The sequence below is a fragment of the Vulpes vulpes genome, chromosome 3, assembly GCF_048418805.1.
Source record: "Vulpes vulpes isolate BD-2025 chromosome 3, VulVul3, whole genome shotgun sequence".
Classification (NCBI taxonomy): Eukaryota; Metazoa; Chordata; class Mammalia; order Carnivora; family Canidae; genus Vulpes; species Vulpes vulpes.
The window spans coordinates 3,778,169-3,850,257 of record NC_132782.1 but is presented as its reverse complement, the minus strand read 5'-3'; the positions used below and the strand labels follow the sequence as shown (position 1 = coordinate 3,850,257).

At 38.5% G+C, this 72,089-nt stretch overlaps 2 pseudogenes; both read right to left on the bottom strand.

Moving 5' to 3' along the window:
* Nucleotides 1-50,357: 50,357 nt before the first annotated feature.
* On the bottom strand, nucleotides 50,358-50,682 carry LOC112916506 (large ribosomal subunit protein eL42-like; annotated as a pseudogene).
* Nucleotides 50,683-55,700: 5,018 nt separating this feature from the next.
* On the bottom strand, nucleotides 55,701-70,814 carry LOC112916508 (cytoskeleton-associated protein 2-like; annotated as a pseudogene).
* Between the last annotated feature and the right edge of the window lie 1,275 nt (nucleotides 70,815-72,089).

The window sequence follows — 72,089 nt, the reverse complement described above, 5'->3', positions numbered from 1 at the left end:
CATCTATCTGCCTTATTCCATCAGGGCTGCTTTCATCTAGTGTACCTGGAATCCACTTCTCACTTCATATTCTACTTTAGGTTCTTTTGACCTCTGCAATCTCCACCCATGCAATCGGCTCCTAAGGAGTTCCTGATGGTTTACCCCCCTTCCAAAACTCTTTAGAGTCTAGTTTCATCTTATCATTCCTACTCAATAATCTTATCCTTAGGATAAATCCAGTATCTTTTATCCTAGCATCAAGGACTGACATAGTTTAGATGCAAAATGTCCTTCCAATTTACATTTCTGGTTATTTGTTCTTTTTGCTCCTTCCATGTTCTCTATCCCCTAAATATAAAGTATGGCCATTCGTGCCGTCATAATTTTGATTGTGATGTGTGTGTGTGTGTGTGTGTGTGTGTGTGTGTGTGTGTTCAGGATCCTCACTTCCAATCATCTCTGATCCTCTGCAGTCATGAAAAATGAACTCATTCTCCACTTCATTCATAAAGTCTTATTCATCTTCTCTATCTACTCAGCTCTCTCTGTTCTGCAGAGTCTCATTACATTTACTTCCGCATGGTTATTTGTTAACTATCTACTGTCTGGAATTATCATTTCCTGTTTCCAATGGAAGTTTTTCTTTAGCTAACAAATTTAAAAACTTGAAGACAAAGGCAGTGTACTTTATTTATTTGCATAGTACTTGGCCATATTATGCACATACTAGGCACTATATATATGATATATATAATCAAATATGTATTTGAATGATCAGGTAATGACAGAACAAAACTTTGATACAAGTATATGAAATCAATTTATCAAGATACACTTGCCATAAAATGGACTATACTGAGCATGTATTTTCATATCAAATTATATTTTAAAATGTTATTGAGACATATGTGTTAAAATGAAGGGTCCTTTTCAGTAGACATAAATATTTACTGTTTACTGCGTATTTTTACAATTCAGATATTCATACATTATTATTTTTAGTATACCTATAATGTATTTCTAAGGTAATTAGTTGGGGCAAAAGTTTTCTATAAATCAAATTAAATTATATACCAAATTCACACTATTAATATTCCAAACATCAAACCATAATAAATAAAAGTCAGAGAATATTTAAGCCAGACTATATCCAAAGAAACTAATTAATAATAATAGTATTTATGAATTCAGCATACCACTTCACTTACAGTATTTTTCAAAAATATTTCAAGATAATGTTCCATGTATTAACAGGAATTTTCATATTCTTCATAGAAAATAACTATTAATACAGCATAGCTCATGTAAATATGACTGTTCAAAACCACTTACCTTGTCCTGGCTATTTTCAATCTTTCTTATTTTACTGAGGGGTTTTTGTAGCACATTTAAAAAGTTTGTCAAATGAACTAAGTTATTAATTAACCAATTATCTAGTTAACATACATGTTAGCAGTTCAAAAAGCAAAGAATTTTGACTGTTCTATTTTTGGTGTCTTATTTTTAATAGATATGTATGTTATATCTAAAGATCAAAAATAGTTAATTTCTGGAAAGACGTTACTGCCATAGTAACTAGATGGACTTCAGGATGATTTTACCAATAAGACTTGTCAATTTTTAGCTTGACTTTAATTTTTCTTGAATATAAGTATAAATGTGGAAATGCTGCTTGCTTCTAATTCCTGCTGTGATGTGCAAGTCATAGGAAATTAAATTCATGTAATAATAGCCAATGATGATTTAAATGAAGAAGTGGCAGCTTGAAATGGTGGAGTGCCCTGACTGGGAATCAACAGACCTCTGGACCTATGTGCCAGCCTTCCCTGACATTCTAGATGGCCTTGACTGATCTCTGAGGCAGTTCTTTCTATCTGAAATTGCAACTAAGGTGCATGGACATGGTAAGTATGAAATTCCAAAGGAAGGACCTGACCTCATGAAAACTTATCAAGAGCTATTTCAGGTCTCTTAAAATTCCTCACTCAGTTTGAAAGTATGAAAAGGTGAAGAGTGGATTTCCAGAGGGTGTTTCTTTGGTGAGAGTTGCTGCCAACCTGTCATCATATTGTGAATGGACTGAAGCCTGTGCCTCCACTTTACAACTATAGGACAAAGACAGCTCAGAGCCTTGATGTGATTCTCAGTGGCTAGCAACAGACTATCCTGGTATCTGGCACATGATAAGGAATTTCAAGGCAAGCAGCTACGTGGGAGGCCTGAGGTGAAAGAAAGTGGAGGTCCATTGCATAGAAATGCTCTCTTACCATGACTGGCACAGAATGTGTGAATGTTTCCTCCTCATTGGGCCCAAAAGGGTTAAGAATGACCTCAGTCACTTCAAATTCTGCTCAGAAGTGCCACTTGGCACTTAGCCTGCAGAGGCTCATGAGACCAGCGCCTAGGGAAGTGGCTGGTGTAGCTACAATCAGAAGGCCCAGCAAAGGGAGTGTCAGGGAGCAAGAATTTCCTGTCCCCTCAAGGTCCTTCTAGCCATAATAAAATTCAAATCAACATGAGACAGATTAACAAGGGAAAATCAAATTTAATAGTGCATGTACGGGACACCACAGAGATGTGATAATTCCAAAGACAGTCAGGCCAAATGAAGTATATAAGTCATCCTGAGCTAAGGAGAAGGGGGTAGGGATGTGGGAATTCAGGGGAAAGGAATGTAATTTATAAAAAAGATGAAAAAAAAAAAAAAGGAAACATTCAGCCAACAAAATGTTTGCTGTTTCATGTAGAATCAGTGGGACATAGAGAACTTCGAACAAACAGGTTTTGCTAGGTTCCTTCCCATCTCCTTCAGAACGTAGTTACCTATGGTGATAGCTCTCCTCCTGGAGCAAGTCCTCTATCTAAATTCTTTGAGACATTTGTGGGGAAGTAAAGAGCTTTGCTTGAATCTGCTGCTTTTATTGCTTTTCAACTCAAAATAATCTTCATGCCAAAGTGGCCCACCTTGGGGCAGCCTGCCCTGGGCCCCTACAGGAGTCTCTGAAAAATCCACATAAGTTCCCAGGCAAGAAAGACTCAGAATGTGAAGCAATCTTACATAATATGATTTTCTTTCATTTTCTCCCTTTCTGCACACTGTCTTCAGAAGAGCCAGAAACCACTCTGCTAGCTGAGGAGGAGAAGCAAACAATGACAGAAGATGCTGCTGACCGTACCCACTTGGCAGGTGTCAGTAGCCTATCTGAAATCCTCCTCGACTGAGAGAATGGAAAAGATTTAATCCTCAATCAAGTTTGGAATGAGGTGTTCTAATCCCAAATTGAGACTGTTTAGTGAGTTAAAGGGAGTGTAGAAGTTATCATTACCTAAAGATGACAACAAAGTCATGGCATCCCCAGATTTTTCATCCAGCAGCAGGGGGATATTTGCCCTATGGTACACATTTTGAATGGGGAGCGGGAAACAAAAATAAATTTTTCTTTTGGGTGATTATAACACCCCCCCATTGTGTTAGTTCAATATACAAGTCATGCTACTGAATTTGTCTGTCTCTTGGTTTCCTCTTGTATATGATAAAGGTGGTGAAGCTGTTTCCAGAATTAAAAGGTTTATATTACAGAAGTCTGTCTTTCTTGGGAGATGGGAATTGAGGAAGAGGGTAAAATCATATTTTAGGAAAATAACTCAAGCCTAATAGCAAAATCTGGTAAAGGTAGCTTATGTGCAGCCACAGACACAACTAAACACAACAAATCAAACTCTTTTAGTGACATAGAGGTAAAATTCCAAGTATAATAACAGGAAACTGGATTTGGAAGTATATTAAAGAATAATAAACCATGACAAAGTTTTTATTCTATAAATGCAAAGATAGATCAATAAAAATAGATCTTCTAATATAATTTATCATATACTTATCTTAGAGACTCTCAAAAATCATTTTATGAAACTCAACAAAGATGTCTGATTTTAAAACAATATTCTGAAATCTAAATGAAAAAAATTCTCGTAGAATAAGAGTAATATTGCAGAAAACATCATGCCTGCTGTTAAGACTCAAATAATTACATTGTGTCAAGAAGAGATAAGATTTCCCACCACTTTGGACGTCTGGGTGGTTCAGTGGTTGAGCGTCTGCCTTTGGCTCAGAGCGTGATCCCGGGGTCCTGGGATCGAGTCCCACGTCGGGCTCCCTTCATGGAGCCTGCTTCTCCCTCTGCCTCTCTCTGTGTGTCTCTCGTGAATCAATAAATAAAATCTTTAAGGAAAAAAAAAATTTCCCACCACTAATTTATTGTTTCACATTGCTCTTAGGTAACACAATAAGAAAATAAATATAATTAGATATAAGCAGAAAAAAACTATTATTTTCAGCTATCTTTTCTTTGATATCATAATTAAACTGGCTACCTTATCCCAGAATTATTAAAATAGTCAATGATATGTCTCCTAATTCTTTAATGTATTTGAAATTTAATGTATTTGAAATTTGAGGTAGGTAGTGATCTAAATTTTCTCCCAATATCCAGGTAATTAGAGGAAAAATATTCACTGAACATCACTCCCCCGCCCCAGAAAAACACACAGTATTTCAAAATACTACCGTAGCATACACAAAATGTTGCATATATATTCTTGAACCAGTTTTTGGACTCTCCGTTCTCTTCCAAATAAACTGTGTATTTTGGGGCCAGCATCTCCCTATGTTAGTTATTGTAGCTTTGTAATGCATTTTGAAATTTCATGAGAAAATCTGCCCACCTGTGCAGGCACACTTTCTACTTGATGGAGAAGTATTTGAAGTTTTGCATTTTATAATTACCATGAGGGATGATTTGTTCTACCTATGGAGTTACATATTCCTGAAACAATATATACAGCCCTGTTTATGTTCGGGAGATTTTTTGAAGACATGTAAGTGTTCCATGAACACTTAAAGGAACTTTCTGTAGGATGCTAATTTAATCGCCATCATGATCATTCCAATTTCCCCAATCATTACTTATTTTGAAATTTCCCAGTTTTTGTCCGACTTTTAATGTATCTGTTTTATATGTGTAGTGATTTTTCACATCTGCAATTCAGGAATATGAGAAATTCTTCTTCCCTAACTGAAATTTATTTCTCCATCAAATCCCCATTTCCCTGATCCTGAAAACTTGACGATTGAGGGCAAAGTGTGTTCCTCCTCCAGGTCAAACCAAGGTTCTCTTGAATACAGACCCAGGAAAATCTTTTCTTTCTCCTCCACCCGTATTTTTCTTCTCTTCTCCTTCCTGGGAGCTCTGAACTCGGGGGGCTTACGTACTTTTCCAGTGGCAGGCACCTGGGCTTTCCCAGGAGGCTTCAGGGGCCACCTGAATCTGGCTTGTTCTCCTTGTCCATACTGGCTCTTCTTTTAAGATCAATCTTTGGTTCATAGTCCTGTGTTTCCCGACATGTCGCTTGCAAAACCATTTCAAGCCTGCTGCTCCAAACAATTTCTCTCAAGCTGTTTTGGGAGCCAGGAAATGTTAGAGATTCTGTGGAATCTCTACGTGACTTAACATTCTGCATGACCACACTTCAAGTGTGATTTAAATCGTTATGATTAAAAACAAAATAAAATAAAGACTACAGTTCTACTGACTTCTCCCTGTCTCCTCAGAAGCTTCCTCCAACATATACACTCTTCCCTAAATTTACTAACAATATTTCTGTTTCTGCTAACTTGATATCTCTTCTAATACAATTTGCTCTAGATGATTCTTCTGACTTCTAGGATAGTTTTCTCTTGTAAACACAATCAAATCAACAGCCATAGAAGAGTAAGGGGTCTTACAAAGCACACAAAGAAAAAACTTTTGTTTACTATCTCCTAATCTAATCCTTCTATTATATATATATAAATGTATATTTTCGTAGAATACCTTTTGACAAAATAAGACTATAAAGGGTTTAATTTGGAAAACGTATATGTGATGTGCTGTTATTTTTTTGTTTACCTTAGATATCTTTGTTCTTTCTATATTTATAATCTACGTGTGTCATTTTGTTTCAGATGTTTTCCTTAGACATCAGTCCTTGTTTCTAAATAGGATGTTTATCTCATTTATAGTGTCGTATCTGGTATTTTTAATCTTTTCATTTTCCTATCTTACTTTCTGGAAAACACTTCCTTGCTGTTTCCCTTGCTTTCTGCTGATTGGTAAGTTGATTATGCTTTATTTGCCTCATTTCTTCGGAGATTTAAAAGATATTATATTTGACTAATTTGGAGGTTATGTTTATAGTTTTTCATATAAGTGTGCTTTATGTACATGTGTGTATATATACATATACACATACTTATATGTATTTTATTTACTACCTGTGCTTTATGTACATATGTATATACATACATATAAACATACTTATATGTATTTTATTCACTATCAAAAACAAAATTGTCATTCATTGATTCTTTCCTTTGTACTATAAAGAACAAACATAATTTTAATTTCCTTTATAATTTCTCTAAAAATGTTTTTATTTTGTTGCTACTATTAAGATTTTGGACCCAGGAAATGATTAATAAATATTTTATTCCATACATCTTGTTGTTCAAGAAATGTTTTACAAGTGCATGGGTTTTTAAGTATATTTTCCATGATTGTTCAAATGTAATTCTGTAATGTACAGTCAAATTATACCATAGCTTCCCATTCTTGAAATCTTCCAGTTGATGTAACTATTGGACAGTTGATTTCTATCTAAACTTTTTAGGAAAGGAACATAGGAGGTATAGTCCTATTTTTTTCTAAGCAAAGTACATAGGAAGTATAATTGTATATATAATTTTGGAATGGCACATGAAAGATAGGAATTTTGGATGCTGGAAGAACTGAGGCTCTTTAGCATGCTCGAGTTTTGATGACACTATTTTCCTCTCTCAAGAGCTGACTGTTTGAATCACTATGTTGTACATCTGGAGCTAATATAATATTGTATGTCTGTTACTCTCCCTTGTCTTCTGATGATTAATATTCCAGAGAAATCTAAGATTAGAATGATTTTTGTACCTTCCAATGTAATCTTTTTTTATCTAAATGCTTATAGAATGTGTCCTTCATGTCTTATTATAAGACAAACTCACCTGGAATTGTCTAAACATTATCCCCTCTTACAGACAATTTTCCTGAAAAGGTCTGTCAATCTCCAGACCAAAGTCCTTCTTTACCTGAGGAAGATTTTGCTGGACATTGTTGTGCATTGATTGCTTTATTCCTTTTCATCTCTTCATCAGCATCAGGGACATCAATTATTTTTATTTGACCATTTTTCTATATTTCTGGTAGCTATCATCTTCCCTCATATCATTTTAATATTTAATAACAAAATCCTGTGCTTTCTTGAAAATTTTTTCATGTTTGTTCACAACATAAGCTATCAAATTCTATAATATAGATTTTGTTGTTTATTGCTTCTTCTTCTTTTTAAAATTTATTTATTTATTTATTTGAGAGGGCGTGGGAGAGTGAGTGTGGTGGGGGGGGGGGAGTGTGTGGGAGCGCAGAGGGAGAGGAAGAGAGCAAATCTCAAGCAGAGGCCCCATTGAGCATGGAGCCCGACACAGGGCTCAATCTCATGACCCTGAGATCATGACCTGAGCCAAAATCAAGAATGGACACCAACCCACTGAGCCACCCAGGCGCCCTGCTCTTTATTGCTTCTAAAGCCAGTTATAACTGTGCCAGTGCATTTTGGATTTCTTTACAATCTTTCCATGTTTCTTGGTTGATTTTCATCTTTGCTTGATTCCATTTTTATCTCATCTTGTCATTGTTACTATTTTTTACGTTCTCCTCAACAAAAATGTTTTTCAAATAAAAATAAATGTCACAAAAATATTGTTTTCATACCATAAAATTTAAAATTTTTCCTATATCTTAAAGACAAAATGCCTTTATTTTCATATTAAGGAATACTTGCAAAGTCATGTAGATTATGTTTCATTGTAGATGTTTTTACCACTTTTCTCACATTTACTTTTTTCCTGTACAGATATCATCAGGATACAATCTATGACACATCTATACCCAGAAGATTGTGCTACTGGGACATCTTATATTGTATAATGGTTGGTAAAAAATCTGCACATTGACTAATTTTGTTAAGCAGAAGTTTCTTATAAAAGTATGCAGATAATTGATGAAAATCCCCTACTGTAGAAGTATTCCACCTTTAATAGCAGAGGTGACTATGAGCATTTCATAAGAGATTAGGAGAAGAAAAAAAAATGCTGCTAGTTCACTTCTATTATGTTAGACCATCCTCATTATATATATTTGAACAGAAATAAGAAATGTTTATTTCCCTTTTGGAATGTTTCCATTTTTCACTATTTTCAAACATAATTTATTTCTATAATTAGATATATTAGTGTACTTATTTAGTTATTTATTTGTATTAATTTAATTCTATGCTGAAATGGACACTTAAAAAATAAACTAAGAAAATAATAGATAGGCTTTCCTCCTGCCTGAATGTCAAGTGGATCCTTAAAAGGAAAAAGCAATCCATTTCTAATAACTGATCTGCTATCAGTGACTCCTATAAAAACCTAAGTTAAAGAAAGGAGTCGCCAATTTTTGCACTATATGGTTTTGCATCTTTTAGATTTTTGTTAACAAAATCTGGGATTACAAATTAGTATAACATTTAAAATTTTATAGTATGTACACCTGCTATATGGAAGACACTGCACTCACTAAGTTATCAGATGTGGTCTTTATTTATACTGTAGATATAGGAGCCAGGACACACTCAAGAAAAGGAAATACACTATATTGCTTCTATTAATTGCAGTGTCACTCTTACCTAAGTGTTTTGAATTGGAGAGGTCCAAAAGTCCACAACCCTAAGGATCATAGTCATCTTATAATAATTCCTGTTTGGCAAGCTAAAACTGAATTAGATTTTTGGAATCCTTATTTTTACATATGAGATGTATTCTCGATTTTTCAAAATAAAAATGGAGTTTCTAAATTAGAATTTTTAACTAATAAATAGATCTATGTGCTATAGGGGCCTATTATTATGACCATTTATGAAAGTGTCATGTTGTTTTGTCCATTTTCCTAAAATTCCTTCCCATCTATCTATGTGGCTAGAACTGAAACTCTGCTTTGAGGAAGATAACCCAATCCAATGTCAGCAGAGTTTTTCTTTAAAAAGACCTGTCACTTTGTGTCAATTGCAGGAATTTGTGTCAATTTCTAAAGTCATTTCATATTTGCTTTGCATTACATCATTTTGCTCATGTCTCAAGCAACTGAAGATATACCTGAAAATTTATTGGACAAGACAGCTACCTTCCCAAGCACAGATAAGCCTGAAAGGCAAATGTGAAAAACAGTCAATGCTTGAATAGAATCTATAATATCTAACTAAAATGAAACAAAACTTTAGTGTTTAAATTTAATTTGGTGTCATTACCATTGACTTTAAAAATAATAAATTGAGCCAGAATTGACTTACACTTCACTTTGTGTTTTCCTAACTATTTTTGTGAACCTTTGGTTTAAACTATATATTTTAATACCTATCTTTTTAAGTAGTTGAATTTTATATTCAATAATAAAATAAAAAACCATCGTCTGTCTTGCACACAATGGTCCCTATATATTGAGTTGCTTTTCTAAGAATAAAGAGATTTAGAATATAAGTTCTAAATACTAACACTCATCCCGTTTCTGAGAGAGAAGTGTGGTTGGGAAGAAGACGTGATCCATATAAATGTTATTCCATCATCTGAACAGACAGCCTACTTAGCATCATAATTTAACCGGATTAAGTGATGTTTGGTTTATTTCCCAAGGCTAGTTATTTGAAAATAAGTAAGCTTAAAAATGAGGGACTCTGAAGCATCTTACCATCCTGAAATCCTTCTATCACCCAAATTTAGAATTATCCTGGCATCTACATTTATTGCTCAAAGCAGGACCATTGAAAATTTAGCATACCATGCCGTGTTAAGAATATAAGGATTAATATTCAGTATATGGACAGTATATGAAAGAATAGGTCTTTTATGACATTTCTTTTCATGAGTAAGAAGGGACCTAATAAATTACTTTATTAAATCTCTTACAAGTGAAGATAAATGTCATCAAGGGTTTAAGTTCCAATGTATTACATATAATGTACAGTTCTTCTGCCTATCTTCCTATATTTCTATATTTTGTCAATCTCATCCAATGGGCTTTACCTCATCATCAAGTACTTTCTCCTTTAAGACAAGAAAAGAAATGATGTACTGAAATGAAATGTCTGATTTCATTTAGATTGTTAACTCTACTTGGTGTATCTGTTTTTAGGTGATTCTGCTATTATACTTTTGTTCCTGTAATTTTTCCATCTTCAAGGGCTGAACAGATGAGGGTAGCTACAGCATTGACTTTCTATGTTGAAAAAAAATTAGGCATGTTTTGGATCTTTTCTTAAGCTTCCTTTGTGTCTTTTTCTTTTTTCTTCATCTGAAGTGATATTGTTCCTCTCAAACTTGCACCGACTCTTGGAGTAATTATCGCCAAATACTCAGAGATGGAAATAAGACACAGATGCCATCCTTTACTCTTCTTTGACTATCAAGCCACCCAACTAACTAAATTCTAATTCTATAGATTCTACATTTTTATTATCCTGCCTATGTATTTCCATTTGCTACTGCTATGGCTAACTCTTCGTAGTGTTTTTACCTAGACAATTTTTATAGTCCACTGGAGCAGAGACTTTCAAACCGTTTTCCCATCATCATGAATAAATACATTTACATTATGACTCATTATACACACACATAATTAAAACTGAATATATACTGGTAAAATAAAAGTTTAAAAAGTATTCTTAATATTTGATGCACACTGTTTTCTATTCTGTTCCATTTTTAAAGGCAAAATTAATTTTACAACCTCACTGATGAGGGGTTGCGACTAGTAATTTTAAAAACATTGCAAAAGTGTTGTCTTGTCTCCAGCCAAGACTCTGGCCAATGCATTTCTCATGCTGTTAGCAAAGAGTTCTGTGTTTTATGTATACTTCTCCCAAGCACATAACTTTTCCTATTAACATCCTTCTTTCAACCATTGGATGAAGTCTAAACTTATCACGATATTATGCATTTAGGGCTGTTTTTGCTTACATCTTCAACCTATATTTCATGTCCCCCAAATTCACATGCTCAAACCATTCCATTTGACATCTTTATGTCTTTCCTCACAGACTTCTGTTTGGAAAACTGCCTTCCTTAATTCTTCATATATTTTATCCTTCAACTCTGTTCTAATATCTTTCTCCTCCTCTGTAAAGCTTTCTCTAATCCTCCCCAAATAGAAACAGTTACTTTTCTTTGGCACCACCACTGTATTTGTAAATAAAACATTCAATGGGAAAGACACAGAACCTACTCCCCAGAGATGCTCCCATCTTGCCAGTGTAGCCAGCAAGCTTAGATTTGTCATAATGAAATGATTATTTCCTTCTGGTCCAATTTCTCCAAATATCTTATTTCTCAGTAAGAAATTTTTGTATTTCTGTCCATGAGACATTTATATTCTGTATAAATGAAATCCTTCAATAGCCAGGGACAGGAGCTTTACTTTCATCCATGAAATAGTAAATGGTACAGGACTTGCTTTCCACTAAAAACAACAAAATAATTAGACAAGGCTAAATATATGAAACAACTGTTTTCAACCACTGGATGGTGGGAAGCACAGGAATGTGATCCCTGATAGAGAAACAAATGAGGCAAAGACTATAACCAACTTGGCTTTCTGCCAGGATAGGACTGACTCAGGTTCGTAAAGTTGAGGCGACAGACATAGGAGCTCAAGGAGAACAAGACAGCTGGATTTGGAGAAGAAACTATTCAGAAAAAAGCTTTCCAGAAATCTACCTACAGACCTCCAAAATTTTTACGGTAAATCCTAGATTGACTACTAATATGCATATGTACCAGGTGAGACTTTAATGAGGCCTGGTAAAGATCAACTGTCAGAGAACCATAAGCTTAATAATTCCCAAGGCTCACACAGGACTGGCAGACGTGCAAGTTTTTACCAGCCATAGTAGAGAGATCCTGTTGAATAGTGAGGCATTCAATAGAGGTCTCAGAAGGGTCACATCTTAGAAGCAACATTAAACTAACCTTAGAGTATAGGCTATTATAGAGCAAAGCTGAAAAGAAAACAAAACAAAGACTTCATAAGAATCATAGTGATCTGCAAGTAAATTAACTCCATGCCAAAAAAATCTTTACCATTCCTTAAAGAAAAACAAAAATTCAAAATAATCAACACTGTATCATTCATAATATCAGGCATCCAATCAAATGTTACATCACTTTATATAATACAAATATTACTACCTGAATAAGTTAGCAAAATTTGAAACATAACGAGTAAAAAATGATTAATAAAAATAGAACCAGAAATAACAAAGATAATGAAATATGGAGAAAAAACTTTAAAGCAGCTTTTAAGAATATACACAATGGGAGGTAGCTGGGTGACTCAGTCTGTTAAGCATTGGGCTCATGATTTCTGCTCAGGTCATGATCTCCTGGCATCAAGCCCCTCACTGAGCCTCCACCCCACCCTCCATCCCACACACCCTCACCACCACCCAACCCCAGTTGAGTCACCGATCAAGCCCCACATCAAATATATATATATGTAGTTGGAGTAAATGGTGGGGGGGGGGGAGAACAATAAAGGGGCAAAAAAGTTATAGGAAGAAATAAAAACAGAAATATTTAAAATTTAATGGGTTATTAGCACAGATTCAAAGAAAGCCACAGCAGAGGGCATCATAATCAAATTGTTTAAAACCCATGAGAAAAAGAAAACTTTAAACCCACAAGAAAAAAAATTGACATTCTAAATGTAAGGAAGACAAACAAGAATTATTACAAACTTCTCAGTCTTGATAGTAGGAAGCAAGAAAATACTGAACAGAAATTAATAAACTATAAAATGTGTGAACAATAAGAAAAGTAAATAAAACTAATAGCTGGTTCTTTCAAAAGGTCACTAAAATTGATAATCCTCTATATAGAAAAATCAAGAAAAGGAAATAGCTTTATCAGAAATGAAAGACATGACATTATTACATATACAAAAGACTTAGTGATAAAATTTAAATATATACCAAAAAATTTCCTGAGAAAAATTAAAGATGACCTAAATAAATGGAGAACTGTAAAATGTTCATGAACTGGAAGATTCAGTATTGTTAAGATGTAAATTCTTTCCCAGATTAATCAACAGATTAATGAAATTCAAATAAAAATCTCAAAAGTCTTATTTCTAGAAATTGCCATGTTTTCTGTAATAATTATATGGATGTGCAAAAATCTTAGACTAGTCAAAATATTTCTAAAAGGCAAAAGTAAGAATCACACTATCAAATTTCAAGATATAAAGCTATAGTAATCAAGATAATGTGTTATTGGTGAAATTATAGGTATATAATTATACTCAAAAGAGAAGAATAGAGCTCCCAAAATATACTCACACATATATGGTCAATTGATTTTTAACAATGGTGTCAAGATCATCAATGGAGAAAGTATTTTTTCAACAAATTTTGCTAGAACAAGTAGATATCTATTTGAAAAAAAAAAGAGAAATATCCCCTTGCCTCACACTATACACAAAAAATTAATTTTAAATTTACCTAAATATAAATGCCAAATTTATAGAACATATAAAGAAAACAGAAGAGTAAACCTTCTTGATGTGGGGGCAGGCAAAGATTTCCTAGAAGAGGAAATCATGAACCATAAAGGAAAAAAAAGTATTAATTAACCCACAAAAATTAAAAAATTCTGATTGCTGAAAGACATTAATAAGATGAAAAATCAAACCACACACTTGAAGAAATTATTTGTATTATATGATCTGACAAAGAACTTGAGACCAACAGTGTATAAAAACTCCTATAACGCAATATTAAGTAAGCAAACAACCCAATAAAAAATTGGCAAAATATCTAAAGTTACTTTTCATAGAAGTTATACAACGACTAATAAATGAAAAGATGTTCACCATCATTAGTCATTAAGGAAAGGCAAATTAAAATCATAATCAGGTACCACTATATACTGACCAAAATGCTTACAATGAAAACAATTGACTATATCAAGTGTTGACAAAAATATGCAGCTAAAGAATTGTCCTGTATTTCTGGTGGAAAAATAAAATGGTACATTTTGGAAATCATCTTGGCAGTTTCTTTTCATTTTTTTATTTGAGTATAGTTGACATACAATGTTACTGTAGTTTCAGGTGTACAACACAGTAATTCAATCTCTAAACTTTATGCCGTGCTCACTACAAGTGTAGCTACCATCTGTCCGCATACAACGCTATTACCCTATCATTGACTCTATTCTCTAGGCTGTGCCTTTTATTCCAGTAACTTATTCAGCCCATAACTGGAAGCCTGTATGCTTCCTTCTTCTTTATTCCTTTTGTCCACCCCCCACTCCCTTTCCTGTGGCAACCACCAGTTTGTTCTCTGTAGTTACAGGTCTCATTCTCCTTTTTGTTTGTTTATTCATTGTTTTGTTTTTCAGATTCTACATATGAGTGAAATCATATGGTATTTCTCTTTCTCAGTTTGACTTATTTCACTTAGCATGATACCCTTTATTTCCACTTGTGTTGTTACAAACACCATATGATTCAATAATTCCACTACTGAGTAACCAAATAAAATGAAAACACTAATTCAAAAAGATAAATGCACTCTGATGTTTATCGCAGCATTAACAATAGCCAAGATTTGGAAGCAACCTAAGTGTCCATTCATAGATGAATGGATAAAGGAGACATGGTAATATAGATATATTCTATATATCTATATATAGATTATATATAGATATATATATATAATCTATATATAGATAATATTCTGTTATCGTGTTTGTAGTGGTGGTTACATGGATGTGTAAATTTGTCAAAACTCATGAAACTACTACATGTTTAAAGTGGGTGCATTTTACTGTACATAAATTATACCTCAACAAAGGTGACATTTTTTTTAAAAAGGCACTTAATGACAGAAGCTTTACATTCCACTCTCTCATTTCTAAGCAGAACGTACTTGACAATAGTACCAGTACAGTGCCCAGGGGAGAGTATGCAAAGCAAATATTTGATGAAAAAAAGGATAAATATTTGAGTAAATAAATGAATGATACTAATATATTCAGACAAAATAATAAGGCAAAACTTTAAAAACAAATAATATTTTGGTAGTCATCAGGGAAAGACTTTCTATCTAGCTGTTCTTCTATGAACAGACCATGGGATGATTCCTGATACCCCACCATTAGAGACAGGTAACTTTGGGTAAGAGGCATTTCTTCATGCGATCCCATGTTTTTTTAAAAAGGTTTTATTATTTATTTATTTATTTATTTATTTATTTATTTATTTGAGAGAGTGAGTTGGGGGAGGAGCAGAAGGAGAGGGATAAGCAGACTCTGCGCCCAGCCTGGAGCCCAAGGTGAGGCTCTATCCTACAGCCCTAAAATTACAACCTGAGCCGAAATCAAGAGAAAGACGCTTAACTGACTGAGCCACTCTGGTGCCTCCATAAGATTCTAGTTTTTAAATACACATACTTTTGAAAAGGGATAAAATATTGAGCTACTAATACCAACTAAAATTAACACATCAAATTTGCTAGTATTTCTAGGAAGCAGCCTTTAGAATATGTAAAAAATTCTTACATTTGCTTTGGACAACATAGAAAATGAGAAGTCTCATGGTCTTATTGCTGAAGATAATTGGCCTCGGTAGCATGTCATGGGAACATTCCGGAAGATGATTTTTTGGGACAGTGACCAACACTAGGACCATCTGTGTGAGGAGCCCAGAAAGTGATGCTTCTCAAACTATTAACTTTCTTTTCCTCAAAAATCCAATTTCTCGTTAAAATAGTAAAATGTACTATTGTGACACCTCTACATGATTCAGCAAAACAGACAGTAAATTTACTTGAACTTAACTGGTACTAAGCAAGTAAAACAAGCCTTGAGTTTTGGAAAATATTTCTTTTCTTCCAGAGCACGCATGTTAAATACAAATCATGTAGATAGCATACAGAGTTCACTTACAATTTTGTATACTATGCCAGAGAAAACCTGTATCAGGCCACATTTCATATTCTTCCTCCCGGGATACCAGAAACACTATTTCCCAGCAGCTTTGCAGTTGGGCAGGGCCATGAACTAATTTAATTCTGGAAATTAACCGAGTCACTTGTAGATGGAAACAGTGAAAGGTCCTTTCAAAATTCTTTTGTCCTCCTTTCTTCCCCTGCATCGGTAATTGTTAACACTTCACCAAGATGTTGGAGACTGCATGGCTGGAGTACCGGGGTCCCCGCATTGGCCCACTTAAGATAGTATTTGGGGATACCTGGGTGGCTTAGTGGGTTAAGCATCTGCCTTTGTCTTAGGTTGTGATAGCAGGGTCCTGGGATGGAGTCCCATGTTGGGCTCCTGCTCAGCAGCGAGTCTGCTCCACCTCCCTCTGGCCTGCCTCTGGTCATACTCTCTCATACACATGCTCTCTCTCTCCTTCTCAAATAAATATCCTTTTAAAATAAATAATAAAATAGTATTTATTTCCTATTTTTAAAACCTGTCAATATATTTCTACTTATTTTTAATATCATGGAAAGTCTTCAAGTGCTTGACAAGTCTAATTGTATTTGAAGCACAAAATCAGCATCACTGACAACTGAGAAGTATACTAATCGAAATACAATAAGGTTTGTGTGCATATATAAATATAAAACAACACAAAAGTATATGGAAGGCAATAGGTATATTTTTTTTACCTTTTTTTACCTTTATAAATTCTTATTTATTTTACTGGACTATTTTACATCATAGTTCTATATAAAGGATTTATAAAATGCATCAAATAAAAAGATGAGACTTCTCAAGACTAGCTAATAAAAAAAGATAATATATTTTTTCCAAAATATAATGTAATATTTATATCCTATAAAGCAGAAGTCAGCAAACTGCCTGAAAAGGGCAGAAAGTAACTATTTTAGGTTCTGTGAACCACATATAGTCTCTGTCACAGATTCTTCTGTAAGTGTGTGTGTGTGTGTATCTGTAAAAATGTAGAAACCATTCTTAGCACCCAGCACACAAAAAGAGGCCAAGGGTCACCTGTGGCTCAAGGCTATCATTTTTGTCCTCTCTGCTCTAAAGAGTTTACTTCATTAATAGCTAAAATAATGCTACCTTAGCACTTCTCTTTTGAAATCCTCATTTAAAGGAAAAGACAAATGCCTCAACTGATTTGTAAATTGCTGAATTTCTTTGCGTATTTGCATTTGAAAATCTCTCCATTCCCATGCAAAACTTACCTTTTGCTTGAGGATTGAGCTCCTTATCTTTCCTTTGGTTATTGCCAGGATTCTGGATGTTAACAATTATTACTGAATAATCTTTTTTTTAATAATTTTTTAAAATTTTTATTTATTTATGATAGTCATAGAGAGAGAGAGAGAGAGAGAGAGGCAGAGACACAGGCAGAGGGAGAAGCAGGTTCCATGCACCGGGAGCCTGAGGTGGGACTCGATCCCGGGTCTCCAGGATAGCGCCCTGGGCCAAAGGCAGGCGCCAAACCGCTGCGCCACCCAGGGATCCCTATTACTGAATAATCTAATCGAAGGATGTACATTAACTGGGCAAGTAGCAGGTGGTCTAATCTCTCTTTAAAGTCCCAGAAGCATCCAGGTTTCCAATTCTTGTATTTATTCAAACCACCTTCTCATCTTTATGTTCTTTTATTTTAAAAAAATACCCTATTATTTCAGACTTTGAGCTTCTAAGGAGGGGCCTGTAGTGCCCTACACACTCTCTTTGGAGATAAGGTTCTTCCACTCAATTAACTGAAATGTAGAAGTTAGTAAATGTTTAGCTAATTCTTCGAATTCCTTTTTACTCTGTTGTCTAGTATCACTTGAAACATCTGTATCTGCTTGGAATCAAGTCTGGGAAAGTCGACATGCCCCACAGCAACGGAGGAAAGTTTATCTCCCAGTCTGCACTGGTGAAAGCCATCCTGGCTCGCCCCTAAAGCCAGCGTGCCTTAAGTACCCTGTAGGGACTTCAGAAAGGCATTTATATCAGGATCTAGGTTTCCTTCCACGTAGCACAAAACGCTGGAGACTGAGGAGCTGCTACATTACAGGAATTCAGGGCCGGTACTTTATAATGCCAGATGCCCCCAGAAATGAACTTTCCACGTCAATCCTTAGGGAAGCAGGTCCGGGCAAGGAGAATACTGGCCTGGATTCAGACTGACATGATATTAAATCCTGAATTCTGTCCTCCCCACCATTCATCAGCTGAGTGACCTTGAACAAAGGAATTTATCTTTCTGAGCCATTATTTTTTCCCATCTATTTGAGTAATTATTCTCATCTTAAATGATGTTAAGAAGATTAAATTAAATAATACACATACGAAAACTAGCAAATAGTGGCTACGATTTTACCTGCGGGTCCTTGAAGACTTTGGGATACTCTAGCACCTTCTTGGAGTCATGTGAGGTGAGGACTGATTAAGCATCAAGCGTTCTCACACTGTGGCATGTCATCTGAATCAAGATCACATCACAAGCTAGAGAAATATTATTTCGTAAGACTTTCCTGTTTTCACTGAAATCTATTATTAATGGTTTCCCTTCTATGTTTATTTTCTCTTCTATCTTTAATCTTTCTAACTTGGAACTTCAAGATTGGGTTAAGTGCTTAGTGTCTACTGTTAACTTTGAACCACTATTTGAAGTGCTTGGATCCTAAATCCGAACAGGCTTTATTGGGAGGAGAGATTCTGCGCACCAAATGTTATTTTTCAAAAATGTGTAGCGGATTATGGGGATGTTGGTCCTTTACCCATTGGGTTGACTCATGCTGAGGAGAGAAAGATATATTTCTCCAAGCATTATAATCTACCACCCAAACTGCCTAGTTATTCCATCTAGGGCTGTTCCCTGTCTATCCCTTGGTATCTCTGATACCTTCCAGGACTTTGAAGAAACTCTAAAAATAAACCACTCAAAATAAACCTACTAGATTATCTAGTGGAAGCCGTGGTAAAAGTGGTAATAATAATAATAATAATAGCAAAAATTAAATTGGTGCTTATTATAGCATGTGCTTTACAAAAATTAATCTCATCTGACATTTACGGTAACTTTATTTTCAGTTTTAGTCAGTTTAGCACTATGCTTGATCCTTAATTTGCACTGCATGTCCGGTGCAAATTAACACTCGGGTAAAGCCATGACAAAACTTGCTAAGGCCTTGGAAGCCCTTTCTCTGAAATTGCTGGACTCTGACTGTACCTTCAGCTGCATCCAGAATCACTAGTCTTCCACCTACCGGAACACAAATATCATCCCTAGTCAAAGTCTTCCTAATCTCAGATGTAACAATAGTAGCTCCACTCAAGACACAGATCACAGTGTCATTTTAAAAAGATTAACATAGACTCTGACTATCTCTTCAAAGGCTTTCTCTTACCTCTAGAAAGACTCCCTTTACCTAAGCTGTTGTTGAAGCCCTTCTCCCAGGTAGGAAGACAAAGCAAAGCAGGGTGTGACTGAGGGCTTGTAACCTGGGCTGAGTTCTGTGAGACGTGGGGCTGAGTAACGGAAAAGCTAGAACTGGCCCTTGATTACAGCAGTTTTGCAAAGAGAAATAGAAGTTTGGGTCACTTCAAGGAAAAAAGTAAGAATGACGTTTAACTATACATGGATCTTCAAAGGTGTGCAAAAATAATTAGGTAAAGCAGAAAGAGTGGATTTAGGACCTGGAGCCTGATGGTACTTCTTTTCTTTTTTTAATTTAATTATTTTTTCTGATAGTACTTCTTAATATCACACACACACACAAACAGAGCAGAAGATTTTATATGGTACTTGCAAAAAATATATGGGTTGTGGTAAGCTGCTTCTAGGGTCAAGCCACTTACACACTTAAAGGTATGTTACGTTCTTTTTATGCTTTTATTGTGTGTGATTAAAGACCTTGCCACTGATAAGTTTACTGGAGGATTCCTTCCTGTTCTTACAGGTCCACTCCTGCTAACAAATCAAATGATCAAATGCCAATCTTGCAAAGAGCAAACGCATAGGACCAACAGTACATCCTTGACAATAGTGTTCTCTCGTGTTCCCTAAGGGATTTCCTCTTAGGGAAATCTTGCCTCAACTCAAGTCTGTAAGGGATTTGTAATACCTCCCGGTTCTTATATCCCAACCTGGGACATAGAGGCACATATCAAGATAAGATATGAGAAAAAATCCAGAGTATTCTGCTGGTATCCAAGATGGATATGCAAACCACCCTAATAATCTTCCGAGAATACTGTCTATAAGCCGTGATTAAGATCCTTCTCTCTAGCCCACAGAGAAAAACAATACATGTTGTGTTTCTGACATAGAAAATGCCAAAATCCCAGATACTACCTTCTTGGAATAAGATGTTTCCCTGTTGGATTTTTTTTTAACATACCTCAAATTAGGGAAAAGGGATGCTTTTACAAGATCTTTACTTTGTGCTGTTCCGAAGGAAACTATTTTCTTTGTTGGTCCCAAACAAAAGCAGTGTTTTGTCATTTTTTTTATTCAACATTATACAAACAAGTTTCTATTAACGTCACAATTGTCCTTGATTTCAGGTACCATTTAAAAATCTCAGGAACGCAGATGGTTTTTGTCATTGAGAAAACTCTTATGCCACTGCATAAGATTCAAATCCTCTTCCTTTCAGTCGTGCTAAATATGAGCTAAGAATGTGACATAACCTCTAATTACCACCTGTAAGTATTAGGAATCCAAACTTGTTTTTAAGACTTGTTTTCTTTACTTGAGAGAGAGAGAGCGCGAGAGAGCGAGAGTGTAAGCAGTGGGGAGGGGCAGAAGGAGAGGGAGAGAGAGAATCCCAAGCAGGCTCCATGAAGCCTGATGCTGGGCTTGAGCTCATGACGCTGAGATCGCAACCAGACCTGAAATCAAGAGTCTGACACTTAACTGACTGAACCACCCAGGTGCCCCTAGGAAACAAAACTTTTAATTAAGCCTGGAAAGTGAGAATATAAACGGAAAAGTGGTGTAGGCACCTATAGAATTCATCACATCCCCAGAACTATACTGTCCTGTTCTGAAAACCTGCCAGCGAAGGCAGTTTTAAGTTATTTTAATAACTGGAGACAAAATTTAACTTTCTGACATGCTGCAAAGTTCTTCCTTCTAACTAGCATAAATCCCTCTTGCTGCAAGTCGAGCTCACCTCCTGCAGTTTGATCCTTCGTGAGCAGGGAAAACAGCTGGTCTCCATCATCCTTATAATAACCATCCATATTCCCAAAGTTATATCCCCCTTGGGTTTCCTCTTCTCTAGACTAAAAAGCCCAGTTCCTTTAACTTTTCCTCAGAGGTCCTATTTTTCAGCCATTTCATCATTTTTGTTGATTGCCTCTGGACTCTCTCCAAACTCTGTATCTCCTGTCAGTTGTGCTTCTCTCAGACTAGAACAGGACTTGATTGAAGACCTCGCCACTGCCACGTACACTGGAAGGATCACTTCCTGCACTTGCAGGCACGGGCTTCTGCTAACAGGACGACCAGGATCAGGAGCCAGACCCTCACTAAACCCTGAGTTGCCATCTTATTCCTAAAACTACCCCCACCCTCTGCTCTCCCACAGTATCAGTAGAGGTGGAAAGCACTTGCTGTAGGAAAATTATGAAATGGGGCAAGTCAGGCTTCCGAGACATACTAGGTTCGCACTCAGCATCCTTCCCTTCTCACACCCCCTGTGCTGTCTCTGACGTTGCTGGGTTAGCTCTCTTGCCAGCCTTTGAACGTTTACAAATCTACATCAATAGCCTTTGTGGCAGCTCCCTGCTTCATGGCACCCTAACCGAAGTTCTGAAAGCCCTCCAGGTATCTCTCTTCATCCCCTCTGTCTTCCCTCACACTCTCACCATGCTATTAAGGCTCCTTTCCATGCAAGTAAAAGAAATTCAGCTCAAATTATTGATAATAAGAGAGATGCCTACAGAGATGCCTAGAGAGATGAACAGTGTTCAGTTTTGAAATTTCGTGAACTTTACATAAATGGTATAATATATCTATTTTTCTGCAGTTTTCTTGCACTTCCAATCACAGTATACTCATGAATATTGTCAATATAGATGTGTATAACTAAGGTTCATTTATTTTTACTCTGTTTACTGTTACAGTGTGTAATTATTGCTTTTGTTGAATTTACTTGTCAATGAACAATTAAATTATTTCCAGATTTTCTGTTATTTTAAACCAAGTTGTTATGAAAATTTTTGTACATATTTCTGCATACATACGTGCAAGATTTTCTTTAGGATATATCACTAGGAATGAAATTTCTCAGTCAGTCATTAAGTATGTGGCTTTTTTCCCTTTTTAAAAAAGATTTATTTATTTATTTGAGAGGAGAAAGCATGCAAGCATAAGGGGGGAAGGACCAGATGAAGAGGGAGAGAGACTCTCAAGCAGACTCCATGCTGAGTGCAGAGCCTATCCAGGGCTCAATCTCCTGACTCTGAGATCATGACCTGCGCTGAAATCAAGAGTTGAACACTCAACCAACTGAGCCACCCAACCTTAAGAGATGTTCAATAATTTTCCTAGGGGGTTGGAACCATTTACATTTCTACCAGAAGTGTATGAGTTCTTCTTATTGCTCTACTTCCTCACCAACATTTTTTATGCTCTGATTTTTTAAATTATGTAAATCTGATGTGTACTAAATCATATTCCATTGTATTTTCTTTTTTATCCAAATCCCAATGTGGGGCTTGAACTCATGACCCTGAGATCAAGTGTAGGAGGCTTAACCAACTGAGCCACCAGATGCTACCCATTGTGGTTTTAATTTGCATATCTCTGGTGACTAATATAGAGAATCTTTACATGTACTCATTAGGAATTGTGTGTTTAATTATTCACCTATTTTTTTCTCTGCTTGTTTATCTTTTTGTGTTGATTTACAGAAAGGTTATTTATATGTATAATTAATATATAATAGTATTATATATACAAATAATATATAACAGCATTATATATTATATAATATTATATATAATATTATATACAAATTCTGTATAAGTATGTGGGCATGCACATTATGACATTATCCAATATCTGTGTTGCAAAATATCAAATGGCTTATCTTCTAATTTTATCTGCTTACTTTGATTAGTAAAAGTTCCAAATGTGACAGATTTTTTTCGCTTATGCATTATGCTTTTGGAGTCTTATTTTAAAAATCTTTCCATAACTCACTATTAAAAGGATATTCAAATATAAAAATACATTTTAAGTTTTAAAGTTTCTATTTCATGTTTACATTTTTAATATTTCTGGCATTGATTTGTGCATGTATGAAATAAGAATTCAGTCTATTTTTATATATGGCTAAAAATTTTCACTGTATCATTTATTAACCCATTTATCCTCAATGCTAGCTCTGTCATACAGTAAGACTCCATATAAGATCCACATCTTATTTTAGACTTCTAGTCTATTCATTGATAATTTGTCTATTCAAATACAATTCCTCATTATTCTAACTACCTTAGCAAGTTTTCCACATTATACTATTCTTCTTTCAAAATATCCTGACTCTTCTTGGCCTTTGCTCTTCCACCAAACTTTAAATTCAATTTGTTAATCTACATACACACATACACACACAGAACCCTATGTTCTGTCTGGAAATGCATTACATCTATAAATCAGTTTGTGGACTATTGATGCATCTTTAAAATGATGAATCGCGGGATCCCTCGGTGGCGCAGCGGTTTGGCGCCTGCCTTTGGCCCAGGGCGCGATCCTGGAGACCCGGGATCGAATCCCACGTCGGGCTCCCGGTGCATGGAGCCTGCTTCTCCCTCTGCCTGTGTCTCTGTCTCTCTCTCTCTCTCTCTGTGTGTGACTATCATAAATAAATAAAAATTTAAAAAAAAAATTATTAAAATGATGAATCGCTTGATCCATGAATATGGTATATATTTTCATTTATTGGTTTACGTCCATATCTTTCACTAAATATTTATGTTTTTCATAATGGTTAGCATATCTTTTATTGTATTTGTTCCTAGATACTTTTCCATTTTGTAAGCATAATAAATGTTTTAAATAATATTGCACTTATTAATCATTAATTAATGCATTTATTAATGTATTGAAATACATTATATAATATATTAAATTAATGTATTAAAAATATAATTGAGTTTTCATCTTGAATTCATTAAATTTGCTAAGCTCTTAATAATCCTAGTTATCTCTACATTCCTTTTGATTTTCTATTTCAACAACCATACATACCATCTACCTATAAGTTTTAATTTATGTTTCCTGGAAATCTTATTTCTTCTTATTACATTATACTGGCTAGAATATCCAGGAAAACACTGAAAATAAATGGTGGCATTAGGAAGCATTACACTCCTCTTACTGTATTAAAGTTTTATTATCAATTATATTTGCTGTAAAGCTTTCTATAGGTACTGTAATATTTAACATTCCTAATGTTCTAAAAATATTAATGTCATGAATCAGCATTAAATTTTATTAAATACTGGGCAGCCTGGGTGGCTCAGTGGCTTAGCGCCACCTTCAGCCCAGGGCCTGATCCTGGGGACTTGGGATCGAGTCCTGCATCGGGCTCCCTGCGTACAGCCTGCTTCTCCCTCTGCCTGTGTCTCTGCCTCTCTCTCTCTGTCTCTCATGAATAAATAAATAAAATCTAAAATAAATAAATAAATAAATAAATTGTATTAAATACTATTTTTGCATCTAAGATAATAATGTTGCTTGATTTATTTATTTGGTTAATTACATCTGTAGTTTTGCTAACATTAAATAAATCAAGTATTCCTGAGGAGACCTATTTGGCCAGGATGTATTACATTTTTCATTGATTGCTGAATTTGTTTTGCTAACATTTTTTAACATAATATAATCTATGTTCATAAATTATATTGGCTAATTTTTCTTTCATTTTTCTTGTCTGGTTTTTGTGTCAAAATTATATTAGACTTGTAATGTGAATTTTGGAGTGGTTTTACTTTTTCTATTCTCTGGAGGATGTTTTGTTAGATTTTTATATCTGTTTCTTGAGTATGTATAGCAACTCAGTTACAAATTGTCTGGGATTTTTTGTATTCTTTTGGGAAAAAATTGACTGTTGATCACTGAAAGTTGTAGAATTTATTGTATAAGTTTGTTTAATTCGTTTTTTGGAGACTTTGCCCATTTTATCTAAACCTTAAAATTTATTTGCACAAAGCTGATCAAAACATTCTCTTGTTATATTTTAATGCATTCTTAAAATCAACCTTGATCAGTATTTAATAATTTTATATTTTTCCCAAAGAACTTACTTTGGATTATATTGAACCTATCTATTTTACTGTTCTACTATAGCCTATTATTAGTATGGTTTTCTTCTTTTATTTCACTTGTTCTTTTTTAAGGTTTTCTTTTACTAATTTTAAAGTTAGTTACTTAACTTTGATTTTCATCTTTCTTTTGTCCTTATATAAGAATTTAAATCAATACATGGCCCATTAATCTTCCTTAATGGTACAAAATAAGTGATATCACGGTTATCTTATTCAATTCTAATTATTTCCTAATTTCCATTACAGTTTCTTTTTGATCCACAATTATTTGGAAATAAAAAATGTAAAATCTTTATTTAGTTCTTATATGTTGATTTTTCACTATTATCTACACCTTATTTGCCCTGTGGTCATGAAGTTTGAGTGATAATAGTGTTTTAAAATATATTAAGATTTGTTTTATGACAGAGAAGATGGTCAGTTGCTATTAATATTCAGTATGAGCTTGAAAAGTATGTGCATCTTTCAATTGTTGAAATTTAGTGTTCTACATAGATTGAGCTTATTTGCTATGCTATTTGAATTCTCGTTATCCTTACTAATTTTTGACTACTGAATATATCAATGATGGAGAAAGGAGATTTAAAAATTTGCATTATGTCACTTCTTTCTTGTAGTTTACCATTTATTTCCTGGATATAGTTTGAGACTGTTACTAAATTCATATGTTATCTCCTTCTACTGAGTTAAGGTGTTTATTATTATAAAGCAATGCTATTTACCTCTAGTAATGTTTTCTGCCTTAAATTTTAATTTGCCTAATAAGAATACACCATTACTATGTTACATCATTTGTTAATATTTTTGTGGTGTATCTTTTTCTAGGTATTTCTATGAAAACTATATTCTTTATTTTTTTAAGATTTTATTTATTTATTCATGAGAGACACACACAGAGAGAGAAAGACAGAGAAACAGAGGCAGAGGGAGAAGCAGGCCCCATGCAGGGAGCCCAATGCGGGACTCGATCTTGGGTCTCCAGGATCACGCCTTGGGCTGAAGGCGGTACCAAACCACTGAGCCACCCCAGCTGCCCGAGAACTATATTCTTATTTTCAGTTTGTAACTTATAATAGCACATATATGCTTATTTTGATATGTATAATACTTTAATATTAATTTTAATTATATATATATATAATTAAATCCATCCTGATGATAATCTTTTCTCTTAGCTTAAAAAAATAATTAAAAAATTATTTTGCAAGCGAATGTGTTTGGCTTTATTTCTGATATCTTTTTCTGCTTTCTACTTTTTTCTGTTTCTTTCCTTGCCATTTTTTCCCTCCTTTGTTTCTTTCATTGAATTTTTGCTTACATTCCATTTTATTTCAGGGTGGGTCTGGATCTGTGCATTTCTTTGGGCATTCATGTATTAAGACCTTTTTAATTGGACCAGAAACAGTGGATAAAACTCCACCAAGTATGTGGTAGTCATGACTGCTGTTCACCAAATATTTCCAGCTCCCTTTCTTTCAGTACTGGGGTAAAACTGTACATTTTAAAAACTGCTTCTTTGAACTTTAGGCTTCTCCAACTGACTTCTTTTGACAAATGAATTGAACAAGGAAGTGATGGGTATTATTCTCAAGCAGAACTTTTAAGAGCCAATGCACCAGGGATCCTGAGTGTCTCAGCGGTTCAGCGTCTGCCTTCAGCCGAGGGTGTGATCCTGGGGCCTGGGAACTTGTCCCACATCGGCTCCCTGCATGGAACCTGCTTCTCCCTCTGCCTGTGTCTCTGCCTCTCTCTCTCTCTCTCTGTCTCCCATGAATAAATAAATAAATAATTTTTTTTAAAGAGCCAATGCACTATTCACATGTTCTTTTCCTTTGCATGGTATTTGCTGAAGGATATCTTAAGGATGAAACTGTCAGTCATTGAGCTGAGTCTCCCTGTCTACTACCAGTTATAGACAAAAAACTAAGGTATATAGTGTGATAGAAAAGTAAATCATTGGGGATCCCTGCGTGGCGCAGCGGTTTGGCGCCTGCCTTTGGCCCAGGGGGCGATCCTGGAGACCCGGAATCGAGTCCCACATGGGGCTACCTGCTTGGAGCCTGCTTCTCCCTCTGCCTGTGTCTCTGCCTCTCTCTCTCTCTCTCTCTTTCTCTCTCTCTCTTTCTGTGTGACTATCATAAATAAATAAAAAATTTTTTAAAAAAGTAAATCATTATTGTGTTAAGCCATTAAAAATTTGGGGCTGGGACACCTGGGTGACTCAGTGGTTGAGCGTCTGCCTTTGGCTCAGGATGTGATCCCAGGGTCCTGGGATCGAGTCCTGCATCGGGATCCCTGCAGGGAGTCTGCTTCTCCCTCTGCCTGTGTCTCTGGCTTTGTCTGTGTATCTCTTGTGAATAAAGAAATAAAATCTTAAAAAAAAATTTTTTTGGTACTATTGGTAAAGAAGCATTACCTAACCTTTTTTGCTAGTACACCAACTCTTATCTTTCTTCTCAGAAAAATTACCTTGGCTGATTCTCCTAAGTAAGCAGATTTTGGAAGCTTCTATGTACAGTGTCTTTGCTGAAAGTCAATATGTGTATATGTATGTATAATATATATATATTCAAATTAACATTTAACCAATCCCAATAATAAACCTGGAGAGAGGCGTCTATAGTACTTTATATGTAGTACTTTATAAAAAAAAAATTCCATGTGAGTCATTAAATTTGAGAAGTGATGATTATCTACTTGGACATCCCAGATGACCAGATTTGCATTTTAAAGTATTAAACCTTCTATCAGGATGACCTTAGGCATCCCAAAGGTTAATCATCAGAAGGCCATATTCAGAGGGCCTGATGGCTGTCATTAGGATAAGATACTGTAGGCCATCTAAAGAAAAAAAAATTAACTTACAAACTGAAATAATATAAATTTGACCAAAATGGAGAACAAAAACTTCATCCCCAGAAAAAAGACCCTTGAGCAAAAGTAATTTAGAGTTGAGTGCTAATTCCTACACACTTTTGATGTGACCAGTGCCTTTTTTTTTAAGAATAGTATATCAAATAGACATGTTATCACAAAATGAAAGTAGTTCTTAAATATTTATAATTCAATAGCATGAGATGACTTGAGAGAAAAAATCAATAAGCATTGTTTGGCAATCAGAAGGGAAAGAAGCCCAACAGAATAAGTCAGGATATTATGTTTGTCAATAGCATAGGCGCTGGTGGCAGACTGCCTACTTTTAAATTAGGTACTTTCACTTGTTAGCTTTGTGACCCTGGATAAATTACTTAACTTCTCTGAGCCTCAGTGCCTTCATCTCTAAAACAGGGACAATAAGATCAGTATCCACTTGATACTGCTTGGACTGATGCATCTGAAGTCCTTGGACTGATGACTGGTACGCAGTCATATTATTGCATTTCAATAAAACCTAGTTATCATTATTATTATTTTGAATCTAAGCCTTCTAATCTTTTCTGAATATATTTTTTAAATTTTATGAAATTCTTTACTGATTTTCCCAAATCTGCAACTTGTCCAATCCATTATATTGTACCCTCATGCTGATGTAACCGTATTCATAGATTCTGAAGATATTATCAAGTCGTATATATCATCTATTTCAATCATCTCCTTATGTCAAATAGGGAAGTGAGGCACTCTCAAAATAAATTTATCCATCTACATTTGTTTTACAAAGTATTAGCATATTTGCATACCTCTATCATATATACACAATTGCCCAGTTAATAAATATTTGTTTTACAAATACATGGATCAAAAAAAAAAATCCACACAAATACTTGGCTCAATCAAATATACCAATATTTTATGGACACAAAGAAGATGACTTTAACCAAAGAAGCCCAGCAGTCTTTATTTGGCTGATTTTTAATTTTGACAACCTCTTGCATGAGTATACCCATCTGGCATATCCTTGGGTGGATTTTACTGTGAGTTCAGTTGTTTTTTCACATATTGTTTGTAGATTTCCATATCTAGACTAAAGTATGAGACAGTACTTTTTGAGGCAGCAATTGAAGCTCAGAAATCCTTTTCTAAAACGCATTACTATGAAAAATATGAAAAAACACCACCCACACATTTTCAGAGAGAAGGTTAGTGACACAGAGTGAACTGGGATTCTGACACTAGAATCCAGTGCAGACACTACTGCAGAAAAAAAACAAAATTAAGTAATATTCACCTGCTGTGTTTCAATTAGTAGGAAAGCCAAGGTCTTGCCTAAGCCACACAACTTCTATCATGCCCGTTATTGTTTTTAGCATTTCCAAATATTACGTATGATATTCAGATTCCAGATGAGGGAGTAAGATCTAAGTAGTAGTTTAATTCAATAAGCATTGATAAAAGTCTACTGCATGTCAGGCACTGCACTGAGTGCTAAGGATAGAAAGGTGAGAACACATGTATCTGCCTTTGAGGAACTTTTCATCTTGAGTTTGAAGTTTGACAGCTCCCTAAAAAATAATCTGATGAGGTTCTCTGGGTGGCGCAGCGGTTTAGCGCCTGCCTTTGGCCCAGGGCGGATCCTCGAGACCCAGGATCGAATCCCACGTCGGGTTCCCGGTGCATGGAGCCTGCTTCTCCCTTTGCCTATGTCTCTGCCTCTCTCTCTCTGTGTGTGACTATCATAAATAAATTAAAAAAAAAAAAAATCTGATGCAGTAATGTGTTACGTGTCAAGAACTTTGAGGGCACAGAGGATGGTGGATGACTCATCCTGAGGATCAGAGATGCCTTCTGGAGAAAACGCAGCCCACACTCCATCCTGAGGATCACTACACGTTAGGTAGGTTCAGAAGAGGGAAGAGCGTGTCAGGCAAATTCATATTTGCATAAGCCCCATCACTGGGTGGAGAGAGGGGTGCACAAGAGCATTAGGGAGAGAACTGTGGGTAATAGGCGGCATCCTGTAGGTAATGGGAGACCCCGAGGTATTGTAAGCAAGGAGAAAAATGACTAAAATCTATCAGTCAAGGTTAGAGGGGAGAGATGAGTTCGGCTCCCGTGTTTCTTGGTTTGAAAATTGGTTGAATAATTTAATGACGATTGAATGAGAGAAAACCTCAAATGTGAAAACTAGCTAATGAGTTTGGAAAGAAACAGAAGTGACGCTGAAGTATCTCTGTGTCCTCCTGGTGGATGTGTTCAGCCAACACAGAGGTGCGTGAACCAGAAACCTCAATGGGTTGTCAGGGCTAAAAATATAGAGATTTCCGTGTTGTCCGTACGGTAGCTACACTTATGAGAATAAATAAGATCATCTAAAGAAGTTGTGAAGCAATTATCTCATGAATTTAGGCTAAGCAAATAATCCAAACCTCCAAAATTAATTTCATCGTCTGAATTGCCCAATTTGGCAAAACACATTTTTAATTTAAACAACAAAAAACTTTCATTGAGGGTTGCCATCTTATAACTAGCAGTAAATTATTTTCCTTAGCTTCAAATGAAAACTAAAACAAAAACTTAATGGAATTTTTGTATTACTGTAGTGCTAGCATGGTTTTTTTTTTTTTCTGCCTCTTCTTAGATTTGGGGTACTTTCTTTGCATATCCAGTAGATACCTCATATTTGTTTCTGACTCTGATATTTTTCCATCTTTCTGTGGGTCTAGAATCCTGATTTTATCAAAATTCAATGCCATACATTCAGTAAAAAAAAAAAAAAAATAGTGTTAGCTTAGATGTGAGCCAAAATATTGGAAGCAGTCTTCTTTTTACAGGTCATCACCAAAAAAAGATGAACATAAAGATTATTGATGACTAAGAGTGTTTCTCTCAAGCATGCCAACCTTGCTAGTAAACCACAGAAAATATGACTATCTTCTTTGTTTTTTAGTTACTTTTTTATCTTCTTTTCTTTCTCCTCCTCCTTCTTCTCCTCCACTCCCTCTAAAATGTGAGCTCAGAGAAGAAGGGACTTCCCTGTCTTTTTCACCATTGTGTCCCCAGCACTGAACCTGGCACAGCGTAGGTTTTCGATGAGCATCTTTTGAGTCTATTGAATAAAAGGATAACATATCATAACAAAATAATCATTTTCTCTCCTATATTAGTATGAGAATCTGATCAGTCTTTGTTATAAAAAAGAAATGTTTAGGAGTATTTAATCCTTCCTTTTCTCATTCCCATCTTTCATTCATATGAAGATCCAATTCTTTGGCAAATTCTATTTCTTGTGCTCTCAAAATACATCCCAAATTTGACGACTTCCCCAAGCTGTATCCCTTTTGTCCTAGCCCCTACCCTGCTCCTTTCTCCCCTGGATTACTACAGTAGCTTCCTTACTGGTCTCACTGCTTCTACCCTTCCTGCCCACCCTCCCCCTCCCACCCACACCAGGCTACCCTTCCTGCCCACCTTCTCCTTCCCATCCACCCCAGGCTACCCTTCCTGCCCACCTTCCCCTTCCCATCCACCCCAGGCTACCCTTCCTGCCCACCCTCCCCTTCCCACCCACGCCAGGCTACCCTTCCTGCCCACCCTGCCATCCATGCCAGACTACCCTGCCTGCCCACCCTGCCTACCTATCCTCCCCTTTCCATACACCCCAGGCTACCCTTCCTGCCCACCTCCCTTCTCATCCACCCCAGGCCAATTTCAATGCTGAGCTCAGAGTGATAGTCCAAAAACGTAAATCAGATCATGTCATTCCTCTGCTCAGAGGTTTCTCATCTCACTCAAAATAAAGGTCAACGTTTTTACAAAGAATGTAGGCCACTGGCCAGTTGCCACCTTTTTGACCTTCTCTCCCATTGCTGTCATCTTTGCCCCCCTCCTCTCCAGTGAAACCAAGCTTCTGGCTTTTCTTTAAAGGTGACATGCATGGCTCCACCTCAGGACATTTGCACTTGCTGTTTCTCTATTTCGAGTGCTTTGTTTCCAAATATCCATAGGACTGGCTTCCTCATGTTTTTCAGGTCTTTGCTCCAGTTCCTTTTCTCTGTGAGGCATTGCCTAACTGCCCCATATAAAATCTCAGTACCCTCCTCTGCAGCACCCCTGCCACTTCCTCTCCCTCTAACACTGCTTCTTTGTCCTCATAGCATTATCACCATCCAACATATTATAAATTTACCTGTGTCGTATTTATTATCTTTCTCCCTGTGATAGAACATAAGCCCCACCAAGACAGAGTTTTTGCCTGTTTTGTACATGATGTATCACCCAAAATAGTGTGTGACACAGAAGAGACATAAAATATGTTTTTTTGAGCGAATAAACTGTAACTCTAAACACCTAAGCTTTAGAAAGCTAATCAGTATCTCAGAAGCCCCATGAAGACAGGGCTGTGGGAAGCTGGGAGGTAATTTTCAATTCTAAGATAATTTTCAGTTCAGAATTCAGGGCTACGGCAGGACATCTCAGTTCACAAAATCTTCAGCCTACTTTTACCTGTGTTAAGTCTTGTAAGAGAACATTTTTGACCCTACAGCTGGCCCTAAATCCTAAAAGCCTGACTGGGGCCCAGGAAACACCTGAAGTTTGAAAATTATTAGTGTTAAACAGTGTTTTCTCTCACCACCTCAAATAAGAATGTAGTGGAATAAAGAAATCCAATGACATGATGACCTTTTTTTTTTTAAGATTTTATTTATTTATTCATAGACACAGAGAGAGAGAGGCAGAGACACAGGCAGAGAGAGAAGCAGGCTCCATGCAGGGAGCCTGCTGCAGGACTCGATCCCGGGTCTCGACATGATGACTTTTTTGCTGCTTTTGTTATTACCTTTTTTTTTTTTAGTGGTGGCTTCAGTGTAGAATTCAGCGTATACATTGCTCTTATCAAAATTATTTTAGTATTGTTGATGTGAGAAAAATCAAGAAGATGAGTGCTTCAGTTAAATAATGATAAATAGTCTTACAAGGAAAATTGTGTTAGGTTCTAACAATCTAACTTGCATTTCTTAAATATTTTAAATGCAATTTATACGTTTTAACTTCACAAAAAAACTGCAAAGTTTGAACGCTATATAGGCTTTGAAATATATTTTATCTTCATTACATTGATGTTCTTATGTTCACAGCTAACCATGGCATTTTCTATAAAAATATAAAACTTGAAGAGGACATTTTCACAATTTTCAGTATTAGCTGATACAAGCTGCATTTCGGTGGCTAAGACAAGCAAAGGAAATGAGTTCACCAGGGGCGCCTGGGTGGCTCAGTCAGTTAAACGTCTGCTTGGGCTCAGGACTCTGGGATGGAGTCCCACATAGGCCTCGCCGCTCAGAGGGGAGTCTGCTTCCCCTTCTCCCTCTGCTGGTGTTCTCTTAATCTTAAATAAATAAATAAATAAAATCTTTTTTAGAAAAAGAAAAAGAAATGAGTTTACCAAAGTTTATACAAGCCCAATGCCCAAAAAACAAGACCATTAAAATAATAAAATACAAACTCAGCCCCCCTGGAAGGCAAGAATGCGACGAAGTTTATACAGAAATTTAAAATGAATAGATGTACACACAGAACTGTGTTATTTCTCTTCTAAGATACCATCAGTTCAATCTCAAACTCAAACTGAAAGTATTTGTGGTTAAAGCCATTCATCGGATGTCTATCAGAGAGTGTGATCTATTGCATTGAGTAGAAGATAGTCATTATTCCACTAGTAGCTAAATCAATAGGTAGGAGGGGCAATTCAATTTTCTGTTCCATGATAGTTATTTGTACGTTACTCACTTTTTATGCACAGATATAAGTGGTCTTGGTTGCAGACCCACACTCTAGAGAGAAAATGCTTGAGGACCCGTAGAGTTCCAAACCTCAGCTTTTAACGAAATTGCAGGACTAACTTGCCCACAGAGAGCTCAGTGCTGGGCTTGGTCCTGCACTCATTATTCAGTAACCAAAAACACTTGAACAAATTCCAAAGACAGATAATACTTGCAAATAATTAAGCTAAGAATTGGACCAGGACTTTAATCCAGGACTTAACATTTTATAAGATCATACGACAACTCACCACCTCCATGTTTGGCTTTTCCTCTTGTATAAAACAAAGATTAAGAAAAGAGGATACTGGGGTGCACGCACATCCCCTCTCCGTGGTATTTTCCTAATCTTATTCCTTTGAAATGAAGTAATAAACTTCAGGATAATATTCATAGCTATTTTTTAAATTATCCACATGCACATTTCAACCCTTCCAACAACCCTACAGGATTAGTTATTTTCATCGCCATTTTCACTGAGGATTTTGCTTCTCGGGAAACTTCCCAAACTTGTCATATCCTTGGTAGGCAACTAAAGAGAAGGTTCATCTGACAGGAAGGCCCTGGTTTCTAGCCACCACCTTGCCCCTTCAGGGTGCCTGGGGATCTCCTTCCCAACCCCCTGCAGCACAAAGCCGCACTGCTCACCCTTTCCCCAGGACCTGTGGCACCCTGTGGCACCCTGTGACACCCTGTGGCACCCTGGCTAGTTGAAAGAGCTGTCATTTCCCTGCCTTGGAATGGCCTGTTTGAAGAACTCTGCTCGTTCCTTGCTGATGGGAAGGGCCTTGGGAAAGCCGAATCTTCGGTGACCTTTAGGAAAATCCCAACCTTCGAGCCAAAAGGCCCTGAAGCAGACGCCAACCTGCCAAGCGCCCTTCCAGCTGTCCTGACCTGAGCCACGAGTTTCACAAGCGGCCCCTTGGCCTTGATGCCCTCCCTGGGCACCTGCTGACCCAGGCGCTCGGCGCAGACACCGACGGGCCAGGCCAAAGGCAAGCACGCAGAGGGGCTGCAAAGTGCCCTGCTCCTGGCTGGAAAGTTTGTAAAGAAAGTACTGAACACAGACTTCCCATAGTATCAAAAGGAAAATTTATGCATCGCCTTTGAGTTCAACTTCTCCATTAAAGCTTTTTCCCTATAATCTAGGGAGTTCTTATCTTGGTGACTTATGATGTTATGGAGAGGCTCATGCATGGAAAATGTCAATAGAAATAGTAACTCTGGAAGGGAAGGGCCTCCTAATTAGTCCCCATTTAGATTTTATGATGGCTTTGAGATCTGCTCATCCTGACAGTGCGCACTGTGGTTACATATTGTTCTAGCCTGAGGGAACCATAGGAAAATCCAGATTTATTGTACCTATCATACCAGCATATTTCATTTGCCATTATGAGCAGCCATCTCGCAATGATGCAGGAGTATTTATTACAGATTAAATTGTAGGACCTGGATGGTTTAGTGAGGTTCTTGAGGTATCATTTATGTCATTAACTGGCTCATTATCAGATCTGCAAATCTCCATTCTTCTCGGAGCCTGCTGCTGGAGCCCGGAGGCCCCAGGGCTCGGCCGCTTCCCTTCGGCCTTCGTGGTGGCGGCGGGTGGCCGAGAGCTGGAAATACAGACAAAGCAAATCGCTGGCATCCCCCCCCCCCCCATGCACACCCCCACGCACACCCATGCACACCCCCACGCACACGCGCTCACAGCGCCCTCCTGGGGTGGGGGTACCCGATTTCCCGGAGGGAGGGCGGTGGCCGGTGGCCCGGGCGCCTTCTGCAGGCGGTGGAGGTCGGGCCCCGGGCGCGGCGGCGGGGGCGGGGGCGGGGGCGGGGGCGGGGTTCAGGGCCGCGGCTCGGGGCGGCGGCCGCTGATTAGGTTAGCAGAGCCCGGAAGCCGCAGCCTCCAGTTTTTCTTCTCTGATAAATAACCCCACGTCTGAAAACCAGGAAGGGAGAAGAGAGTGTGTGAAATTTAATTGTGGTTATTTAAGAAGTTAGCTGCTCTTCTGGGCTGATTATCTTCGGCGACAGGGTTCAGTGTTCATGTCCCGGTGCCTCTGGGACTGCGCTGTAATTCTGCCTGGGAAGCTGAGCGAGGAGGATTCACTGACGACGATTAGGATTTTTTTTTTTTTTTTTTTTTTTTTTTTTTTTTTAGAGAGCAGAATATTCTTGCCTCAAACTAGCCGGTGAGCATTTTCAGGAAGGAATACTGAGACCCCCGGGGTTCACCCCCTAAGTCTCCCCTCTGCTGCGGTTCTTCTATTTGCATTTACTGTTTGACTCAAAGTAGGGGTTCTTTGTTGTTGATATTTGCCCTATTTCCTTTCCTATATTGCTTTTTCATAAAACCCAGGGAATGGCATTTAAGTTGCCGGTGTTCTTTGGTATTGAAATACTCGCCAGAGAGGCACAAAAGTACCCATAGAAATGCTGAACTCAAATTCATAGATTATCTGGGAGACAAATGCCTTGTGATTTAATTGTTGAGTATAATTAATTCCCTGCATAGACAATAGTTGCTGGTAAGGGCACATTTCCACAAAGGAAAATCACAGGTAGAAGCTATTAGGTGTTCTTTAAAGAGGACTGATGTGTCATGGAACTGAATTTGAGACCATAGACTCGGTTGACCATTAATATTTGCACAGATTAATGGTTGTAAAATATTGCTTCCCTTTCTTATTTCTTCAGCCACACAATACAATTTTATTATTGACTGATAATTCGGGACAAGGCATACAAACTGTTTTACAGCCACTGCTATCCCTCTAGATCAAAAAAAGGGACACGATGCAAATGCCCTGGTTGAACGGAGATGAATATTAGTGAATGCACAGCAAGCGTTTCTCGCCACACACTGAATTTACCCTCATTTAGCACGTGAGCCGTAGCCAGAGTCTCCTGAGCAGATGCTGAGCAGCTACTTTTAATCAGTTATATCAGAGGCGGCTGCAGAAAGCTTCTCGTTTTTACTTGTTGCTTGCAAGTTAGACTTAATGAAGCAATATAGAAAGGTCAGAAGGAATCATTTCTACTTTTTGCCACTAAGCAGGATAATTTAGAGGCATGATAACGATGCTATCGCCTCTATGTTGTTAGAGCCAGAATGAACGGCTCAGCTCTGAGAAGAACCTGTCACTCGTACTATGTGAGATTTGATAATAAGGATTATACAACTTCTGGTTTTGCCCCTCTTCATATTCTGTGTTTCCCCCACGTGCTGTTTTGAGACGTAATGAATCTTTTAGGACACATAATGTGCACTAATTATCAGCCACCCATCCACAATGTGCAAAATAAAGTTAGTTTGACTCTAAGAGTTTGGGGTCTCTGGTTGGTTGTGTTTTGTTTTCAGTTAATCTGATTTTTTTTCCCCTGAAGTTTAAATTATTTTTGATTATTTTATCTCTTGTGGGTATTATACTACAATTGTATGGGTTTTTTTTTTTTTTTTCAAAGAAGCAGATTTAGGCTGTAGTTCCTTACAACTGCTTCCTCCACCTAAATCTTTAAACTAAGGACTGTCTACCCTGTAAGCAGAATTCAGGAGAATACGCAGAATTCTGATTGACTGTTCCTGGTACCATTAACAGTGCTCTTGTTATTTATTTGCAAGTCACCTCTTTAGACCGAGTTGTGTAACGGAACTGGAATAAGAAGCTGATCAGAGAATTAGCCTTAAAACAACAGAAATGTCTAGATTTCAGAATCGTTTCTCACTAAACATTTCGTGACCTCATCTTGCATCAAGGCTAATTTTCAAGACTCCCTAATTTTAAACAAGTGCCGCATTAAAGGGAAATAACCAGAAGCACAATTGCTTATAATATTGTTTATCGAGTCCGCTGATAAATGTGCTAAGCAGATTATAATTATGTACATGCATGTGTATGTGTCTGTACATGTGTTACCTCGTACCTGAGTGGCTGGCCAATTAAGCAGAACTTAGCACTAAATGAGTCCTCTCTCTAGTCCCTTATACCGTGGGCACCCTTGAATAAATAAAATCTGCGCTGCTGCTATAAATAGGCTCCTTGAAGTAAGAGATTTTTATTTGAGGCTTCTTTGTAATGCTCCTCTCACCAATCTTACTGCTTGGTCTTTTGCATTATGGTCTTAATATTGAGCTTGCTCATTAATCTCCATCTTTTTTTAGGTTAGTCTAGGCTGTTCTTGGAGCCGCACTACTCCCGGGGTTGCCGTAGGAACAAGAGATCCGAGTAAATATGCTTACGGGGAAGAAATGACGACTAATTAAATGTGAATAGCGTTTATAAATTGCCCAGTTCTCACAAAATGCAGAACATAATGTGCTTTGATGTACTTCATTAGCAAAAGGCACCTATATTTTTTGAATATATACTAGTTGAGAAAACCAAATTTTAATGCAAAAATGATCTTTCCGCGGTTTCGTCTTTCTGCCGACTATAAATCCTGTAATTTAATGCGGATATCCTTTTACTGCATTTACATGGCCGAGGAAGACATTTGGTTGGCCTGTGAAAGTGCTGGAAACCTTTACTAGTCCCTCACCAGAGTGTAATTCCTTTTTTATTGTTGGAGGTATTGCTTTTCTATTACACTCTAGGCAAAAAGAACCTGGCCGCCGAGGCGCGCTCCGTGGCGGGGAGGGCAGTGCTCCCGGGGGAGCGCCGGGCGGCGGGCCGCGCAGGGGGAGGCCGCGGGGAGGCCTCGGGGAGGGCGCGGGGAGGCCTCGGGGAGGGCGCAGGGAGGCCTCGGGGAGGGCATGGGGAGAGCATGGGGAGGCCGCGGGGAGGCCGCGGGGAGGGCACGGGGAGGCCGCGGGGAGGGCACGGGGAGGCCGCGGGGAGGCCGCGGGGAGGGCGCGGGGAGGGCGCGGGGAGGGCATGGGGAGGGCATGGGGAGGCCGCGGGGAGGCCACGGGGAGGGCATGGGGAGGGCATGGGGAGGCCGCGGGGAGGCCACGGGGAGGGCATGGGGAGGCCGCCGGGAGGGCGCGGGGAGGCCGCGGGGAGGCCGCGGGGAGGCCGCGGGGAGGCCGCGGGGAGGGCATGGGGAGGCCGCCGGGAGGGCGCGGGGAGGCTGCGGGGAGGCCGCGGGGAGGCTGCGGGGAGGCCGCGAGGAGGGCGCGGGGAGGCCGCGGGGAGGGCACGGGGAGGCCGCGGGGAGGGCACGGGGAGGCTGCGGGGAGGGCATGGGGAGAGCATGGGCAGGCCGCAGGGAGGCCGCGGGGAGGGCACGAGGGCAGGGCGAGCTGCTGTGCTTTGTCCGCGGCCATAGGCGCCTGTCCCCGCCGCCGGCACCGCGTCAGGCCGCCGCGTTCGTTATCCTCCCCCGAGGCCCCGTCTTCCCGTCTAACGTTGGTCTTTCCACCTGGGGAGCTGAGACTTTGGGGTCCACAGTGGCCGGAGGGCAGGACTCGGCCCGAGGTGGCCGCTGCCAGCCCTGCCCCCAGCGCCCCCAGGTCCAGGCCCGGGAGCCGCCCAGCTGACCACGCGGGGGGGGGGGGCCGGCAGCCCCCCCAAGGGCCTCCGCAGCCCCCCTGCCCGCAGTCGCCCCCGCGGACCACCCCCAGCAGTCACCCCCGCCTGCCGGCCGCCGAGCATCACACACCCATGTGTTTCGGGTCCGTCTTCGGGTGTCTGCCGTGACCTACTCCGCACCCCCTGTTTGCTGCCCCCCGCACAGACGGGTGGGAGCAGAGCACGCGGCGGTCACGGCCCCGGTCGGCGACTGGTGCGGGGCAGGGCGACAGGTGCGGCGCGTGGACGGGGCCCCTGGTCGGGCCGCTCCCGCGTCGAGCAGCAGCAGGGGACGCGGCCGAGGGCCCGCTCGGTGCCTTTGGAGCCACTTGGCCTTATCTTCTCAGCAGTTTCCAGCAACGTGCGTGCCCCCCCCCCCCACCCCGGGTGACAGGCTGGGGGTAGCCCCCGACAGGTGTCCTTGACTTTCCAGGCTGGCCTTACCTCCTGAAGCAGCTCCCCCTTATCCGTTCCAGGGAAGCAGAGTAAAGAAAATGAGGCCGAGCCATGTGACCAACACTCTGGCTCCGCTGTTCCTGAGGAATGCTGCTTGGGGTGGGCCTTATGGGGACTTAATTTGAAGCATCATGAATTTAATACTGTCTGATGAATAAATTATCGGTATTTTTGTAGATCTTCAATAAGTAAATTTTTAAAGCCATCGGTTCCTTGGAGTAAAATTTGAATCTCCACTTTCTGGATCAAATTTTCGCTTATAAGTGTTATAGGAAAAACCCTTCTTAATCTTAAAATCACATGATTAGGTTTTAACGAATTGGTAGGATTGTCTGAAAAGGTGATTCTGCTCACTCGGTGAACTATAGATTTATTTGGTGGCTATTGTTGGTCTTGTGTTGTTTGGTGTGTTTTTATTTATTTTTTATTTTTTATTTTTATTTTTTTTTAAAGATTTATTTATTTATTTATTTATTCAGAGAGAGCGAGAGAGAGGCAGAGACACAGGCAGAGGGAGAAGCAGGCTCCACGCGGGAAGCCCGACGCGGGACTCGTTCCCGGGACTTCAGGGTCACACCCCAGGCTTCAGGCGGCGCTAAACCGCTGCGCCACCGGGGCTGCCCGTTTGGTGTGTTTTTAACTCAAAAGGAAGGCCATCGCGTAAGCGAACCTGGCAGGTTCTTAATATTAGTTGCAACCCACCTATTTGGGGAATAATTGTTCTGGTTCTGATGTTGAAAATCTTTGCAATTCTATGTGTGACTGTGTTTCAATAATAATAGATAATTTTCGTTGAGCATTTGTTATGTACCAGGAACTATGCAAAACACTTCAGATGTATTATCTTTTTCTAATCCTCATAAAATCCCATGAGAGAGCCCAATTACTGCCTCATTTTTAGATGAAGGAGATGAAGTCCAGAAAGATTAAGTAATTTCCTCAAGCCGTAAGTGGTAGAGTCAGAATTCCAACCCTAGACAGCCAAATGACAGAGACTCGATGATTAACCCTTTTACCAGACTTACTACTTCATCTTCTCTTTCTTCCCTGAGGTTTTTCCTGCAGTAACCCATTCTTTGCAATATCATATGTTCTTTTTGTCTACTTTAGACTTCTGTATTTAGCTATTTTCTATAAACAATGTGCCTAATTCTTTTTCTGTTCTCTGCTATGAATATAGATTATAGATGGTAGAAAATGGTAGCCCCTTTGCAAACGCTTGCCAAGTATCACATAATTATCTAGCCTGCTTCTACCTTTTAACCAGTTTTCCATTTGCATGTCTGAGGCGAACTGGAAGCCTTGTGTTTTTAGTCACTTTGCCATCCGCCTAGAATTCACATCGTCTTTTAAAGATTATACAGATATCTTCTTGACAGCATTTCAGGAGATAAAAATATTCATGTAAAGGTTGTGGTCGTCCCAGAGATTGATTTTTATATTAAAAATAAAATAAAACATTGATTCTTAAACCTATATGGGGATTAAATTATTGATTTGGATTAAGAACAAACATCAACACTTCCATAATTTTATTGCATCCGAGGTTCCATTTCTCACTTAGAAAATCAAGTTAATCTCTTAGAAATGCCTTATGCAGGGTCCCTTCGCATTTACAGAAGTCAAAGCTTATGATACTTTGGGAGTTGTAGTGACTCTTATCTCTAAGCACCACAAAGTGCCGTAAGTAGATTGTGCTGTTGCTCACCTTCATTGCCTGATTATCCCGGCCTCTCTTCAGAAGAATAACATTTCAAGATTGGATTGTAGCCAACTCAACTGTAGCCAACTCAAGACACCGAACTGGAGAATTAATTTGAGAGAACATTTATGTTCCAAAATAGTTCAGATATTTTGTGTACTGAATTTGATAACCTGTGAATTTTAAACTTCTCATGTAAAAAACATAAAAAATAAATAAAATATTTAAGTCAGAAAGCCAACTGCATTTATTGGGTTCCTCTTTAAGGAAAGGAGATGCTGGTGGACAGAGGACCCACCGAAGGGACAAAGACTAGGTCATCACCCCAGCTCCCTCTCACTCCAACCATGTGACATTAGATTCAGTCACATCCTCTCCAAGTGCCAGTTTCCTCCACATTTAAAGATAAATTTTAATCCTATTCTGATGACTATGCAATGTCTTTATGAGGATCACGTGTTATAACTTGTGAAAGTTTTCGGAGACTTGTCGGAGCAATATGTAGTAAATATGAGATCCAATTTATTGGCTGGTTTTGTATCTTCCTCACACAAGCCGGAGTCTGCTAGCCCTTTTCCAATTCTCAGAGCAAGTCCCTGTTGTTGAAGGATAAGTTTTACCAGAGCATAATATTATTGTGTGGAAGCATGACCATGCCGTTGCATTTTACACAGCTTCAATTTTTCACCTCTTAGTCTATATGTGTTTGATAAACCCCTAACAATATTCAATAAACCCCTAATAATATTCAAGGACAAGCTAATAAATTACTGCCCGTAACAAGCGGTAACAACTTAGCATTATATAAACTGTGTCTGTGGTAATTATAAAGTAATAATAATTAGTAGAAAGCATTTATTGAAGGCTCACTGTGTATTAGGCATTGTGTTATGTGATGAATATATATTGTTTAATCCTCACAACAACCTTATGACTATTATCATTTCCTTTCCTACAGTTCTCAGATTTGAACTCACATCTGACTTCAAAGGCTATGTTCTTTTTTTTTTTTAAGATTTTATTTATTTATTTGAGAAAGACAGCAAGAGAGCATGAGCTGAGGGAGGAAGAAGGAAAAGCAGACTCCCTGCTGAGCAGGGACCTCTGTGTGGGGCTCAATCCCAGGACCCTGGGACTGTGACCTGAGCCAAAGGCAGATGCTTAACTGCTTAGCAGACTGAGCCAAGCGCCGCCCAGGGGCCCCCAAAGTCTTTGTTCTTAATGGTAATTCGTATTACCTCAGTTTCAGGGAATGAGGCCTTTAAAACAACAACAACAACAACAAAACAACAACAACAACATAAGAATAATACATGTATTACTTGCCCTCAGTTGCAAAAATTTTTGCAGGATATATGCTTATCTAAATTATATTCAAATCCTTGAAATTCCATGTTATGTTGGAATGTTATGCCTGCTGAGACATTTTCTAAAATATATCATTGCTAGAAAGTCTAATTGCATTCTCAGTTTAACTCTATCTGCAAACCATAGTATGCATTTTATGCATTAAATTTGAATAAGAGTAATTTTTCACTGGTTCCAAAAACCAAAAATACATGAAAAATTAAAGATTGTTTATTCTAAAGCATATTCAAATTTCATATTGTGTTCTCTAAAGAAAATTACAAAAATGTCTTGATATACTCTGAGAGCTCTGAGTATCATTATAATATACCTTTTATGATGCAAGACAACAATCTTGGAGGGGAAAAAAATTACTCTAACTTTTAAGTTTCAGTAAGTTGGTTCAAAATGTCAACAAACAAAATGTATTGGCTTTTATTTCAATGCTTTTGTTTCATAAATTGGGACATTGAGGCCCAGAGGATAGATTGACTATCCCCCTTATTACTCAAATTCTATTTCCCTGGTCTTTGACCTCATGATGCTTTTTGCTACTTGTGTCTTGTATTACCCACCAAGACGACAGATAACTGACAATTCAGAATGGAGATTATATATTATACTCAATCGAAACACATGGTATTTCCCAGACTATCTAGATATTCCTTACTGAAACGGTGCATATACTACTCAATTATTTGTTTTGGAGTATAACCCTTTTTGCTTGACCTATAAGCAGCTAGATGTTCAACAACTTCAAAAAATGCGGTAATCGTAGAAATAATTCCCCCTGTAGCATTTCCCTCAACAAAAGAGCTTCCTGATATATGAGATTTCTGTAATAAACATTTAATGTAACAGCAAAATTCGAAAACGATGTGTTTCCTTCTAAAAAAAACTAATCAAATGAATGTGTGTCTACATTGATTTATGCCAAACAAGTAATTTGAAATTACAACCCTTGATGTTTAAAAACATCTTTTCTTCAATGTGGTGTTTCCAGTTATATTTGAGAACCTTGAGATTCCATTTATTTTACATATTTATGTCTTAAGTCCTTATTACGCAAAGCTAAACGAAGCTTTTTCACCATCCTTAGTGAGCTCACGGTACAATAAGATGCAGCCAGTACATACCGTGCGTGGTACGTATGATAGTATAGGACGAGAAACCCAGGGGAAGGGGAAGGGCCACAGAGGCGAGGTATTCCAGGCCCATGCCACAGGGAGCTAAGGGAGGGAAAGTGCTTGGTGAGTCTGGGAAGAAGGCAAGTGCAGAATTGGTGGAGGCCAGAGTCTGGGGTGCGGGTGTGTGTGTGTGTGTGTGTGTGTGTGTGTGTGTGAAGGGAGGGCGACTTGAATACCAGTGGTGGAGTTTGCAGAACCCCTTTACTAAAAAGTTTAGACTTTGGGATCCCTGGGTGGTGCGGCGGTTTGGTGCCTGCCTTTGGCCCAGGGCGCGATCCTGGAGGCCCGGGATCGAATCCCACGTCGGGCTCCCGGTGCATGGAGCCTGCTTCTCCCTCTGCCTGTGTCTCTGGCCCCTCTCTCTCTCTCTGTGACTATCATTAAAAAAAAAAAAAAAAAAAAATCCTAATGGTTTCTCGGCCCTAAATTTAAAAAATAAATAAATAAATAAAAAGTTTAGACTTTATGCTATAAGCAGAGAGTCGTCACGAAATTGTTCTAATCAAGGAAAACTCTGATCGTATTTTTGTTTCAGAAGAATCCTGGTCCCTGCAATATAGAGAATGGACATAAAACAATGGGTTGAAAAATATACACAGAGTTATTAGAGAATTAGATTTAATTTTCAGCTCCCAAAACCTTTCCCATAGGTCAGGGTACTGTGCCAACCACCGAACCTGGTTTTAGCTTTGTCTCTTCAGCCTGTTCTCCCAGTTTAAATTCCACCTCCAGGGCAGCCCAGGTGGCTCAGCAGTTTATTTATTTTTAAAGATTTTATTTATTTATTCGTTAGAGACACACACACACACACACACACACAGAGGCAGAGACACAGGCTCCCTGCATGGAGCCTGCTTCTCCCTCTGCCTGTGTCTCTGCCTCTCTCTCTCTCTCCATCTCTGTGTATCTCATGAATAAATAAAAAATAAAATCTTTAAAATATATATATATAATAAAAAATAAATAAATTCCACTTCCAGAGTGGTCTCCCTCCTTTCCCTTAGGAGATTTTTATGCAAACATGGGAAGGCACCCACCGGGGGACAGAACTTCACCTGCTTATCCTCCCACCTCTCCCTTCAGGTCCCTGTGACGGAAGTACGGTGTTGCTTTCGCAGGGTGCATTTCTCCTTTTCCCATGGCCAAGAAACTTGACTTCCACCAAGGTATCCTGTGCTTCACTCCATCCCCAGATCTAGTATGGAGACCTGGCCAGGACACAGGAAGTCAGGCTGTTCTCTTCCTCTGCCAGGGCCCTGGTTTAGCGGCGAGCGTGGCTTCTAGGTTGGTTGGATGAGACTGAATTTCAGAATGTGCTGGAAATACTGGGGCAAAAGCATTTTATTTTTCTTTGCTAAAGTAAATCAAGAAAGCACCTAGATCTTAAAGCTGGTGGCCACCAACTTCAATGACCAGGAGGGGGCTTGCTGAGGACGTAGCCTAGGGAGGAAAAGAATGGAAAGAAAGCAACCAAGTCCTGAGTAAATGGCTTGAGCCATTGTACAAAGACTTACCTAAAGCCAGACTATCTCTGGATTTTCAAGTCACTTAAGACAATAAAATTTTCTTTACTGTTGAATTTCTTTCTGTATATTGTTAAATTAAATCTTCTATTGCTAAAAACATCATAGTATTAAATATCAGTGCTCCTTGGATTGCATTTACATGTTCCATTTCTTTCTAGGTGTATTCTTGAACTTCAGATTCTGTATATCACCAGAAGAAAATATTTTATGTACTTAATAATGCGCATATCTGGGTATTTTAACCATTTTCATATCCCCTTATGATTAATAGTGGATAAACAAAAGAATGGATAAACAAAAACAAATACATAATTTAAATTAATATCAACCTTATTTAATTCCACTCAAATAGGATGAAATTGTATTTTTGAATGAAGAAAAAGACAATTTGACTATAAATACGTTGAGAGGCACGTACAACTATGTTTCTTCAAAGTTTTTTAAAGATGTTATTTATTTATAAGAGACACACACAGAGAGGCAGAGACGTAGGCAGAGGGAGAATCAGGTACCCTGCGGGGAGCTCGATGCATGACTCGATCCCAGGATCCCCGGATCAAGCCCTGAGCTGAACACAGAGGCTCAACCACTGAACTACCCAGGTGCCCCTTTTTAATTTTTTTTTATAGGGTTTAGTCTAAGCCCAGATGCATAGTTACTGGATTTCCAAGCAATTGGTTTTTAATGATATGTAGACAACCATGTCTGTTTCTGGTAATTTAGAAAATCTTTTTCAAAAGTGATGCTTGAGGAAACCTGAAGGAAGCAGACGATCTTTTGGCAATCTCAGAGTAACACAACCAAGGGAGTCAAGGCTTTACAATTAAATGACAAGTTTAAAGTAAAATTTCAACTTAGATGCAGCAGTGCCTAGAAGGCATCCCCCTGCCCCCCCTTTATTAACCACATGGAAAATAGCAATCCTCAGTTTCATTGAACAGATTTTTCATTGACTAGTTCCTACATTAACTAGTTCCTACGTTAACCAGATATTACGTCATAATTATGTGTCGTAAACAGAATCTTCGAAAGTTTTTCAGGAGAGCTGCTACCCACTTACGTTGCCTTAGGTTTAACCCATTATTGGTGAAATTCAAAGCATCTTGGGGTTTTCATCTCCAGAAGCTTGGTACTCAAAGACTGGTCTCTGCATATGGCCTTTGATTTGCATATGATATGTGGCTCTGATTAAAATGCAAACTGATTCACCTGGGGCTGAGGCCTGACCAAGTCTGCATTTCTAACAAGTTCCCATATGGTGGGGAGTCTATGGATCCTGCTCAACCCATCTTGAGAAGCAAATATACACCAATCCTCACAAATTCAGGAAAACCTCTTTAATTGTTATGTTATTTTCAAAATCCTGTTTTTACTAACGTGGGATTTTAGGCTGGGATGAATCTGAAAATGTCACAATAACTCCTTTCTTCTATGTGAGAAAACCAAGGTCTTTGGGGAGGGACCTCTGACCGGTTTCTTCATCTCCTTACTAGCCAGCTTTTCAGGGAAGAAGCATTGTTAATCTGGTTGTTCAGAGCACAGGAGACTCATAACTTGGACACCAATGTCACCGAAAGGCCAGCACCCTTGCCATGACCCCTCTTCTTCCTGTCAGGGCTGCTCACATTCCCACTTCCTCCATTTGTGCCGCCAAGTGGGCCAGGTAGCGGGGAGCTCTGGTCTGCAGCCCGGCACTCTCCCTGGGCTAGCGGGGCAGTGCTAGGCTTGGCTTCACACCTCACACAAGAGAGGAGGCCAATAGCCAGCTCCAGGCTCCAGGGAGCAGCCCTCTGTTCCAGTCTGTCCCAGGGACCAGACAGCATTGTGAGCGTGGTGCTGCAGTGTGGTTTACACAGCTAATATTCCTTGACACGTGAAATGAGACTAAATTTAATAGGAACTCTGGTTACTAACGCTCTGACAGTTTGTATTCTTTGTCCTAGCGAAGTGCCTGGAACATAGTAGATCCCCAATAAAAGTGTTTATCAAGTAAATGGTTGCTCCACTTGTATGCAAGTTGAGTAGTGTTACATGCAGCGCATTTGATACATAAAAACACTAATTTTGCCCAAGTTTTAAAATTACTGCAAAATGATATTGCTTTCTCTCAGAAGAACCTAAAATGCTTACCAAATAATTATTGTTTGCTTTCAGTCACTAAACGTTACTTATATTCATCCTGAAAACTATCTTGTGCTTTAGTAAAGAAAGCAATATGAAAAGGCGGTATAAAGCCTCACAAACAGCATCAGCCTGGAATCTGTTTTCCTGTGAGGGTACCTTGTGACCCAGCCAAGTGGCCTCTGTCCCCAGAGACCCTGGGGATGTGTTTCCATCACACACCTTCCTTACAACATGGCTCAAGAGGTAGATCCAATGGTACATGTGAGGCTGCCTTTTCATTGAGGAACTCCAAAGCCCAGCGTGCATCTGGGGTACCTTTCAATTATGGCAGTTCCTCTTTGGGTTTTCTCATTTCCTTACACGGTGACATAGGTAAAAGCAGCAGCAATGCAGAAAATCAAATTATGCAGAACACCAACCACTGGAAACGTGATATTTCATATCAAATTGCTTATAGAAAACTGTAAACCTTCAGCTTGTCTTTATACAGTGGTCCTATGTGGGGGACTCTCTTTTTGTCTTTATTCTGAAGGTGAAAACATTCCCCAGGTTCTTAGCAGCCAATCATTCTGATCTTTATGTCCTGGATAGAAAGGAAAGTTTGCTGAATAAGTTTGGAATTGCCTTTGTCTTTTTTTAAAAAAAAATTTTTTTAAAAGATTTTATTAACTTATTTGAGAGAAAGAGAGAGAGAGAGGGAGAGAGAGAGAGAGAGATAGCGAGGGAGAACAGGAGCAGGGGTGGGAGTGGTGAGAGAGGGAGGTGCAGGCTCCCCACTGAGCCAGAGCCCCATGTGGGGCTCCATCCCAGGACCCCGCAGTCATGACCTGAGCCAAAGCAGATGCTTAACTGACTGAGCCAGCCAGGCGCCCGGAGTTGCCTTTGTTCTGATAGGACATCAGGTGAAATGCTCCTCTAGGGCAGGACTGCAAGGGCTTGCGGAAGCGCTAAGTCCCAGGGTTGATCTTCAGTCTGCACTTGACATAGATCCACAGTATTTGACAAGAATGTTTACACCTTCATCCTGAAAACAGTTGCCTTGCTTAATTTCACCACACCTTGTTCCCTTGATTGTACTCACATTTCACTAGTCATTACTTTTCAATTTCTTTGACTGGTTTTTCCTCATTTTCCACCCAGTCCTTATGTGTTGGAAGCCCCACAGGTCAGCCCTTAGACCTCTCGCCTTTTGATTTATACTCACTCCAAGGGAGAAACTCACTCCATCTCTTGGTTTTATCTTTTTTTTTTTTTTTTATATTTTATTTATTTAGTCATGAGAGAGAGAGACAGAGAGAGAGAGACAGAGAGAGAGAGAGAGGCAGAGACACAGGCAGAGGGAAAAGCAGGCTCCATGCAGGGAGCCCGATGTGGGCCTCGATCCCAGGTCTCCTGGATCAGGCCCTGGGCTAAAGGGCACACTAAACCGCAGAGCCACCCGGGCTGCCCATCTCTTGGTTTTAATTTTTTTTTTAATTTTTATTTATTTATGATAGTCACAGAGAGAGAGAGAGAGGCAGAGACACAGGCGGAGGGAGAAGCAGGCTCCATGCCCCAGGAGCCCGATGTGGGATTCGATCCCGGATCTCCAGGATCGCGCCCTGGGCCAAAGGCAGGCGCCAAACCGCTGCGCCACCCAGGGATCCCCCATCTCTTGGTTTTAATTGCGTTTGCGGGCTCACTGCTTCCCAGTGTGACATCTAGTCCACAGTGCTCCCTCCTGACCCAGATTCATAGAGCTACCCAGCTACTTAACATCTCAAGACACTTGAAACAGAAATATAGTCAAATCCGATTTACTTTTCTCTCCAATTATGCTTCTCTTACCATCTCCCCATCTCCCCCCACCCCGTAAGAAAACAGTGACCCTGACAGTTGCTCAGAATCCCAACATTAAAGTCAGCTTTGGCTCTTTTCTTTCTCTTGTACCCCACATACAACTGGTCAGGACATGCTTCCAGCTCTCCTTTCTTCCTTCCTTCTTTCCTTCCTTCCTTCCTTTTTCTTTCTTTCTTTCTATTTCTTTTTTTTTTGTCATCTCTCCCTCTCTCTCAAAAAAAAATTTTTTAAATAAAAAAACAAAACAACCCCAAATAAATAAATAAAATATTTTTTTATAAAGAGGGGGTGGTGCCCTGGGCGGCTAAGCAGTTGAGCATCTGCCTTTGACTCAGGGCATGATCCCAGGGTCCTGGGATCGAGTCCCACATCGGGCTCCCAGCGAGGAGCCTGCTTCTCCCTCTGCCTGTGTCTCTGCCTCTCTCTCTGGGTCTCTCATGAATAAATAAATAAAATCTTTTTAAAAGAAAAGAAAGAGAGAACAAAGGCAATTCCAAACTTGCTCAACTTAGAGCTGGATCACTTGGCCCTTTCTCTTCTTATCCCCTCCTAGTTCAAATGCTTGCATCTCCTAATGGCCAGCATTCTCTTTGAGCTGCAGTTGGGCTCAACACATTGAAGCTTCAGCACAATCTTCTTTGTAGTTTTAGGTTTTTTCCGGAAAATCGGTTTAGTCTGCCCACCATAGCCACTCTGCTTCCTGTCAGAGCGCCGCTTCCCCTGGGCCTACAGAGACTAGAGTCCCTGCCTTCCTTGTACTGTGTCACTTTGTGGGGTTGGTGCTTGCCACACTTCTTGCAAAAACTCCATCAGTTTTGAGGAATGTTCACCATGTTTGCGAGAGTGCTATTGGCACGAAAAAAGCTCTATTTTTGAAGTAGATCATTATCCAACCACTTCTTTCTCCTTTTACTACTACCATCAAACCACCACAGCCTTCTGGTTAGGATTGTAAATAGTCTCCTGAAAGATGACCCTGCTTCTGCCCTTGTCTCTTTGTCACTTCTCTGCTCACAGCCTCTAATTCATCTCCCTGTAAACTCGAAAACCCAAAACAATCCAACCAAACAAAAGGGACCAACCGTTGCACCTCGCAACGGTCTACAATGTGCTATACAAGCTCCTCTGATTACCCAAACCACATTTCTCTTACTTTTCCCCTCCTCACTCTCCGGCAGGCAGGCAGGTGTGCTGGCTTCCTCTTCTTCCTTGAACATGCCCCTCAGCTGGAATTCTCTTGCCTCCCCATAAGGACTGCTCTCCACCTCCCTCAAGTATTTACACTGTGTCACCTTCCTAATGAGGCTTTCCCTGATATTCCCATTTATAAATGCATTGCCCTTCTAGAGCATTCCCTAACCTACTTTCCTCCCTTATGTTTCTCCACAGTATGAATTACCATCCTACTTACTACATATTTATCATACTTGTTTATTTGTCTGTCTCCTCCCACTAAGATGTAAACTCCAAGACAATAGGCATGTGTGTCTGTTTTATTCACTGCTATGTGAATTCTATTTTTCATGAATGAATAAATGAATAAAACCATACGTAAAAAATTAACAAAATGAATCATAATCAAATTCATATACACTTATTTAATTAAGATGATCCTATCTCAGTCTGCCCCTTCCACTTACAAAGCTTACACGGAGTACCGCAGGATCAGCAAACAGGTGCTTCCCTGTCGTGTGTCATCTTCTCAATTGCAGAGTTTAGGTACACGGCATGAGTATGCTGATGAGTCATCTTTTCTTCACCTTAAATTTCATGGCACTTAAATTTCTGAATAATGTATTGACACTATACTGTTAATAATAAATACATTATCTGTGGCTCTACATCTTATTTTGAAATATCTTAGACTAAGGGAATGAAGCACAATAGAATGTTGTATTTTCACTTGTTTCTGGTCTGATAATTAACTGTTTCACTTTGATTTTTTCATTATGGTAAAATAAAAATATAAAAAATAAATATACACATAGAAACATAAAAAATATACACACATATATAATATTTATGTAAAACATATGAAACAAAAATATGTTCATCTAAAAATCTCATCAAATGCATCAGATGTCTTGTTAAGTCTATGTGTTATTAAGTCTATGTTCTGGGTAGAAACCTAAATTATTGATTACCAGAAGTAGTAAGGGGTAGGGATATGTTGCTTGCTACTGACCTGGCAGTTTTAAAAAGGATTGCATTGTCCTTACTAGATATGTTGTGGATCACCATAAAACAGATAAGGGTTGATTTGACCTTTGATTAAATAATCATACATAAATTTATGCAGACAGTGGCTATAATCTCACCCCACTCTGCATTACTTAAGTGCACAATTAATAGGTATGTACAATTAAAAGAATGAAAACAGTGATAATGAGCTGAGTACACCCTGTAATACCTACCAGCACCCTGACCTACTGCTTATCGGGGCATAGATCCAATATTTGCATTCTCATTATTTACTTAAGAGTTTGTGTAATTCACTGGTTAATAACTTAGAAATATGTCTTCAAAATCGTTCTCTCTGCAAATAGATCATGAAAGGAAAATATTGCATTTGTAGGGCTAATTAATTGTCAGATCAAAACAAAATATTTATTAAAATTACGTATTATCGATTTAATAGCAAATAATTAGTATATAATTTTTTTTCTTGGGATGAAGAAAAAAACTCAGTTTCCTAACTCTCTTCTAAGGTCATTACTGAAACATGGGATCAGTATTTGTAATTACAATATCATGAATACTTAAATTTCTCTCATGCTGGGAAAAGCCATGATAAGATTACAACTAGCACACTGATTTTGTTAACGACCTTTCAACTGGAAAACTCAAACTATCTTGACTTAGAATGATCTGTTACTTTCCACTCTTCCTGAGAAACAGAAAAATCAGTGAAATGCCTGAGATCCAAGAATTTGCCATTTGCACAAAAGTACAAGGGTAGTCGAAGCTAGTAAGTAATACATTCATGATCCAGTAGGCAAAACTACTGTTTCTGGTATGGACTCCATATACTCGCTCTCTTTTTTCATTTTTCTAGTTCATGGTTCTCTAAGTTTTCTCAACTGTAGGTACAATCTATAAAAAGAGAATGTAGACAAACTTTGTGTATGACAATGGGTATTGTAATTCCAGTGAAATTCAATTTCCTTCCACTCAGGGGTTGCATAAACTCAGTTCTTCATGATCATGTAGAATGAAACCTGTGTCTTTGTGGATAATGCCATTCTGATTCACGTCCCCACGTTTGCCTAACATAAATGCATATTGCCAATTATGTGTCCTTTAAAATATGAAAACCGGAATCAGAAATGGATACGGAGCATCTTTGTGTATACCATCCTATTATTTAATTGTCTGTACACAATACATTTGAGACCTGATGATATACTGTATTTAATTTGTCTCACTGCACACCCCACCATAGCAACTAGCCTAAAGCATATGGGAAGAGGAACCTTAATGTCACTTGCAAGCACTTTCTCCAACCTGTCAGATCATCCAGTGCACTCCTTGGTTTGTTTCTTTTCTTACTCTGTGGTCCTTCTGTGGAGTAGAGTGACTATTAAATTACTTAACGATGGACACTAATGGCAAGGGCACTGACCAATCGGAACAGATAGAGCCACAGCGTGGTAGCAGGGGCCTGGAGCCTTATGCTGGATAGATGTTAACTTTCTCATTGCTATTATGCAGCAGTGGTCCTAGGGACCACTATAAAGGGGACAGGACAGCTAGGGTGCATTGAGGAGCTTGAGGCACTTACAATTACCATCCAATGCAGAAAAAACTCAGTATTTTAATAATCACCATGATCATGTCGATTGCGATGGGAATGCGGTCTGTTGGCTAGCTCGTGACAATCTTACCCATTTCTAGGACTTTAACTAACATACTCCTCAGGTGACCAGCCAATCCCCAGATCTAGCTAGTTTGTGACTTCTTTTCAACGTAGACTTCTATTTCCAACAATCTACCGGATAGAGTAAAAATGATATCTTGTTAAATCTTCCCACTCGATAAATCCAAAATTCAGTGGACTCTCTGCCTCTGTAATTCTCCAGTTGTCTTCTCTTTCCCTGCAAGAGCATCGCTATCCAGTCTAGCTTCTAGCCTAGGAACTTGAAGTCATCTCTGACTTGACCCTCTCCCTCATCTTCAGTGTCCTAATCGCCATCCTATTCTACCAGTTCTGCATCAGAAATAGCTCTGTCATTTATGGTCCTCCTCATTCCTACCCCCGCAGTAGTGCAGGCACCCATACCTCTTGTTTATGTCATTGCAATAGTCCCAACTTCCCTCCCTACTGGCAGACTCCCACTTCCTATACAGGGTTGAATGCACATGCAACTAGGATTTCTTCCCTGCCCAACAAATATGAAGGTTCTGAATTGATCATTAACTCACTTCAAATTTCTACCCCTCAGATTTATCAACTGACCTTTGAAGCCTCCTTTTGTGCCCGTATCCACAATACCCGAACATCCTGATCATCCGTTCCATCAATTTCTACTTCCTGAGCTAAATTAATATTTTTTTGCCTTTATACCTTTGCTCTTGTAATCTCTTCTTCCTGGGAGACTTCCAGGGACTTCCTGGAAAGTCCCTCTTTTCTCTCCCTCCCCTGTCAAAATCCGTATTCCTTAAACCTCACCTCGCCCAAGAATTCTTTCCCAATCTGATCAGACAAAAATCAGTCACTTCCTAGTAAGTGTCCCACAAGGATCCTTTTAGTCTGCATTTGGCAGTGGTCTTATTATGCCTATTTTACTATTATTTTGGTTCACAAACTAAAAGCTTCTTGATATTTGGAACTATATCTAAAGGCTGGTAGTACCTAACATAGTATCTTATATCTTGTATGTACTTAATAAATACGTGTGGAGTGATTTGCAGCCCTCCCATCAAGACACAGTGATTCACTGTTTAGTATTTCCAAGCTGGGGCACTACAGAGCCTCTCATCCGAGTTTTATCTGTACAGTGAATCGGGGTCAGATACTAGCCAGACACAAACTCCTTAATCAGCTGAGAAGGCATACAATTCAATTATTGCCAAATACCTCAGAGCAACACATATATTACATAAAAGTGGTTTGTTTTATGGATAAAAATATCTACCCCAAAGAAAATTTGTAGTCTATGCGATTAGATTAAAAAAAATACAAGACCAAGAAATATTACTTCCACAATTCTGTTTTGTCTGTAGATATCCCATTTACAATCCTTTTGGCCCACACTCATCTTATAATTCGAACTGAAATCCTGCCTGGTCGAGGTCTGACTTCCTAACGTGCAAGGTTTATCAGTGGAATTAAGTCGTTTCTATAAAGTATAGCAGCAGTTCAAGAAGCCCCTTGAATTCCATTTTGCATCCGTTTACTGAGCAGATGCACTGGTGCTGGCATCAAGGGAAGGAAAAAGGTGAAGGATGTGTGACACCTGTCCTATGATCTCTTAGACAAGAACAGTTTGAGGCCAGAACACAGGAGAAACCCCTTTCCGAAAGATAATCTGAGATCTTACATTGGAATGGAGCCTCACATGGAAAGCCTTGCAGGGAGGAAATTGAGTCTTTCCTATTTGCTGGGGAAACTCGTGTAGTATCCAAACCTTTCTCTAAGTGCTCACCATGTGCCACATCCCGTTCTTGGCGCTGAGGGCAAACGTAACAAATACGATCACTGCTCAGAAGGAATTTGCTGTATCTCTGCTTATTTTCAAATTTTACTTCATAAAAGTAAATTTAACAATGATTTATTTGCAGCTGCAGTCCCTAGAGAAGTGAAAATAACTCACAAAGTACCACCCATGGACTTTAGGTCTGATCTGAGTGTCTAATCGAGATTTATTGATGTCCGGCGTATAAGTTCTGTGATGTATCCTATTCAAAAGAGAAAAGAACAAAAACAGAAAAAACACACAAACAAAAAAAAAACCAAAAATCAAAATTCTATGTGTTTTACACAAAGACAATTTTACACAATGCCTCCTCCCTCCCCATTTAGCTAACATAATGGAGACTTACACCTGAGTTCTCCAAATCATTTTCCCCATCAATAATGCAATATTCACCTTAAAAAATTATTTTCCACCTCAAGGAACATATTTTCTTTTATTGTTTTGCACATGGTAATCAACAGTTAGCGAAAGTAGCAAACTGTCACCATATCATACATCATGACCATGTTTGGCTTATTTAAGGATCAATGGTCTTTGATTAACAATTTCCTCCCGAATTTCCAATCCGGATGACTTCATGCATATTTGAAACGTATGGTAAATATTTCACTATAAAATAAAGAATGATATCAAATTGCATTTGTTTAATTAAATTCCTTGCTGTCTGTTTTATTCAGATGTGTACACAATGCCATTTGTATGGAACGCTAAGTAAAAAGTAACAGTTAATATTGGGGGCTATTGCTATAAAAGTATGTTATCTTTTATATATATCACAGCATTACTTATTATCAGCTTCACACATAGCACTTTGCCTTTGATTTACGCAAACAACTGTAAATGTTTTATATATTTGTGAGGAAGTGAATGATATTAGACCATCAATCCATGGGGACTGCAAATCAGGAAAAAAAAAAAGAAAGGCTATTACATTTCAGAAGCTGTTAAATCAGTTGTGCCCCCTGGCTGATTTTGTCAGCTATATTTGCTGTGGGTAAAACCGTTGATGCCGGGAATGCTGGAGCGGCCCTGAGAGTGTTGGAGAGTAAATAGCAGCAGAGTTGTAAACTACACCACACATCTCACACTTACCGCATAAGCCCGGCTTACACTTTCCTCTGAATAAATCCAGCAGCTTTAAAAAGAGCAAGACAGAGAAATAAAGAAAAGGGGAGGGGACAAGCAGGCAAAACTGGGCCCATGCCTTCTGTCACTGCCTCCAGCTCTGGCCCCTCAGCAGCCTGCCAACAGGACACTGCTCTGCCAGTTGTAAATTTTAATTGGCCATCTGGGGAAAGCACAAACCACTGACTAGAGATTAATCAGCAAATTAACCTAGGCATAATACACATTTCCCCACGGACCCGCAGCAGCTCCAGGCTGGGCCGGAGCAGCCGGGGACGCGGGACGACTTGTGTAGAACGCTGTTGCTGCTCCCTGCCTTGCAGGGGAACATCTTCTCCGAGTCCTGAAATTCCCTTCCGTGTGACCTTTGTTAGTGCCCTGATTTGTATGGCAGTCGCAAAGAGCTTTTTTTTCTTCGTCGTCTTCTTCTTCTTCCTTTTTTTTTTTTTTTGTAAAGTGCTAAACACAGATGGCGCAGGTACTGTGATTGCTGGAAAAAGTGTTGATGAATCAGTGCAAGTGACAACTTTTCTCTAGTGGGCTATTCACTTGGCTTGCTAAGGTACCTCCAGGAAGAAACAATGGTGTCCCTGGATTGTTACCAGCTTGGTGAATCACCCGGGGCATCACGTTTATTTAGGCAGTTTCTCGAGTGACGCTGTCTTTTCATGGCCTCTGCACTGTAAAAGCAGATCTGGAAATAATACAGCCTCCGTCTTCAAGTCTAGGTCATAAAGAATTAATTTAAAAGCCAAATGTACACGTATATAGGATGGTATGGCCTCAGCTTTTTCAATGAACCGTCTTCTCATTAGCTCATGGCCATGCCCCAAGCTGAGCCAGGGAAAGAGGTGGCCACTAGAGAACAGATGTATATAGGGGACGGACACCAGGAGGGCAACGTGAGGGAAGGAAGGGAAATTTGGGGGGTTTTGATACAGAGTGGAAGTGAAAAGATGTGCCAAAAAAAAAAAAAAGTAGTCTTTACACAGCTTTTGGAACAATGGAAGGGCTTTGTGCGTAATAAGGAAGGATCTTGAAGAGCCAGAGTGTCACGAAGACTCAGAGGTGATACCACAAAGCCCAAATAAAGGATACATTGAATAACCTTGTCTGAAGGGGACTGAGGGATATTGGAGGATGACATGGCTGGGGCAGACCAGGGAAGAACAGATTTTCCATCTTGTTATCAGCTGCATCTCTAGAAGTTAGCATAGTGCTTAGACATCGTGGTCTGTTGCAGGCACTCAGTATTTTTCAGTGAAAGACATCTCCAGCTTTAATATAATTAGAAGCCCTTGTGATAGCAGACATGCCTCCTATTGCCTTTCCTGTCTGTAGTCCAAGCTGGATGAGAAGTAGGCTGTATGATGAGGGTCTCTATTCAAACCACCTCTTGAGACACCAATTCATAGAGACCTAGGATATCACTTGGTGCAAAGATCCTGATCAAAACATGGGTGAGCTGGTCAAGTCAAATTCTCTTCCTGGGAACTTGGAAATTAGACACCAAAAGACTCAGTTAGTTAGCAATGGGCTATAACAAAAAGACTGTGATAACAGGACAAAAGACAAAGTGGGCGAGGCAGTGCTTTGGGGTCATGTGCGAGCAGAGGAAGGCAATGTGTTAAAGAAAAGAATGGAACCGAATCGCCAGGAGAAGCAGCCTGTCTCAGTTCCGTATTTTCTGAAACCCACCTCTACTTCTTCTCCTAGCCTCTGATTTGATGTGATCTGAGTGAGATTACATGGCATTCTGATCATTGCAACCAAAAGAAGCTTGATCAGAACAACCATAAACAGTAATAGCACCATCATAAGCCAATGGTCTGAAAAGACAAATAAAACTAGTAACTGTCCCCCACCACTTCCAGTAAGTGAACAGAATTCAGGAACTCTGAAGCATGCTGGTCATTTTCAGAAATACAAGTCATGGTGGGTTATTTTATACGGCTCTGCTCTGACCCACCACTAAATCACACAGACCCATTTCACCTGCCTCTGGCAAAATAGATAGATTCTTTCCTTTCACAACCAGGTATGGATTTCTTTCTGTTTTATTACATTATTGCAAGCAATGCTGCCTGCCAAACCGCATGCCCTTAAACTGAAATGGCTTCTGGCCAAGCGCTGGATTATCTGTGACAGTAAATCAGTCAATATGCACGGCCTAGAGACCACAGCAGTTAAATAGATGTCTTTGGCTTCGGGTGGGGAAACCTTCCCTCAAATACCCAACTCCGCTCCTTTTAAGGCCTTCTAAGAAGGCCTTTTATTTAAATAGTATTTTGAGTCACCCCGCAGTTTATCCTGAGGTTTGAGATGGAATATAAAGGCAAAAGAAAAGAGAAAATAGAGTAGGCAACAGTTCTGGATTAAGCACTAAATGTGGTAACTGATAAAAGGAAAAAATGTTAGAGTCGTTTGGAATTTGTAATATCAAAAAAAAATGCTTTTAAAAGTGTTGAAAGGTCTGGTCTCTGCCCATCGCATCGGACTTAAATGCTCTGGCTGTATAGACTACCTACTGGAAATAATTTCTAACTCAACATCATTGGAGAGTATAGTCAGTATTTTCAGTGTGCACTGGCGGACGGATTTCTTTATCTCCTCTGGGAGGGATATGATCCAAAGGTTAGAACGGGCTCAAATAAATTCTGTTCGGTTTGTGTGGTCTCCTCTGAATTATTCCAAAGCCTTCCTGTCTAGCGTCAACTCTGTTCCTCGACTTCATGTTATCTCAATTATATAAATGAAAAATTGGAGGAAATTGTATTTACTCATTTGTAAAGGCATGAGAGATGCTTGACAAGAAGATAACTGGAATACAAAAGTATAGAATAGTGTCATGATAATAACGATACTATCGATCACCTATTGTTATGCTTGCACATAGCTTTCCACACAGCATATATTTTAACAAAATAAAGAGGAAAGCGAGTCATGGTAAGATTTCTAGTTGCTGTATTTCATTCGTCTAAATATCTTAAAATAACTTGCAGGGGATCCCTGGGTGGCACACGGTTTAGCGCCTGCCTTTGGCCCAGGGCACAATCCTGGAGACCAGGGATTGAGTCCCACATCGGGCTCCCTGCATGGAGCCTGCTTCTCTCTCTCTCTCTCTCTCTCTGTGTCTATCATGAATAAATAAATAAAATCTTTAAAAAAAATAACTTGCAATCTTATATTATTTTATCCTTACATCTAAAATTAAAATAGTTTCCTGGGGAAGATCTCATACAATGTTGCTAAGATGTACCAATGGAGTCAAGGAAGCGAAGTACGTAAGAGTCAGGTAAGTAATGGAAGATTAATTCACAACAGTGCCTACTACACAAAGTTTGATGTATATTTGTGTATATGATGTGCTTACAAGAGTGACTTACAAAGTCCTTCAGAGGAGGCTTCTTCCTCTTTCGTCATTTCCTACCACGTTCTATATATCTCATCCCCCAGCCACCTGGGAATTTTCTGCTTCTGCATCACATCATGGCTTTCTAGGACTAAATATCTTGCACATGCTCTACTGCCTAACAGGCCCCTGACATCTTTCATTTCTCCTTACCTAGAAAACTCCCACTCATCATCTTCAAGATCTTGGTGGCATGTCGCTTTGTCACCTTCATGGAGAGTTAGTTGTTTTACCCTATAGACTCCAACAGCACCTTGGCCATACTGCCATACCATTGCTTTAATTTTTATAACATTTTACGTTGAGATTTATCTGTTCACATATGTCCTCTCAACTAGGGTGTGAACTCTTTGTGGACAAAGCTCAACACCCAGCACAGTATTCCATATAAAGTAGACACTCCACGAAATGTTTGGTAAATGAGAACACTAATGAACTACTTGCAGCAATGGTAGCATTAGGGACACAGGCAAAGATCCTCCATTTTCTGAATGGAGCTCAGGACCAATCTTGTTTACCTTGATATTTCAGGTATAATTAAAGATGGCCTTGGCTCTCATAGCTTCTGTGACTTTATCAACTTTTTTTGGAAATAATGTTAGATGGTTAAATGTATAATTAAAGATGGCTTTGTTTTTCAAAGCTTTGAGGTGTTTTCTTTCCTTTTTTTTTTTACAAACTGTGTTGAGAATAATACATATGTAATGAAATATTCTGAACTTAAGTTCACAATTCATTGAGCTTTGCTAGGTGTATATACCCTACAACTAGTGTAACTCACGCCCCCATCACAATATAGAACATTTCTGTCACCCCAAAAAGTTTCCTTCTACTCTTTTGCATTCAGTCTGCTCCAGGCCACTACCCCAAGCAACCACTACTCTTAATTCTATAACTAGAACCCAATGTAAATGGCATCATAAGTGTATGCATTTTCCTGTCTTACCTTTTTGCTCAAGTGGTTGTGCGTATCGTTGCGTTATTCATTTTTATTGCTGAGTAATATTGTATTATATGAGTGACATTTTTCTTATCCATTCTCCAAACAACATTTGAGTTATTACTAGGTTTTAGCCATTATGAAGAAAGCTGCTATGAATATTTGTGTATGTCTTTCTGTTATTATTACTTTTTAATTTCTTACCTAGAAGTGGAACTGCTAAGTCATGTGAAAACGTATATTTAGCTTTATAAGAAATTGTCAACATGTTTTCTTCAGTATTTGTACCATTTTATACTCCCACCAGAAATTTTTGAGAGTTCCAGTGGCCTTCAGCCTAATCAACACTACTGATGATCTTTTGTTTGTTTGTTTGTTTGTTTGTTTGTTTGAGAGAGGATAGAAGGAGAAGGGGAGAAGCAGACTCTTCACTGATCAGGGAGCCTGACTTGAGGCTTGATCCCACAACCCTGAGGTCATGCATGACCCTACCCAAGGACAGATACCCAACAAACTGAGCCCCCCAGGCGCCCTTTGACTATCTTTTTTAATTCCAGCCAATCTATTAAGTATGAAAAGATACCTCATTGTGGTTCCACTCTGAATTGCCCTGCTGACTAATAATATTGAAGATTGTTTCATGTGCCTGTAGGCCATTTGAATATCTTTTTCAGATTCTTCCCATTTAAATCACTTGTCCATTTCAGGAAAGTAGAAGAGGTAGTAGGGATCTCCCTATCACTAAGTTGTGTAGGTTCTCTCTGTGGTGTACATGTAAGTATGTTGTCAGATATACATGTATTGAAAAATTGTCTCTCAATCTGAGGCAAGCCTTTTCAATTTACTGATGTTGTCTTTTGATCTATTATATTTTCTGGATTAATATTAATGCATATTCATGAAATGAGATAGAAGCCATTTGAATATGCAATTGTTCCCACACCATTTATTGAAAACTCTGTAATTTCACCTGTTGAATTAGGTTGGCACCTTGTTGAAAATGACTTGACCAAAGATGTGTGGGTGAATTTTTAGAATTTCTAGTTACCTGTATATCTATCTTCCTACCAATGCCACACTATCATGATTACCATTGCTTTTTTGCTGTTTTTCTGTTTTCTATTGTTTCACTGATTCTAGTCATTAAAGCCTTGCAAATAGGTTTTAAAAGTCCTCCAAAGTTATTCTTTTTTTTTAACTATTGTTCTCTATGGTTCTCAATATTGCTATATATTTTCATTTCAAACTTATAGTAAGTTCTTAGTTTCTTTTTTTTTTTTTAAGTTCTTAGTTTCTACAAACTGCTTATTGAGATTATGATTAAGCTTGTGCTGAATCCTTAGGCTATTTTGAGAAGAATGGACATCTTAACAGCATTGAATCTTCCTACACATTTTTAGTTAAAATTATTTCTACGTATCCTATGTTTTTGATGCACTTTTCCAGATTTCATTTTCCAATTATTTGCTGTTAGATGCATACAATTGAATTTTATTTATTGATGCTACATTTTGTGATTGTGATAAATTCATTGATTCTTTCTAATACTTACTTGTAGATTATTTAGGACTTCCTACATAGATAATCATGCCATCTACAAATAGAGACGTATTTTGCCTTTCCAAGGCTTAAGTTTCTTTTTCTTTTCTTTTCTTTTCTTTTTCTTTTTTTTTTTTTTTTACCATTATTGTACTGGGTATCCAGTACATATTGAATAGAAATAGTAAAAGTTGCATTCTTGCTTTGTTCCTGACCTTAGGAGTAAAGATTTCATCTTTCAACATTAAATATGATGTTTTATTTGTAGGTTTTTTTTTTTTATTCTTTATTTATGATAGTCATAGAGAGAGAGAGAGAGGCAGAGACACAGGCAGAGGGAGAAGCAGGCTCCATGCACGGGGAGCCCAACGTGGGATTCGATCCCGGGTCTCCAGGATCGCGCCCTGGGCCAAAGGCAGGCGCCAAACCGCTGCGCCACCCAGGGATCCCTATTTGTAGGTTTTAAAAGGTGCCCTTTCTTGGGTTGAGAAAGTTGTTTTCTATATCTCAGTTCCTAAGAGTTTTTATTTTATTAGGACACTGTTAAATACTTTTTATGCATCTTGTTTTGAACAATGATGAAATACCACACCAATTTTGAATTTATGGGATAAACTTATATGGTCATGGTGTATTCTTTTCTTTTATATATTGCTGAATTGATTTGCTAATATTTTGTTCAGGGATTTTGTGTCTATATGTCTGAGGAATATTTGTAATTAATTATCTGGTATTGTCTTCTAGGTTTTGGTGTTAGGTTTATGCTGGTTTCATAAAATAAAGGAAGCATTCACCTTTTTCTCTATTTTCTGAAAGAGTCTCTAAGATCATTAAAATTCCTTCTTTAAAATTTAGATAGAGGGGATCCCTGGGTGGCGCAGCGGTTTAGCGCCTGCCTTTGGCCCAGGGCACGATCCTGGAGACCCGGGATCGAATCCCACGTCGGGCTCCCGGTGCATGGAGCCTGCTTCTCCCTCTGCCTGTGTCTCTGCCTCTCTCTCTCTCTCTCTGTGACTATCATAAATAAATAAAAATTTAAAAAAAATTTAAAATTTAGATAGATTTTACCTGTAAAGTCATCTTGCTCCAGAGTTTCTTTATGGAGGAGCTGTTTTTTTTTTTTTTTTAATTCAGATTTTTCAGTAGATGTATAGCTATTCTGATTTTCTATTTCTACTGTGTCAATTAGGGAAATTAGTGCTTTATAAGAAATTTCTCATTTCATTATAGTTATTTAATTTGACATAAAGATATCCAAAATATTATCTTTTTTATTTTAATGTCTGTAGGATCTGTAGCAATATTTTCTTTTTTCATCCCTGACATTGTTGGTTTTCTCTTAATTAGTTTTATCTAAGTATAATCAATTTTAGTAATTTTTTCAGAGAATCAACTTTGAGTTTGGTTAGTTTTATATACTCTTTGCCTTTTTCCTACTGTGTTGTTTTTCCCATTATCTTAATTTATTTTTATTTCATGCAATTTGGGTTAACTTTAGTCTTTACTCACATTTATGAAATATGAACACCAAAATATGGAAGTCTTCATTTTGCAATATATACAAATATGAAAACATTAGTGGTAATAGTTCTTCATATATTCTACATACAAGATCCTTATAATATATATGATGGACAAATATCCTCCCCCATTTTGTGGGTTATCTACTTTCTTGATAATCTTTCAAAGCACAAAAGAGTTTTATTTTGATGCAATCCAATTTACCCTAGTTTTTCCTTCATTGCTTGTGCTTTTTGTGTGATAACTAAAAAACTAATGCCTATTTCAATATCATGAAGGTTTGCACCCACGTTTTCTTTATTATTTTATTATTAATTTTAAATTATTTTTTAGACAGGAAGAGAGAGAATCTTAAGCAGGCTCCATATCCAGTGCAGAGCTTAATTTTACAACCCTGAAGTCATGGCCTGAGCCAAAATCAAGAGCCAGACACTTAAATGACTGAGCCACCCAGGTACCCCACACCTACATCTTCTTTTAAAAATTTTACAGGTGCTTTAACTTATAGGTTCTCTTAAATCTAGGTCTTTAATTAGTTTTGAGTTAATTTTATTTTTGGTGTGTGGTCCAACTCCATTCTTTTTTTTTTTTTTAATTTTTTTATTTATTTATTTTTTTTATTTATTATAGTCACAGAGAGAGAGAGAGGCAGAGACAAAGGCAGAGGGAGAGAAGCAGGCTCCATGCACCGGGAGCCCGACGTGGGACTCGATTCCGGGTCTCCAGGATCGCGCCCCGGGCCAAAGGCAGGCGCCAAACCGCTGCGCCACCCAGGGATCCCCCAACTCCATTCTTTTTCACATGGCTACTGAGTTTTCCCAATACTATTTGTTGAGAAGGTGAGAGGTTCAATACATGCATGGCATATCCAATTTTTGGTTTTGGTATCTGGTTATTAAGTATGACCAATATTTCTTCTTTTGGGCTCCCCTCATCAGTCAAGTTTAGGCATTCAGAAGAAGTTTGTTTACTTTTTCAGTAAATAATCTTTGCTCATCTTCTCCTACCATGGTAGTCCAAAAGGACTCAACTGAGTATTCATTTAGCCGGTCAGGCTCAGGCTGGGTACACTGAGCTAGAAGGCCTTTCCAGCACTTTTCTTTTGCCAGCTTTCCACTCACTCAAAGGAGCTTTTTCTTTTCTTTCTTCTACTGTTTCATTGGGCTGAGCTGATTTATCAATAGTTGCTTTTGCTACAGTGTGTCTTCAAGGATCAATCCTTTTTGACTTCTGTATCATTTTGGTGTTAGAAGGTGAAGCAGGCCTGGCTACAATTTCAGATGTCAGGCTTCTTGACAGTACCTTCTTTCTCCATGCATCTTGAGAACTGGTTTTGGCACTAGATGAAACCATGTTTGATTGTAGTGATTCTTTCTCCCGAGGCCCTTTCCGGAATGTAACATTGGCAGTGTTCTCCTGATGCCTTATTTTGCAGCATTCTGAGCACTGTTGTGGTGACTTCTGATAGGACCCACAGCAGCTGTCAGTCCTGAGAGGTAGCGCTCACAAGTCTAGTGGTGGTCATCATGTTTGGGGCTCTGTCACTTCTCACTGTCACACTGTGGGTGTCTGTGGGCAGAGGCTCGGGCTTTGGGGACAGGAGCTGAAATGTCTTCATTGTTGCAGAACTCTCATCACTGACTTTCTAAATGAATTAATCTTAGACTAAACAATTTAGCCCAAGTGCAAGCTTCTTGGACATGTTAATATCTTGCTCTGGTTTTTCTGTAGATATTTGTCTCTTTTTACTGTTGTTTTTAAGATGAAATACTAGGCTTAATGTCATGTGTTGATTTTGAGGGTCATCTTTAATTGGCACCAACTGTCCCATTTATCCTCAAAATTATGGGTGTCAATTGTTACTGTTGAATTGCTTAATTCATTATAAAGTCTTAAAGGAATACCATTTCCCCCATTGTTATATTATTTTTGTTCCCAGGAGGTCTACTGACATGTTCTTTACCAGATATTTTTGTTTTAAATTTCAAAACTTTTGTCTCTTCCTGGACCTGAACTTCAGAGTTCATCACGCTCTGGTCTCTACTACTGGATGTGTGATTTTCCTATTTGTATGCAAAAAAAGGTTTTTCAATATATGTTCCTTGAGTTTTTGTCTTCTTTGTTCTCTGAATGCGCGCTAGGGGCAGCTGCAACTCCTAGGGCTGGGGTGCTCATGGCTAGTACTTGAGGGGGATTCCTCTTGGCTCTGATAGTCTGGGACCATGCAAACCAAGGCCTATCTTTGTATTTTTTTAGGTCCCTTTTAATTTCTTTCAATGATGTTTTGTAGTTTTTGGTATGTTCAACTCATGTACTTTTGTTGTTGTTCTTGTTGTTGTTAAATATATTCCTGAGGATTTATTTTTGATGGTATTGCAAATGGAATGATTTCATTTTCAGATTGTTCAGTGCCAGCGTATAGAAATACAATTGATTTTTGTATATTGATTTTATATCCTGCCAGGTTGCTGAACTCATGTATTAGGTATAATAGCTTTCCTGTGGATTCTTTAGGATTTTCTATATGAGTTCATGTCATCTGCAAATAGAGATAGTTTCATTTCCTCTCCAATTTGGATGCATTTTATTTATTTTTCTTGCTCAATTGCACTGGCTAGAACTTCTAGCACAAAAATGAATACAAGTGGAGATATTGGACATCCTTGTCTTATTCCTGATCTTAGAAAACTTCAGTCTTTCAGCATTAAATATAATGTTAGCTATGGGTTTTCTGTAAATACTCTTTATGGAGTCGAGGAAGTTTTCTTCAATTTCTACAAAAATAAATGTATTTTTATCATGTAAGAGTGTAGGATTTTGTCAAATGCATTTTCTGAAACTGTTGAAATTATATGAACTTTGTCCTCTACTCTAATTTGATAGTACTCAGCCTCCAAATTCTTTCTCCCCTGAGGGCCTTGTGACTACTTGGTTTTAATCTTTGTAGAGTGAAAATGAGGTGGGAGGGTTCTAAACTCCAAGATGAAGCCTTTTGGCTGTCTTAGATGGATAACCAGGATTCCAGGATTTTCAAGAAACATTAAAAGACATCTTATCCCTCTTGCTCAGCTGGACTTCCAACATAGGAATTATCTCACCCAAATTAGTTTTCACAATCCTCTGATGCTGCCTCAATCCAGAACAATGGATTAAAATTGACCAATTGGAGTTAAGAAAAACCAATATTAAATCCATTGTGTACATTGTTTTAAATGTTCACAGTGAATGAGAGCTGACTTTCTTGTAAATGCTTACATATACAAGATCCAGTTTTTACGAACAAGAATTTCAGTAATAACCAATAATGTGATTAGCTTGTATGAAAAAAAGAGAAGGGAAAAAATCATGAACTTGTAGGCTATGTGGCTGTTAGTATCTAATATCCGTATCAAGGCAGGTAACAATCCTCTCACACATAACATCAGTCAGGTGGTCATGCCTGAAGGTACGTGTACTCTCCTGGACTTTACAATAGATGAATAACATAAAGAATTACCAAATGTTCAGAATAAACTAAATAAGATGGTTTATGCTCTAGTAAATTGTGTCAAAGAAAAAATGGCTGAAAGAGCTGTGTATTTTAGCCTATAGAAAAGAAAAACTAGAGTAGTGACTAGTGAATATATGATTTTAAGGATTCAACCTTTCAAAAGATTGTTGTGTGAAAAAGAAAATAGTCCATCTTATCCTGACTGCCTCAAAGCTTAGAACTAGTACTAATCAATGGACAGAGACAAGCAGTCATTCACTATATGGAAGAACTCTGTAATGATACTTGTATACCAACAGTAAAGTAGTTTTCAAAAATGACTTAAAAGAGGGTAATAAGTGAATGAAAGCTATACTAAGGTTTTATCAAGCCATGATAAAATGAAAGGCAGTTTGTGTGCCAGTGAGAATTTAGGAGAGTGTTGGAAGTGGGAGGAATATAGAAATAGAATCACTGATGCTCCCACGAGTATGTTGCTCAATGAAGTGGTCATCTATTAGGTTCACAAAGTCACCTAGCTGACCTTATGTGAAACCAAATACACGCATACAGAGTTAAATTCACACAAACAGATTATGCCATGATCACAAATCACAGATTGTCAATGGATGACTTAGAAAGGACAATTGCAAGAGCAGCAAAATGGGCATTTGGAGTCTGAGGCACCCTCAAAGAAGCATGGACCCTGCAGTATGTGTACTGATTCCTTTTTCTTTCCTCTGAAGTTTAATCCTCAAGAATAAAAAAAATACAGCTCTGTAACTTTTGTGTTGAAGACAGAGACTTTATAATAACATTCCTTTAAATACAATTGAATTCAGACCTTCCAAAATGGCTAGAGAATCTCACACTGGAAAGAACATCAGCCCTGACTGTTCCATCTCTGGTTCATCAAGGTTGATCTTCTCCTTAGGGATCTCGCACTAGTCCCTCTGCCACTATTACACAGGCTCAGGAGGTGCAGCTTCTTTGAGTCTGCTCATGCCAATAATGGACACATGAATTTGCTCTTAATCCAACAATAATGCACTTAAGAACAGTCTGTTAGAATAAGTCAATATTTTCTGAAAGCTATGTTCATAGGATTGAAAAGTACATGGCATCTAGCTATAATTTTCTTTTTAGGTATTTGTTACCTGAAGGATATTTTAGGAAGATGGAGTGATATCATTTATTTAAACTTGTTGACACTTATAGAGTGTATTTTTGAGTATTTCTCTGAATCATTTTTTTATTGGAGCCACACACCTAACGTTCAAATCCTAGCGCTGCCTCTTAGAAGCTGTAAGCTATTTCAATTATACAACCTTGGTTAAATTACTTAATGTAATCCCAATACCCTCAATCTGTAAAGTTATAAGGATAAGAACACCTGTTTTAAAGGGTTATTGTGTGAATTTAATAAGTTGATATGTGCAAGGTACTTAGAACAGTGCCTAGAGAATTATACATGCTCAATAAATGTAATACATATCAAAAACATTCATTGAGTACCTATATCTATAATGCAGAGGTTGATTGGAGTCACACTTTTTTTTTTAATATCTATGAATTCCAGGTGTTCTTACATTCTCCTCACTCATCTCTTATTTAGGTGTTCAGCTATGGCTGTTCTTTCTTTATTTCTCACAAATCCTTTAAAAAAGAAAAAATAACATATTTCTTCTTCCAGATTTCCATAGTTTCCTTCTCCAAAGTACCATGCCTTTGTATGTGTATCAAGTTTTCCACACTGTTTTGGGGAGATGGAGGAAATTTACATATAGAAATGCAAAAAAAAAAAAAAAAAAAAAAGATTAACAAGTGGATATCCTCTTTTAAAAGCCATTCATTGGCTTTTCTGATATGGTACCCAGCCTCTCCCAATCTCCACACTCTCCTCTCCCTTTTCAGGCCAATAACCATGACAGCAAAAGCAAGCAATTAAAAAATATTCCTCTCATATTTGAATACCAGAGAAATTCAATCTCTCCAGCCCAAATACCCACAAACTCAGCTCCAGGGCAACACAGACAAGGTGAAGTTGAAATGATTATTTATACAGTCTGATGGATCTCTTTATTAGTGACTTTTTCTTCTCCCAGGCTTCATCTGAAGGGAGAAGGGCTTTTAGTCCTCTTGTTACATACATAATGGAATTTCTCTAGATCTTCTAAGAGAAATCATGATAAAAGAAATGATTTCTAATTGCATCTGAACCTTTACACAAACTGACAAAGCTTTCCTTTCATATATATATATATACATATATATATATAATTGTATTGATATGTATCAATAGAAGTGTGCCTATTGTGTCATTCAATCTCATATTAAAATTTGGTGGTTTTTAGACTCGAGGCTGGGGTAAAATTAGACACAGCCAAGGAACTCAGCAACTCTTCATTGCTGGCAGTAGCATTCAGATTATGGTTATGAACATGTTGGAGTAAGTTCAGATCTAGCCATATAAAGTATCAGGAATCAGCAGAGCTGGGTTGGGTCGGTTCTTCTACTATCTCAGAAGCCTTATAAAGTCTCTGAGCTCCATGGGGGCCTGTATTGTAGCCTCTGTACTATATCAGTTTCACATTTCCAATTCCCTATATTTTCCCAAACACAAAGGGAATCATATACTAAAGGGAAGCAGCTTGCATAGTAGGAAGTGCATGAGTCTTAGAGTCAAATTGAGTTATAATCCAATGTCTATCTTTGGACATTTATAATCAATAATTATTCTCTTGCCACATTTTTGTGAGGATTAATGGAAATAATACACATGAAGGTTTTGGCACAAAATGTCAAGTTTTTTAAGTTATAGAATTAGGAATGATAGATTGTTTAGGTGTTTGTTTGATCTTTGAGATAGGGACTTGAATCTAACCAAATTCTGAGGAAATCTGAATCTCCAAAACAAAACCATTTTAAAGGAAACATCATTTATAAAACTTGCTGGTCATATGAAACTATGTTAAAATTTTAATCACATTGCCTGCAATACAAACTAAAATTATATCCTTTAAAAAAACCAAAAAAATAATGTCCTTTTTTTATATTACTTCTTTATGATATAGCAAAATACATCATTAGCAGTCAGAGTGAATGCAATCAGTCTACGTTGCACTTGAGATTAATACATTCTTTCATTGAAGGGGCTCTGTTACGATTTGTCCAAAAGGTGAAATGATTATCCACAGTGTGCAGCTGGGAATGCTGCTATACAGAGGTGCAGTGCTTTTCAGTTCTACCAAGGCATGCGTCATCGTATTATAGGAGCCTAAACCACCAACTTCACTGTCTAAACTTGAGTTGAGATGGTCAATTAAAACCACCGCTCTTTTTGGGCTCCTTGGTATTTTGGGGATGGAGAGAGTCAAATAGATATTCTTATGAGAGAATACTACACACTTGTGTGGAATGGGAATATGGCCTATTTTTTAAAATTCCCCTCAGACTGCCATGCAATGAAGCATGATGAATTTAGACACAATGAATTTAGAACAAAACACCATACTGAGCAGCCTCCTTGGACGCAGTCCCTACCCTCAGGACTCACTGGGTGGGCTGACCCCATGGGAACACGGCCTTTCTTGCGGCCTCTGTCTTCATTACCACTGACCATCTGGTGCCCCCGACCCAGGACCACCAAACACAAACGACCAAGAATTTCTAAAGCTTATCCTCCAACCTGAAGAGCCTCATCCTTCCTCTGCTGTACATGGACTCACCAGGATGTAGATTTCCAGAAAATAATTTTATTTGTAACCTAGTTGAAAGTTCTCCCACATGGGACTGAGGACTCTCCGACTTTCTCCCTCAACAGTGGCTATGCTAGCTCTATTCTACGCCCACGGGCAAGTCGTCCTCTGTCCCCTCGAGCTTCTCTCTTAGCCCCTGCCTCCTCTCTAATGCAGCTATCTTGAGTAATGCCATATAGTTCTTTATCTTCACCCACAGCTGAATAGGCCAGAGGTTTTCAGGGAGACAGAAACTGCATCAGTTATCTTAGCAGAAGAAAATGAGACAGAACTGCCAACTGGCTATTAGAAAATGAAAAAGGCACGAGGAGAAGGACACTTTGTGTGTTAAACCAAGGTTAGGGGAGCAAAGGGGGTCAATGAAGCTCAGAGGCCCAGAGGAGAGCCTGCAGAGCGGGGACTCAGACTTCTGAGGCTGAAGCGCCGTGTGGCTGATTCTGAGTTTTCTGAAAGGAATGTACTGAGGCTGATTTTAAATAGCACAGAAAAATTGCAGGCTGCAGTGAACGGTTACTTGTGGGATCAGTTGTCATTGCAGGGATAAAGAGCTATCACCTGACTGGATTTGGGTGCAAACAGGAAAGCCCAAGTCCTTTTGAATTCATTCAGCCTTCGGGATTCTCTCTAGGGCCTCTTTTTACAAAATATCATGGAGACCAACTGGCAAAGTATACACGAGTTCAACCTCAGTGTCAAAAAAACACAATACAGATGTATGAGTTTAAAGCTAAAAGACAGTAGTGTAATAATCATAATGGCCAAACATGGCTACTCAATATC